At 43.3% G+C, this 71,810-nt stretch overlaps 1 protein-coding gene, 2 long non-coding RNA genes, 4 other non-coding genes and 1 pseudogene across 9 annotated transcripts; 5 read left to right on the plus strand and 3 right to left on the minus strand.

Annotated features, from left to right (window-relative positions):
- Positions 1-4,460: 4,460 nt before the first annotated feature.
- Positions 4,461-4,624, plus strand: LOC121721556. Its single transcript, XR_006034874.1, has one exon. It is a non-coding gene; the product is annotated as a U1 spliceosomal RNA (small nuclear RNA).
- Positions 4,625-7,957: 3,333 nt separating this feature from the next.
- Positions 7,958-8,146, plus strand: LOC121721546. The gene has a single exon (XR_006034865.1). It is a non-coding gene; the product is annotated as a U2 spliceosomal RNA (small nuclear RNA).
- A 6,612-nt stretch (positions 8,147-14,758) lies between these two features.
- Positions 14,759-17,186, minus strand: LOC121720337 (zinc finger protein 862-like). 2 transcript variants are annotated; one of them, XM_042106338.1, is made up of 7 exons: positions 16,907-17,186; positions 16,473-16,812; positions 16,119-16,367; positions 15,689-15,954; positions 15,475-15,613; positions 14,971-15,296; positions 14,759-14,794 (listed from the first exon to the last, which is right to left on the minus strand). In XM_042106338.1, exons 1-6 carry the CDS (start codon positions 16,987-16,989, stop codon positions 15,003-15,005), a joined length of 1,371 nt encoding a protein of 456 aa, XP_041962272.1. In that variant the 5' UTR covers positions 16,990-17,186; the 3' UTR covers positions 14,759-14,794; positions 14,971-15,002. The 2 variants fall into 2 exon arrangements, with proteins under 2 accessions (XP_041962272.1, XP_041962271.1); XM_042106337.1 differs by lacking the exon at positions 14,759-14,794 and having other exon boundaries at positions 14,852-15,296.
- A 9,472-nt stretch (positions 17,187-26,658) lies between these two features.
- On the plus strand, positions 26,659-26,821 carry LOC121721542. Its single transcript, XR_006034862.1, has one exon. It is a non-coding gene; the product is annotated as a U1 spliceosomal RNA (small nuclear RNA).
- A 1,721-nt stretch (positions 26,822-28,542) lies between these two features.
- Positions 28,543-28,733, plus strand: LOC121721545. The gene has a single exon (XR_006034864.1). It is a non-coding gene; the product is annotated as a U2 spliceosomal RNA (small nuclear RNA).
- Positions 28,734-34,903: 6,170 nt separating this feature from the next.
- On the minus strand, positions 34,904-36,670 carry LOC121720339. Of its 2 annotated transcripts, XR_006034522.1 has the most exons (4): positions 36,526-36,670; positions 36,172-36,420; positions 35,527-36,007; positions 34,904-35,348 (listed from the first exon to the last, which is right to left on the minus strand). It is a non-coding gene; the product is annotated as an uncharacterized LOC121720339 (long non-coding RNA). The 2 variants fall into 2 exon arrangements; XR_006034521.1 differs by having other exon boundaries at positions 35,527-36,420.
- Positions 36,671-47,422: 10,752 nt separating this feature from the next.
- LOC121721543 lies at positions 47,423-47,598 on the plus strand (annotated as a pseudogene).
- Positions 47,599-56,566: 8,968 nt separating this feature from the next.
- LOC121721418 lies at positions 56,567-61,070 on the minus strand. The gene is made up of 3 exons (XR_006034824.1): positions 60,789-61,070; positions 58,319-58,694; positions 56,567-58,220 (listed from the first exon to the last, which is right to left on the minus strand). It is a non-coding gene; the product is annotated as an uncharacterized LOC121721418 (long non-coding RNA).
- Positions 61,071-71,810: the final 10,740 nt, after the last annotated feature.

Below are 71,810 nucleotides of genomic sequence, written 5' to 3' on the forward strand. Positions count from 1 at the left end.
TGTCTCAATCATGTGATAACATCGCCAATGAGGATATGGCTATACAGGCGGAACTTGACAGATATGATCCCTCCTGTTGCTGCTGGCTAGCGTTTCACTTTCCGGAGGTGCACCTAACTACTGTCGGTAACGTTAACTTTACTGGAGCTGAAGAAACATCAACGGGATCAAAAATCGGATTATCATGAGGTTGTCAGAGTGGATATTGCCTTCAAGGGAGCAGGTAGGCTGAAATGTTTGCTAGTGGCTAACATTACCTACAGTAACGTAACTTAATTTAGTGATAACAATGAAGTAATAAAGCGGTCATTTGCCAGGTTTGGTGTTCATATTTCTCTGGAAAATTGCGATTTTAAACAAATTTGACCAAATACATAACGTTAGCTAATGCTACTGCTGTTATGGCATAGAACTAGCTTACATTAAAGTTACAGCACCTGTTATAACATTAACGTTAGCTCACTTCAATAGAGTTTATAAAAACCCTCTCCCACTTTTATGACACCATTACCTCTGGATCTTTGGGGAATCTATGAAATGCTAGTTGATTAGTTGTACACTGGTAGTTGTACCAGTTGATGGCAGAACACTTTTCTTTTTTCCAATTATTTCCAGGCATAGTTCTAGTGCTAGTGCTAATGTTAATGTTGTGCTAACCAAAGATTCTAGAGCGGAGGTTGAAGCACGTGTCCACAAAGTAAGGGACTTTCAGTCAGCAATTAATATACTGGTACCAAAGGTTGTCACACAAAAATATCATTAACTAACCACTTATAACTCCTGAGTTAATCATGAATTATAGTATTAGGAAGTGGTTTATAAAATATGTATCCTCAACCTAGCTAATCATTAGTGCATGTAACAACTGTCAAGTAATGGAAATATTACTTCATCCAAAACATATTATTGCATCATTTATTAAGTATTAATAATCATGTATAAACATATACATGAATTTCTATGCAACTTCACGAAAACATGCGTGCGCAACTAAGAGGCAGAAAGCACCATAGAACAGCATAGAGCAATTTATAGACTTTATAAAATAGGGTTTAAATCTACCTCAGACGGTTACGATTTTATGGCTTATAATCCAGTTCTCAAAGGAGAATGTGAATTAGATTGTGACTTCCGGAACCTGAGTGGGCAGTGCCTGTTAAGCTCTTGGTATGGACGGCTCCCTGCAAATTTCCCCTGTTATACACATAGCATAACACGTTTGAGTATGTACAGGCTTTATTTTGCCGGCATTTTGGTATGTCAAAAAGAAGAGCCAGTACACAAATACTGACAAATGGCCATGGTCTCTCATTTAATAACTTTGTGTGTACTTCTGTGTTTTTATATACAGTTGGCAGAAGAAAAGGTTTAAGCACCTGTCAACAGCAAAAGCCAGTAAATTCAGAACATCCAATGAGATGTCATCTCCATACTACATAGTAGAATTTGATAAAAAAAAAAAATATATATGAAATCCATTTTAAATACTGTATATAAAAATAGTATTATGATCAAGGAAAGCAATGATTTATCAGTTAAATGTATCAAATCAGAAATTAAACCTTATTAGGGCAACGTATCCCAGGAGATAAACTCATAAAATCCAAAATATCTAAAATATTTAAAAAATGAGTGGAAATGATTTCCTTGGGTGCAAATGAGACAGAATGTAACATAAAATAATTGTTTACTAGGCCAGTGTTTTTCAACCTTTTTTGTGCCACGGCACACTTTTGACACTTAAAATGTCCCAAGGCACACTAACATCCTGTGTGAAGAAAAAATAAACATACCATAGCCTAAAATTTCAAATAATACACAGATATGGCCTTATTATGGCTTCTATGCTAGACCTGCTCAATAAAACAAGCGCCCTCTGTTTCATTTGTAGGTGACTATAGGCCTATCTAATTTAATTGTTGTTATGAACTGGATATGTGATGATTCTGTGAATACTGGATATGGGGCCCCGTTGTACAATGCCTGCATACCACAAATAGTGCAATCATACAATCAATGAGAGCATGTGGTTATAAATTCTTTGATGAGACAGTTGCTTTTCTGGACCAGTGAGTGACATTTGGGTAATTTTCTGCTGCACACCTGATGACCTCTCACGGCACACTAGTGTGCCCCGGCACAGTGGTTGAAAAACACTGTACTAGGCTACTATTTTTTCACTCTTGCCTGTTTAAGGGTTAAATGAATTATGTAACTCCAGCGAAAATTGAACCAGACTGTAAAAAATACAGTGTGCAAGGATTCGTTGTACTGTCAAGTTTGGGTAATCTTATTCGTGCTGGGGTTGGAGGAGCTGCAGGGGGTCAATTGGTAAGTGTTCTTAACAGTTTTCTGTAATAACTACGTTGTTGGTGCTTCGTTTTATGTGAAGGGGCCCTGAGCAAGCTACTGACGATGTTTGGTGCTGTTTTGAAAAATATTACTGGTTTAAAAAAAAAAATGCAATTTGGGAAGCGTTTCGCTGGCTAGCGTATACCGGAGCAAGCTCTGAAGTGGTTTATCAACGAAAATACTGTCTCCACAGCTTATTTGATGTGTTTAAAATGCAGAAAAATACCCTGGTGTCAATTTTCGCTGGAGTTACAAGATTTGATCCTTGTTGGCAATCCTAAGAGCTTTTATGTGACGTGCGGAACCAGTGCACGTGCGCTTCAGGTGACTAGCTGGATCCTGTGTGGAATTTACATAGTAAAATGATTGCATAATATTTATATAATAGCAGGAATGCCTTAAGGTAAGGCCTGTAATATTCCTTACAATGCTTTGAGACCTACATTAAGTTGTCAAATTACACGCTAGGCCTACAGTTTTTTTCCGAATGGGCCCAACTTCGGCTACGTTAGACTAGGCTTATGTCCTCTTGCAAAACAGTCTGAAAGTACCTGACAGTGCTAATCGTGACATTTCTGACTTTATTGGTTGCTTGATTTCTAATACCATTAGCACGTGGTATTCAATAGCCTAATGTAGGCATATCCAACTTTATTCTGCTAGGATGGTTGCGGTGGCCAAACAGCTTGGTGGCCTGCAAAGGGTTGGGTTTTTCTTTGCAGTTCTTTGAGTGATTCATTTAAGTTTGTTCGTTGAGCATCGTTTTAGGTGTGATTTTAAATCAGTCGTATTTGACGGTTTAGCCTACACGACCTTTTAATTATTTTGGGAAAAGCAAATTCAATCAAATGAAAAATCAGGCCTACATCTACGCTATTAACGTGTAATTAATTTAGAAATTTCGCTGCAAAATAAAATCGCCATTGAAATAAATTAATAATACAAAGTGTTTAGACCTGCCGCATGCCTAGTTAGAAAATACTTTTCTCCTCCCTGTGGGGGAAAATTGTATCGCATCAGACAGCGAGACTCTTCTGAATTCTTGAGACCCATAATGTCCGCCCAGATGTGGTCTGAAATATAACTGCATTATAATTCAATTGTAGTCCTATGTCGGCTACTCGGACCACTGTCATTTCAGAGAATTGACAAGCCTGTTGTCTTATTCTATCTGCCTACTCTTCGACGTCCAGATTTTGGACTAGCCTACACAACTGCAGTGAGTTCAGTTAATCAACTGTTTGTAAAAAACGCAGGTCTAAGATTATGTGTTGCATTATATAATCTAAAACTTTAAAAAAGAGACCGACAAATAAAAATATAAGACAACAAATGAGCGGATTTTCTGTATTGGTAACGTTTCTGTATTGTCAAATTCAGTTATAACGTAGGCTACTTGTGCGTGTCGGAACCAATGTTAAGCTGGTTGCTAAGGCTAGTCGGAACGTTTAAGAGCTGGACTACACCATTTCCGGTTGTAATAGTTTGGAAAAGTATATTATATTTCATTATGTAGAAATATGTGTATATTCACCTGTTGCACAATGTAAACGTTTAAAGTCATATTATTATTAGAAGTGCCCCATCCTTTCATAGGCTGATCTATTATGACAATAACAGAATGTCTGAATATAAACAATAGGCTATGCATGCTGCTAGCTTGACAGCTATCTGACCCATAACATTCAGTGATATGATTCTCCTGACTACTTAAAAAAACAAACAAAAAAACATAATAATGGTGGAATGTGTGTGCTGGTAGTGTGCTAGTGGTGCCTTGCATTGTATAAAGGTGTATACCTATTGTATACTGTAGTTCAGGACAATTTACTTTTTCTGCTATTTCATCAAGATGATCACATGGGTTGCTTTGCGTAGGCGATGGACTACGTCATGGTAACTGGTGCATCATGGTATAGCCAGAATAGAATTTGTTTTCTGCTTTATTTCAAACACTGCATACTTTTTGTTTGATACAGTCACCAGGCATAACGTGTCTATGAATGTGTTATTGTCCTATGTGTTTTATAGTAACCACATCTATAGTACGACATATATGTGAAATGTATGTCACTTAGTCTAGTACCCTCGCTTGCCAGTAGCAACTCATACTTACCTGGCAGGGGAGATACCATGATCAAGAAGGTGGTTCACCCAGGGCGAGGCTCAGCCATTGCACTCCGGTTGTGCTGACCCCTGCGAATTCCCCAAATGTGGGAATCTCGACTGCATAATTTCTGGTAGTGGGGGACTGCGTTCGCGCTCTCCCCTGATATGATGTTAAAAAATAATGTGTCTGCAGCAGAAGTAGTGGTCGTACTTTCAGCAGTTGAGGGATGTACATGTGGCAACATTTTGGGTTGACGTGCTCAAGATGGTAGTGGTATTAGAATTTTATTGATAAGCATGCCATTTTTAGTTCCACAAGCATAAGGGGGGGGAAAGTTGCTATAATGCTAAAGTTAATGTACCACCATTGTGATCCAGATTCAACGAGATTTGTCACATACAGTTATAACAGTGTACAACTAGTAATGGAATGTAAACCTGGTTAACTTCATGACTGCACAATGGAAACGAATATGAATAAAATGGATAAAAGAATGAAAGTAGTTAATAATTACTAAAGTAAATAATAAAATAAGATGAGATTAAATAAGTATAAGATTATAAAAAATATATTGAGCCCCCGAAGGACCATGGTGGGAATTCTTTTTAGAGGTAAGAATTTATTTTTAGAGCCCCTTTTGCATTCCCTCATAATACTTTTGACTTCGATCAATTTAAAATCATGCAAACATGTCGAACCTCTTCTCACTCCTCTTCTCCTATCCTCTTTTGAAGGCCCTTCTCTGGAATTTGAAAAATAATCTGTTGATATGACGCACATTGACTTTAATGTAGTTTTATTAAACATGTGTTTTAGAGAATTAATAGTACTATTTACAGAGAAGTTTGTAATTCTAAGCCAAAATAGTTCCTGACAATTTCCTCCGTTTTCCTCATGGTGTTTGTAGTGTATTCATCACAAACAAACAAAAATAATATTGTGCTTGTATGCAGTCCGGGTTCTTTAAATAGAAAATTGATCATGTTGCTTAGAGCAGCAGGGATGGCAGGGATGTAATTTCATTGGCTATGTCAACTTTCACCAGAACTGCAAACTACTACCACATTAAAATCCAGCAAGGTCCCTGTGCGTTGTCACAGCAATGCATAGTAGTTTGCTGTGGTTAATATACTAATGTGGCCGTGCATGCAAGAAGTGCATGCCGAAATACAGATTTTAGGACATACAATACCTTACCATATGTATTTTGCCATGTAGACCTAGTAAGGCTTTTGGTTTTGAGTGTCAGTGGTTTTAATTAAATATCCATGTATCATGCTTGTATCAAGGCAAATATCCATGTATCATATTATTCAGTGGTTCAATCAGTGTATTTAATTATAATTTTGGTATATGTTCAGCATTTTCTAGTTCTAATGCTGTATGACAGTCTAAAGTCTGACCAGCGCTGTATTTACATTGTTGTATCACATTTATCCACTAGGTGGAGGGATCCCCATTTTTATACGACGATTAAACGTTAAAATAGGAACCACAGCTATTTCTTGCAACCACCTATGTGATGAGTGTTTCAGATGCTTTAATTCATACACCCTATCCGTACACTTTCCCTTAAATCGTATTCATATTATTTGTACATCTTATGTTCTATGTACTCGTTTGTGATTGGTTGAGTGGTTGCCTCGCCTAAGGCATTATTCAAAACATCTATTTCAAAGCCAGAAATATAAAGTGATTAAATTATTTTAAAACGTTTAGTAGGTAATGTCACGTGAAGGCGCAACTATTCTGGCGTCCTGGTAAAGAAATATGTACCAGTTACAATGAACACTGCAATCGTGAAGATTACGACGAGGAATGAAGTCCTTTACATGTCGATGTTTTCGGTATCGCTTCTCGGCCTTTTGGCTAAGATCAAATATCGGAGACAGCGATGGTGGCGATAGAAACATGGACGGGGATCCCAAAGTTTGGTATTCGGTTTCTGGTGCCAGAGGAGAAGAGGGCCATGGTGACTCGGGAGGTATTTGGAGCTAAGGTCGTTAAGGAGCGGCTTCGGATGACGGACAAGGAGGTGCTGTGCCTGCAGGGAGCGGTGGAAGGGACCTGCTTCGACCTGACCTTCCGGACGATGGCGGGGATGACCGAGGGATATCGGCGGTGGACGATTCCGTCTGGGAAAACCGTGGAGGCGGAGGGGATGTGTGCGGCGAAGTGGGGCGCGACCAACACTGTCGTCGTGCAGGTCTTCAACCCCCACGTGCTGTTGGAGGATGTTCGGTGCTTTCTGGAACGGTATTGCATCGACTTGTCGGATGGGCAGCGGATCCTGGATTCTAATGGATTTTGGACGGGAAAATGGAGCTTTATCGCGGGCTTTCGTTCGGCTGGGGGTCGTGTGGTGCGGCCTCCCTACGCGTTTGCTCTGGGACCTGACCGTGGGAGAGTGTTTATACCGGACTTGCCAAGTGAGTGTTGGGGGTGTGGGGGTGTGGGGCATTTGCGTGGGGAATGTACGGTTAAATCATGTTTGCGTTGTGGGGCTGTGGGACATGTGGTGAAAGAGTGTGTAAAGTTGAAGGAGTGTGTTTTATGTGGGGGGACTGATCACTTGTTTGCTGGGTGTGAGATACGGCGTAGCTATGCTGGGGTGGTGACTGGCGCTGCGGGGGCTCCTGCTCTTGGTACGGGGGCTCCCGCGGTGTCGGGTGAGGGGAAGCTGAGGCCTGCAAAGACGGTGCCGGTGGTGCAGAAGACGGGGACTGGGAGTGGAGTGTTGGTGCCGGTGCCTGCTGTGTCTGCTGGCGGTGTGGTGGCTGGGCCTCATGGTAGCCAGGTTGGCTGCTCGGAGGCTACGGCTACGGCTAAGCCGCATGGCACGCAAGATGGCCGTCCGAAGGTCAAAGGGGTGGCTGGGTCGGAGGTCGTGGAGGGCGTGGCTGTGGGGAAGATGGTGGAGTCCGGCTGGGCGGATGCTTCTGCTTCGCAGGAGCAGGAGATGGTGGAGGCGGCGGCGGGGGCAGTGAAGCGCCCTCTAATGGATGGGAGTGCAACGGCAGGTCCTGTGAGTCGGCAGAAGGTGGAGGCGATTGCGGCTGCACCGGTGGGGGCTCTGCCCCCGGTGGTCGGAGGTGGAACTGCACAGGGGCTAGGGAGGGGGGAGAGGCCGCCCCCTACTGTTCTGGTGGGGGGTTGGGACGTGGAGAGCGTGAAGCGGACGATGGGTTTGGGTTGATGTGTTTTGTGTGATGGGGTTGTGTATCTGTGTCTCTGTGTTTGTGGGTGTGCTGGTTTGATGTATTGGGTGGATTAAACAGTGTGTTGTGGGTGGGTAAGGTTTTTGGTATATGTGTGTATGTCATTCACTGTGTTTGGCCGGGCCTGTGTGCCTGGGTCGTTGTTATGTTATGTTATGTGTTATTGTTTATGGCAGCAGCCTCTAGCTTAGCTTAAACTTAAACTTCCTTCTGTATCTTTTGTGTGTTGTGTGTATCCTGTGTATATCTCCTGTGTGTTGTATTTTCAAGGCTGCTTCGCACTGTTTATATTCAATAAAAAAAAAAAAAAAAATCTGTTCTTATCAGTTTAATATCTGATACGTCCCCTACCCGGGGACCATATATTAAATTGATTTTTGGAACAGGGAGATGGAATAGGGGCTTGCTCCGTCCACTCCACGCATCGACCTGGTATTGCAGTACCTCCAGGAACGGTGCACCCCCCTCTCAATGTGAAATATTATTTTTAAACTAGATGGTTGTGGTTTCTAACTATATATTCATTGTATTATGAAGAATACAACATTCGTGTACGTTTCAAACATTAGTGAAACCTTCAATTGCTAGTAAATGTTAAAGCAAAGATCCTTGATTAACCCTCTCTGGTTAAAGGTTATGCGCCTTGCGAGGCTAGCTCTAGTTCTAGTGAATCTAGGAGCGTTGTTTTACGTGTAGCGGACCAACTTATTTTTGCTTAAATGTTTATCGTGATCTTGGTGGGATGACATGTGTACCAAAAGTGAAGATCCTGCAAAGCTCTAAGTAGTTGGTAAAACTATATTTTGCATCAGTACGTTCTCCTCGTTGCTTACACTATGGCTTACATTGTAGACGGAACATCTGTGCAAACGTGCTCCCTTTTTCCTTCGCCGGACGTTTATAAATGGTACACAGTGGCGCGCGGTTACGTTACGTTAGTGATTTGTTATGAACTTTGGAAAGTAGAAATGAGACTCGTGCATCTAACCTCAATCTTAAGGAACTGTCGCACAAATATCTATTTTCCTCATGCCGTTGACTGCAAATAATCCACATTACTTCGATGCCGGTCATAACTCGCAGCTGTTGATTGCTTGACGTTCGCTACCGAAGAGATCATCTGCTGTGTAGTATGCTAATAACACTATGATAATAACAGAACTCCGACGCTGCATTTGGCTTTGCCATTTTGTTTGTAGTTACAGTAATGCCATGTTTAGTTTTAGCTTTGGTCTATATTCAACGTATTGCAGCACTTTGTTGTCCATGCTTAGATGAAACGTTAGAGATGCTGCTTGAACTATTCAGTAGCCGTGAGCAAACATGTTAGACAACTGAGGGATGAGATGCCACACACATAAAATGTACAGTCAAACAGAACGCACAAACATCAATGGGAATCCACCAAACACTGCAGGGAACCATTGTTATTGTCAATCAGCACTCTGCCACGCTAAATCAGACCCTTTTTATGTTTGAGACACTAGATGACGTATCCGCAGAACTGATATTTGTAGATATGATGCAGGACTTGTTAAAGGGGAACTTGGCAACTATTTCAACTTAATAAACCCGTTTAGAAATCATTTGGATGGTTAAATGACCTGTTCCGGTGAAAATGGTGACTTTCCCCGCTGCGCCTAGCGTCCCCAGGCGGAAAATCAACCTTGCAACATTGAGACTACCGTCCCGGAAAGAGAAGTGAGAAACAAGAAACTCGTTTTAAATCGTGTTTCTTACCTTGTAACATCCACATAGTTCTGCCAAACTTATGCTAACAGTTCGCTAGCTTGTAAACAAATCCATGTGCTTTATCATTACCTTTTCACACAGTTTGAAATAGCATAATGTGCAATTTCTCCAGCAGAGGGGGAAATCCTGCCAAGTTTCCCTTTAAGAGAGATTGGCAGCTCAGTCTCCCTCATACCTAGTCCCTATGGTGAACGATGTATAGTACTGCTGCTTCTGATGCGCAAGACAAGACAGGGTATTCATAATGTGACCGCATGTATTTATCATTATGTTACAACCTCTGCACAACTACTATTGATGTTAAAAGAACAAAACAATACATCTTCAAATGTTCATTGCTTAATACATGTGTTATAAAAACAGAATCCTTGTCTGCTTTCTGTGTTTTTGCATGCACCTTTCAACAGGGGTGTAAAGACAGATTTGTTCACCGTGCACTTAATTAGGCTGTTCTGAGTAATTGTTTGTATGTTATAGTATTTGTTGATTTCCATTTATTGTTGCCCATTGATATTGCATTCACATTATTGTTGATTATTGCTATTCTCCTTATTAATATAGTGTCACCAACATTTAAAATAATATCAACTGACATTGTTATTCATAGCCATATTTATTCTGCTCTTATAAGGTAACTGCTAATACAGTGCACATATTTATATTTAATTTATACTACTCTAAACCACCTTCTGAAAATCAATTGTATAGTAGTCTCACTGCAAAATATTTCTTGACCTGTCTCACCACCTGCCTATACGCAAACTGCATTTTGTTGTCTTTGTACTTGTACTCTGCACAATGACAATAAAGTTGAATGTAATTAAAAAAATAAAAACATCAAAATTGGCCATTGTGTTTGGAGGAATATCTTCCAGGTGAATGGGCAACAAGAAATCCATCATAGATTTCACTTCAAAAATAGTCAATAATTGTTGGGCTTGCCACTTTTATGAAAGGCTATGTGTGCTGTGTGTAAATGAGACATTATCTCATGAAATATGCAGTTATATATTTGAAGTACAGAAACCTTAACAATGGATGAAGTTAGGTTGAAAATTATTCATTTTTCTGGATTTTGGACATATTACAGTGAAATGTTGGGGAAGTTGGGGCGGGAGTTGGGGAAATGATGGTGATATAACTTACACGACTACACGAATTGTTCAATTTGCCTTTGCAAAGCCGTGAGCTTCTCCATCATCAAATTGCGGTTGATATCCATGAGGTTACACATATTGCGGTTAATAGTCTCAGTCTGAGGGTTGACCGCTCTGCCCCACAGCTGCTCACACACACTGATGTAACACAAGATGGTGTCCTGTTAGTGCCTTTCAGTTTTACAAATCAAATTGTATCTCTACTTCTGGGCTATTGATGACACCATGCAGAATGCTTCTGACATAATCTTCTGAGGAATCCCAAAGGTAGCACTACACGTGGCCAGAAGACCACAACACAGATAACAAGTCAAAAAGTGCATGAAATAGGAGAACACTGCACAACTCAGCAAAAGGTGCCAAAGCAACGGGCATTTGTAAGACCAGCACGTACATGAATCAGTTGTGCTGTGGGCTGATGTCTTGCTGGGCCGGCGCGTACCTCCTGGCCATCTTCACCTAATGGATCAGGGCAGCGTCACCAAGGTCATCCCTCTTGGTCCTGCAGTAGAGGGTGTTGCCCCAGTGGGTCCTGTACAGCTGGTGGTGCTGCTGCGGCTGTTTGTTATGCTCCAGGCGTCGAGGATGGCGTTGCTGCGGCACACCGCGGCCCAGCGCTTACGGTCAGTGCTCCCAAGCTGCACCAGTGTAGCGCAGAAGGCCTCCAGCTCCTGAAACCCAGGGAGGGAATTGGCACTGCAGATGTCCTCCTGCAAAACAGCGAGAGGGAGAGAGAGAGACAGAGAGTCATTTCAAATGTATACAATGTTCTTTATAAAATAAATGTCTAATATGAATGTCTATATATAAATAGTCTATAAATGTGTATATAAAAATGTCTTTGTGGTTCAGCAGCATGTCAGCATGTTGGAGACGGGTATGTTGGAGACTCACAAAGGCTGGCGGATGGATGGTGGCTGTCTCGTTGGTCAGTGTGATGCGGGCAGCATCTACGTGTTCCGCCAAGTCCTCTTCTTTTTGGTAAGCTTCGTCTGCCTTGGCGCCGGGGTCCTCCTCGCCAGGCTGGTACACCTCCTCCTGTAGTGTCGGGCTGTCGTTGACAAGACCGTCAAGGGAGAAAGCCTCGGATTCCCCCGTGCTCTGCCGAAACAGATGTTCCAGCCCGAGCAGCTCGTCGGATTGAACGTCAGCCGCGGGCCGGAAGTTCTTTTCAAAAGCCTCCCTGAAAAGCAGCTGGCAGCGAGTGTTGAGGCGGTCCATGAGCGGCACCGAGTAGACTCTGGACCTCTGCCCTGAACACAGCCATCAAGCTGTCGGCGGTCGCGGTGGTCTTTGAGATGACAGCTGTCTGCCTGGTGGCGTGCAGGTTCATGAGCCTCTCCTGCTGGATGATGAAGTCCCTGACCGTTTTAGTGTTTATTTTTGGGAGAGGGATGCCTGCCTTGCACAAGATCGGGTCCTCCACCAAGACCCGGTGCTGGATCCTCTCGTAGGCCTTGAGGATTCTGGCCTTCTCGGGGCTGGAGCGAGAGGCCTTGAGGGGGGTGCAGCCACAGCAGCTTGACCAGCACGTACAAAAGACGGTTGTACTGGCGCGTACCTTTTGGTCATATTCACCCTCTGGACCATGGCGGCGTCAGCAAGGTCATCCCTCTTTGTACGACAGTACAAGGTGTTGCCCCAGTGCGTGAGGTACAGCTGGTGGTACTTTTGTGGCTACTTGTCATGCTCCTCCACTGCATTCCAGGCATCGAGGATCCTGTTCCTTTGCGCAGTGTTGAGGAGCAGCATCTGGTGCGTCAAGCCGACCTCCACCAGCGCAGCACAGAATGCCCCCAGCTTCTGAAACAGCTTCCTATAGGATCTAGTTTGTTCTAGTTAGTTAGTTGGGTCGCGATAGTCTGTCATTTTTAAAAAGTGGGTCCCCAGAAAAAAAGTTTGGGAAACACTGCTGTAAAACATACACACACACACACACACACAGTAGGTAAGTTCCTATGCATACAATGTCTTGTTTTTCATTGGTCACATTTATCACTGTATTCTCTTCTATCAGTAGGTATTCTACTCACAAAGGCAGGAGGGTTGACCGATGCAGTCTCATTGCTGGTCAGCGTGATGCAGGGCTCAGGGACAGCAGGATGCTCCTCGTCACTCTGGTATGCCTCGTCGGCAACGGCGTCTGCGTCGGCCTTCCCAGTCTGAATGACCTCCTCCTCCGGCCCAGGACCGTCCTGGACGATGCCCTCCAGAGAGAAGGACTCCCCCATGCTCTGGCTGAAAAGGTATTCGAGCCCGAGCAGCTCGTCTGACTGGACGTCGGCCGGGGCCTTGAAGTTCCTCTCCACCGTCTCACCAAACAGCTGCTGGCAGCGGGAGTTGAGGCGGTCAATGAGCGGCACATAGTAGACTCGGTGGTGCCGGCCCCCGCCCCCAAACACGGCATCCGAGCTGATGAGGTAGATCTGGCTGCACAGGGGACCTGAACATCACAACAACAGGTATTATCAGAATGATACAATGTGATAAAATTGTGTTGTCTTTTTTTTTTTGCTGTTAAACAAGTAATTTTCTCCCTTAGATTACCTGGAATCATATGCGGCAACGATTTGTTTAACCCCTCCAGGCCGTTGCTCCCACACAGGCCCTTGTAATACGTGCATGAAATGGGAGTGCAACAAGTGCGAAACATAGGACCAAATAGGATCAAAGTGTAGAGAGCAAAATGTGTCAAACACAACAGTTGTTAAATAAAATATAAAATAAATTAGTAATCAAAGTCCATAGGTGTCCCTGTGCACAAACCTTCAGCTGAAAGCCAAGGAAATGTCTCAAAAATTCATAGAACGAGGATATAACCAGGCAGTGATTAATCAGGCAATTGAAAAGGCAGGCCAGAAAAATAGGAATGAACTGTTGAATCCTACTCCTAAGAAATCAGAGAGTAAAGTAACTTTTGTAACCGAATACTCCACAAATTCCACACAGGTGAAAAGAATAATCAACAAACATTGGAAACTCCTTGAATGCGACCCGAGTCTGAGCCACTTACCAACTAAACCACGACATTGCTTCAAACGGGGCAAGAATATCAAAGATTTAGTAGTCAGTTCTATGTACCAAGAACCTCCAGTTACAAATTGGCTGTGGTAGTGTAGTGGTTAAGGAGCTGGGCTAGTGTGCAGTAGCCTAAAAGTTGTCGGTTCAATTCCCGGCTTCCACCGTTGTGCCCTTGAGCAAGGCACTTAACCCCAAGTTGCTCCGGGGACAATGTAATCCCTTGTATTTGACATATGTAAGTCACTTTGGTCAAAAGGTGTCTGCTAAATGTAATGTAATGTAATGTAATGTAATGTTTATGTTAATTATAGGTGTGGCCAGTGTGCACACTGCTCAAATACTGTTGACACCAAAACATTCACCCATCCACACTCAGGTGAAAAGTATGGCATCAAACAGTTTATCAATTGTCTCTCTACACATGTAGTGTACATGTTAAAATGCCTTGTGGCTTGATGTATATAGGCCAAACAAAAATAAATTTGAAGTTAAGAATTGCTGAACACAAAGCTTCTATTAGAAACAACAATATGGATTACGCTATCGCTAGACATTACAAGGACAGAAATCATGGTTCAGCCACTACATTGAGATTCATTGGCATTGAGAGGGTTGAACCTAATGTAAGAGGTGGTGATTTGATAAAACCATTGCTTAAAAGGGAGGCTTACTGGATTCACAAATTGAATACAGTCGAACCATATGGACTTAATGAAAAACAAGACTTGAGTGTTTTTTGTGAACAGAATAACTGGCTTGTAAAAATAATTTTGTATATTCAAACTAATAAGGTACTGTCTTATGCACATCTTGATGTTGTGGAATTAATTAAATGTTAGAGGTGTTGATAAACTGATGAACTGTTGATGATGATGAACTGTTGAATTTATGAACAGGTGGATAGGTGGATTTTATAAATTGATGAATTACTGATCACTGAATTACTGATGTTATTTGATTGATGCTGTTAATGAACTTATGTACTAAATGATTAGGTGTTTATGAATTACTGGTGTCACCTATGAACTAATTCTTAGGTGTTTTATGAATTTATTAACTACTGATGTTGTATGTGAACTTATTAATTCTGTGTTGTTTAAGAAGTATATTGATGTTGTTAATGAAATTATGAACTAATTAATCTCCCACAGGGCTCTACACTAACTTTTTGAACCAGGAGCACTGGTGCCCCTAAATAAAAATAATTAGGAGCACAGACAAATATTTGGGAGCACAGTCAGTTTTGTTGTATAAGTTTATTATTATTGTTATTAACAATAACACATTACAATACTTGTTGTAAGGTTAAGAACATCAGACCAAAACTGTCAAACAAAACGTCATGTAGATTTCATTGTATATTTATTATTGTATGTAGGCCCTATGCATGTTTCACATTTCATCTGAAATGAAGATCATGTCTGAGTCACTTGGCCAAGCTTTGTAGCCTGGTCGCCTTGACCTCTTTCCAGCAGACAGCCAATTTTCAGCACATTTTGTAGGATCAAAACGTTCCAGGGAGGGTCCCTCTGTGCTGATCCGAATCAGGTCCTCAGTAGTAGATACATGCAAACTACTTCTTAAAGAGCTCTTGCTCTTGATGCGCTTTTGTGCTGAGAAACCGCGCTCACACTGCGCAGCAGAAATGGGCAGAATCAATAGGATCTCAACTAGGTGCAGGAGGTTCTGTAAAACAATTAAGTCATTTAAATAGGAATTTATACTGATTGATTAAACAAATAATTTTGTTTAGTGAGCTAGCTCTCTGTTTTGTTTGAACATCAACAGAAGTGACATATCCCCGCTATCGCTGATAGAACTTTTAAGTGTTTTTGGTGTTGTTGAACTTTGTGTATATTATTACCTTGTAGTCTGTTTTATATGGCTCTTTAGTCAAAAGCATTTGCCATAAGCTGCTGTAGGACTTGTCCTGAAATGTGTGGCTTATGAGTGTCTTAACACTCTGCCATTCCTCTTGTATAGCTTCAAGCTGGCATCCAAAGCTAAAGAGAGAATAAAGTTACTGATCTATCTCATACAATGATAAACTGTTCAAACCGTATATGATCACAACTTGCCTAGTAAGCACATCACTAAAGTGTTCCACGAGGGCTTCCACCTTGTCAGATCCATAGTTGAGGAGCTCATCACTATTTTCAGGCCATGTGTCATGGTTGAAAATTGTGAAACAATTTACCACAGAGTAGTCTTGGGTTTCCGCATTGATCAGACTACCAAAGCGAGTATTCAGGGCTTCCACAGTGATGGCAATCACAGCAGTCATGTTTTTTTTTAGTTTCTGATTGCCTAAGTTACCCGTCACATCACCAGAGAGTGGCACACCCTGATAGGAGCAAAGAATGAAGAGAGAGAATGTAAGAGACATTGCTTGTGTACTGTGGTGCTGTAGAATACAACTTTATGGTTGTAAATCACTGTTCAGCAAAATGCAGTCTCAGCTACGCTAATGTATTGAGATGTATGCTATCCTCTGTATCCCTAACAAACCTGAAATGTGACTTCTTCCATTTGCGGTCCTGGAAGAGAAGCCAAAAACTGGCATAGCATGCCACCTCTCTTAGGGGTTCCCTGCATAGCCTGCAGTACCATGACTGTCTTCCTATTTTCTGAAACTGCTTGAGGTAGAATGAGATCATTCCTCTGAAGGATGCAGCTGAGTGAGGCCAGCTCATGAAAAACATCAGCCAGGAAATGGCTAAATGCACAGAAGTTAACTTCATGCATTTCCTTCCTAATCTAAAAAAGGACAGGAGTTCAAGGGGAAAAAAACATTTTTAAAATGTTCATTCATATCAAGTCACCCTCAAAGCAGTGTGTACTGAACAGTTTTACAAAACTCACCTTTTTAGCACGACCTTGTATGTCTGCATTGGCTGCAGATGAGGCAAGGTGTTCCATGTGGTGGTGAATGGCGGCATACTGACCACTGTCAGTTGCCAGATTCCCACCTCTTCCAGCACAAAGGAGCACATTAAGTGCTCTGTGGACATGGGGAATCCACCTTGTTCCTTTTACACTTGAAGGAGTGCAGATCCCCACTCCAAGCTCCTCCCCAATTGTATTCAGCTCACGCCTGGATTTAGGGCTGAAGTGGTAGGTCTTCCACACAAGATGGAGAAGGTTGTATACTTTTGTGACCATTGCATCCTTGCGCTGTAAATTCAGAATGGCCAACTCCAACCTAGCCATTGAAAACAAAAAAGCTCAAATGTGCTAATGTCAGACATACACTCATGAGCCCATATTAAATTGTTAAAGATATTGAGGATACTGACCTGTGTGGCATGCCGTGGATAGGGATAACATGGTTTCCCACATCCCTCTTGAGTAAGGCAATTACTCCCCTATGGACACCCATGTTAACTGCTGCACCATCTGCCCCAAATGCAACACACTTGGTTTTCCAGTCAACTGTGCCAAGTGCATCAAAAGCAGCACTGGTTCCATCCAGAATACCTAAAATGACATTAAAGTTAAGTTTCACAAAAGGCAATAAACAACATCAACACAGAAAGACAGTACATTATTGCATGATTAAATCAAATATAACTTAAATAACTTCATGTTCTCCAATTGTGTTTTCATTATGCATGACCTACTCTTTCTTATAGAAGCAGACATGCCTTAGCCCTGGTTTCCTTTTATTTATTTATGTATTTATATTGCATCTTGACCATTGGAAATGTTAAATATATTTTTTATTATTATTACTACTGATTTGTTCAGATAGATTTCTTAACTTTCCAAAATATCAAGTATTATTGGGTAGAATTAAAACTGCAAAACACTTACCTTGTGCATGGGCGTGTTCTATACTCTGTTGACCAATGAGGCGGGTCACGGGTCTCCCATCCTCCAGGAAACGCGCATAGACAATCTCACATTCGGTGTTTGAGATGTCAGTGTCGCCATCAATCAGGACTGACGGGTAACGGCTTGCTTGGATCTGGTCAGCCAGAGCGTCCCTTATGTCTTCAGCTATTTGCCCAATCATTTCCGCACACCTCACATCGTTATCATATGTAGGATTAATGTCAACTCCGTTTTTGTGGTGAAGTGCGATCATTGGTCCGAATTTGGTAAATGGTACTTCTTCTTTGGCAATTAGATTGAATTTAATTTTTAGCTGACGAATAGCTTCTTGGTTACTTAATGCTACCTGCCTGCTAACAGCGGCTTCAACCGTACGTGGATTGCTGGGCTGTGATTTGTTGATGAATACATCCCTGCAGCGAGAGTGCCGAGTGGATGTCGAGTGTTTCACCACAGCAGACTTCAGATTCGGATTACCGGAGATAAAAAGTGAGGAACCTGCGAGTGACAGCGGGGCTTGTTTGCAAAACTTGCAGAACATTAGCTTCGTCGATGCCTGGTACTCTAGCCACTCGAAATCCTTTAGCCAATCCTGGTTGAATTTGTAGATTTTTTCATCCGTTTTAGCCTTCTTTTTGACACTTTCTTCCTCGCTCGTGTTTTTGTTTTTTTCCTGTCCATTGGGTGGTTTAAAAAAGGCACTTATGCTCTGCATTTTGTCAAAGTTCTCCAAGCTAGACTAGCCTACTAACGTTAACGTTAACTAGGCTTACTTGTTGATATGATATCAGAGGATGTTTTAAGAAAGAAATGAATTCGTGCTGTTTTGAAATAGTTAGTGTGTGGGCAATGTAGTTTTTTTTATGATTCTCACTCCCCGCGGCCCGTAACATTAACAACTACATTCAGGATAGTAGACTACAGACTAGATAAGATTTGAATAACTGATCTCCCCGTAATATAGTGTCCTACTTTCCTCATGATGTATTTGCAACTGTTTCTATAGAAAATATATACGTGTAAAATGCTGTGAAAAGTCACTCGCACGAGTGCGCCTAAATATTTTTTCACGTTCGCACGCCGAAATATTTAGTCGCATATGCGAGTGAAATGGGCGCACTGTAGAGCCCTGTCCCAACAAGGTCATGTGACATTACCTGATTTATTCACCTGTGGAAAGGAAGGGGGGATGGTACAGAGCGAACCTGATGAAGCGCTAGGCGAAACGCGTTGTTCGTTCTACAATAAATATTAAGTTACAGTGATCAGTGTGCGGTGATTTTTGATCTTTCACTCTTGGATAAAATAAATTAGATTTGTATCAAGATACCCATTTTGACCTTACAAAAAAGCAGGGTTAGGGGCCAAAGGCCTCAGTGCTTAGATGTGCTTTTTTCAGCACAGAAGGGTCTCTGTTCCAAAGGTCCAGAATCTGGTAGTTGTCAGAGGCCCGGAGGGTCCGTGACTAAGTGTGGAGGTACTGGGGTGCAAGTTTGTGGAGGAGAGGAAGAGGAGGATTGGTGACCTGTGTACAGCAAAGAACTATTTACAACCCATCCCCTTTGTCACTCAAGGGCCCAAAACGAGGTCCACTGCCTCTTGAAAGTCTTCAAATGTGTTAAAAGTTTTCCCTTCAAGTCCTTTTGAGGGGGATGACTTTGTGCTCTCACAATAGGTTTTTTTTTTGTACTTTTTGTGACCTTTCGGCTGGAGTCCGGCAGCAACGGTGTGTGGCAGAGTGGATAAAAACGGCTATGGAAGAATGGAGGAAAATGGTTGTGGCTGAGCTGGCAGAGTGGAGGAAAGTGGCGGTGGCTGAGTGGAGGGTGGAGGCAAACTACGAGCGACTCTGTTTTAGTCTCCTGGTTCCTGCAGAGACAGAGTGACCTCATACTGCACTTGAGGCCGGCTGGTGTGGGGCCGTTCATCTGGGAGCTCCAGTGCTGGGGGTTTGCTGGTGCCAGAAAGAGACTGCTGATGGCGTAGGATGGATAGGCCTTGATCGGTGACATTTTTGGTGGACAAGGCCTCCTGTCTCCTGATGAACTCAGCAACGCTTTTGGTGTTAATTTTCAGGATGGGAATCCCGAGCTTGCTGAGTACAGGGTCATCAACAGTCACCCTTTGCTGGACACGCTGGTACAGCCTGGTGACCTTTTGTTTCTGCGGCGACGCACGAGTCTTCGCTCCACAGTTTGGGTGAAGCCACAGCTGTTTAATGAGGCAGTACATAAGGCGGTTCTTCCTAGAGTCCAGCAGGTGGGCAATGGAAGAGTCTGCTGGATCTCCATTTGTGCGGCTGAAGAGCGCATTGCCCCAGCGTGCTGAGTAGAGACTGTCAAACTGCTGGATGTTACGGTCGTGGAGGTCAAGTTTGCTCCAGGCACTGATGACCTTCTGCCTTGTAGGGTCACTGAGAGCAAGCTTTCCCTCCTTCAGCGCAATCTCAACAAGTATGTTGCTCAGCTCCTCAACATTCTGGTACCCAGGGAGGTGATTCGGGCCACACACATCGTCCACACAGGGATCTAGTTCTGCAGCCACAACCTGGTCAGTGAGGCACAGATTTCTCCTGAGTGGAGCAAAACTGTCGCTCTCACCGTCAGAGGTGTAGCCCACATCGTCCTCCTCCGGGGACTCGACTAGCTGGTCGGCAGAAGCTTCATCCTCATCGACACGCAGCATCTCTCTGGTGTGTGCGTAATGGTCAGGAGCACTGAGTCTGACGACTGGGCAAACAGATACTCAAGTCCAATACGCTCATCACCAGGGGGAACAGGCAGCCTGTAGTTTACCTCCTCCACAGTCCCAAAAAGCTCCTGGCACCTCTGGTTGAGCCGATGGACCAGCAGTGACACGTAGACCTGGTGCTGCCTCCCCTTTTGGCCTTTGACTGCCGCGGACTCCCGATCGTTGTTCCAGCGCGCGATCCCAGCCAGCAGATACACCTGGAAGGGGACAGCAGCACAGTGGGGCCCAGGGATCATGCTGGGCAGAAAGCAGTGAACGCCTTCGAGGCTGTTGCTGCCTCACACTGCTGTGTACCGTGGAAGGCGCACACCGTTACGCGTGATGTACTTGGTAACGGTGTACATATTCCTCCCTGGTGGGTCCTGGAGGCACTCCAGGTGTTTCTGCTGGTTCTGCCAGACATGATCCACCGTTGCTGGGTCCTTGAACAGATGTACCTGGTTCTCGTCCATCCCTGCTGCTCCCTTCAAGACATCGGTGGGCCGCTGGACTCGCACAAACGTCTCCTGGGTCCCCACCATGATCCTCATCACAGATCAGCTGGCCATCGGTCAGGGAGTGGTAATGCGTGGAGTCTCCTGCACGTATGGCCTGCAAGAGCAGTGCCATGTCGTTATACGAGCAGACAGCAGCAGAGAGTGCAGCTGTGCAGGGAGAGTGCAGGGCATATTTTGGATGGTGATCTGACGGCGGCATCAAATCAGTGTATCCAGTGAAAAATGCCGTACCAGCATACCAGCCTCTGTAATTGCTGAACAGCTGCTCCAAAGAGGAGACCCAATGGACACGACAGCAGCCACGGTCCACGTACATGAGTTCAGGAGGCGCCTCTCCTGCTCTCGTGTACCAGTCCATGAGGCCTTCAGCCATTGGCCGCAGCTTCTCCAGGGACTCCTCACACGTCAAGACTGACATGAGGATCTGCCCATGTTCATTGGTCACGGTGCACCATTCCGCCGTGCCTTTCCCATCCCCAGACAGTTTCTTGCAGATCTGATAACAGATTAACATTGATAAAAATGTTTTGGTACACTGTTGACCTTTGTGTTTTAGTGAGGTGTTATTAATATTAATTTACCTTTTTGGTAAAGTCGTACTTGAGCACTTTTCCAAAGGTGGACATTATTTGAGTGCGGTAGTCCTCGATGTTGTCCGTCTCCGCAATGAGGAAGGCCTTCCATAGCAGTTTGGGAGACGGCAGCTCTGCCCTTGGTGGAGGTAGCTGAAAGGACATGCTCAAATTCCCTGAAAGCAGAGAAAATATACACAGATACAGACCTTATTAGTGATGGATCAACTCATTTTCAGAATTGGCAGTAGCATTAGAGCTTATGTACTCTATTACAATGAAGACTTTCTGTTGTGTTTGTCTGCAATCTGCACTGTTTCACTGTCTCACTATTTTAGTCTTTGCCTCAACACTAAATGTCAGGATCTGGCCTGGACTGTTGAATTTGTGCCACCCTGGTGGCCATTTTGTGCATTGTCCTGTGTTTGTTTTTGCCTGTTCCCCATAGACCTCTCCAGAATAAGTCCCGCCTCCGTAACTTCTGTATCCATCCAACTTCCGGGCGTCGATTGTCTATGGGAAATAACATGGCGTTTCGAAATATCATACCGGTAAAACATCTGTAGGTAGCGAAGTAGAAAAAGCTGGTGGGCAGATTGGCCTACACACTTCTGCCATCTAGTTTCCACTGGATTTTTTGATTGTCGGTGCCGTTTAAGTAGTATACTACTTAAAGGGACACCAGGCAACGTTTTTGTGTTAATTACTCATCTTTGTAAGTCGGTATATGGTTAAATGACTCATTACAGGGCGAATGAAGACTCTCTCGCCCGCCCCTACTGCCTGTAGGAAGAATATCCCGCTTGCAAGTTCAGTGTATCGTACCCGCCGACCGAAGCAGGATCAGTTTACATCCTGCATCCACAGCACAGAGACAGGCTAATGAAACGCTAGCGATTATTGCAAACGTGTGTATAATGGCAGAGCCGGCGAAGAAGCAGCGAAAACCCTTGACGAAAGATGCAAAGAAAAGGAAAAGAGCGAGGGGGAGTTTCGTAGAGAAAAAGCATCAGGCTTGCCTGGTGTCCCTTTAAACGGCACCGACAATCAAAAAATCCAGTGGAAACTAGATGGCAGAAGTGTGTAGGCCAATCTGCCCAGCAGCTTTTTCTACTTTGTCACCTACAGAGTTTGACAGGTACGATCTTTCAAAACGCCATGTTATTTCCCATTTGACGACCGAAGGTTGGATGGATACGGAAGTTAGGAGGCAAGACTTATTCTGGAGAGGTCTATGTGCTTTGTGTTATCTGCCTGTCACCTGTCTTTGTCTCCGCCCCATCTCCTTATTTGGTCTGTGCTTCCTGTCTTGTTAGTTTTCCCTCCATTTCTGCCTCCTCACCTGTTCCCTGTTATTGTCTCGTTGGTTTCGTCCAGTCCTCTGTCTTTCTGTTAATTGGTATGTGTATTTCTACCCTCCTGTTTCTCTGTTTCTTGTCGGATTGTCTCTCTGTTTACCCAGTAAGTTCTGTCGGTTAGAAGTTTGTCAGTCAATAAAGTGTGTTTTTTGAAGTTCTGCCTGAAGGAGTCTTGCACTTGGGTCCGCCTGCACAACCTTGACACTGAAAGAAAAACAAAATCTGACTTACTTGTGATTGTTCCAGGTGCGGTGTACTGGCTGAGGAGGGTGGTGTAGAGGTCTTTCCTCTGCAGGTATTCCTCGCAGTGGCTCTCCAGCACCTGTCTCCACACCTTGGACATGGTGTTGCCCTCGTCAGGCGGATCACCTGCTTGTCCACACCACCCTTGAAATAAGAGCACAATCATTTAATGCCCTTGAATCTTCATGTATTGCAATGATTTACAATTCAAATAGCTGTGAAATGATGCAGACTCACTCACCGTAATGTTAGCACAGCAGGGAACATAGCCTTGTGAGCTGGGCTGAGCTGATCCATGATGCCTGCCTCCCATGACAGGAAACGCCAATGGAATGCTCCTCCGACTCCTTGGCAGCTTTCCTGCATGCATTGCAGGCCAGCGCCTCCGTAAGCATGGAGTACCAGCCAGACATGCTGCAGATCTGTCTGACCATGTGGGAGTACCACAACGGTACAGAAAAGCAGTCTTATTGCCACTTGCTGGGCACTCCGGCCTGGGACAGCGAAGACTGTACCGCCACACCCCTACTGGTCTCCAAAAAAAAAAAAAAACACTGCTGTGAAAAAAGGAGTCTGCCAAGGGGACTGTCTGTCCCGCCACTCCAGGGAATTCCGGGGGATGAAACCACATCCGGTCATCCTTGAGGACTTTCCTCCACTTCGTACGCCCATGTTTGTCCTGGTACGATGTTGCCCTCTGGAACAGCCCCCTTTACGCCGTCCTCCTTCAGCCACTTTAAATCAGCTTGTGGCAGCCCATGTGGAACAGCCTCCCACATTTTGTGCCAGCCCTCAAATGTAATCTGGTAGTTTAACAAAGACAAAACCATATCTAACAACCACCCAGTACTCATAACTGAACAGTATTAACTAGTTAGCATTAACTTATATGCATTACCTCAGGTAGCGCCCGCGGAGCAGCAGCAGCAGGAGCAGCAGGAGCAGCAGCAGCAGCAGGAGCAGGAGCAGCAGGAGCAGCAGCAGCAGGAGCAGCAGCAGCAGGAGCAGCCAGAGCAGGAGCAGCAGGAGCAGCAGCAGCCAGAGCAGGAGCAGCAGGAGCAGCCAGAGCAGGAGCAGCAGGAGCAGCAGCAGCCAGAGCAGGAGCAGCAGGAGCAGCCAGAGCAGGAGCAGCAGCAGGAGCAGCCAGAGCCGGAGCAGGAGCAGCAGGAGCAGCAGCAGGAGCCTAAAAAAATTAATAAAAGTGTATGTAATAATGTATACTATGTGAGTGTAAACTTTTATGGTGATGCGGTATGTGGTGGCCTGCGCCACTTTCCAGGTAGGTAGAGAATGGAGAGTCAGGTGTGCTCAGGTGTATAAGTTGTGACCTTACAGCTGCTGGTGCGATGGTGCGTAGCTTTTTAGTGCTGGGCTTCTGAGTGCCTGGCTGACCCTCTTCAAGTTCTCTTTGGCTGCCCTCTGCATCCCCTGTGAAATGAGAATGAACACTTAGGTAGGAGACGGAGGAAGAGCGGTGCTCACTTATTTGACTGCATTAATACAGGCTTTGTGCTGTGATATACCTTGTCTTTCAAAGGTAGCAAGTGCTTCAACCAGCAGAGAATCATCCATCCAAGAGTCATCCTGTTTGGACCCTGATGAGCTGGGGGTGGCAGTTTTTACAGGAGGGACCACGTCCTGTCGAGGTGTCTGTAAAATACAGGTGAGTTTCAATACAATACAAACTTCAGTGGTTGTTACTAACGTCATCTTAACCTACCTTTCTCGCAGGAAAGCGCTGTGTGCTGGAGGTGGCAGCGCTGGAGGTGGCAGTCGCTGCGTGCGGTGTGCTGGAGGTGGCAGTGCTGGAGGTGGCAGTCGCTGCGTGCGGTGTGCTGGAGGTGGCAGTCGCTGCGTGCGGTGTGCTGGAGGTGGAGGTGGCAGTTGCTGCAGGTTTCTGTGAAATACAGGTGAATTCCAGCTTTGACGTTTGTATTAACATAGCATGTGTACTAACAACCACGGCTGTGTAGTCACCTTAACCTACCTCTTTATCGAGAATATACTGTCTGAAGCGCTTCAGGGACTTGGTGGTGATGTCATCCTCCTTCATGACAAGCCACTGTCTGATGGAGCAGTAAGCCTCCTGAGCCATCTTCCTCTCGTGGTCACTCCCAGCTTGAGGGTCAGCTTGCAGGCGCTTGTGCAGACTGTACCACTGCCACATTTCTTGAAATGTAAAAGACCTGAAGCGGCCTTGCCCGTAAATGGCCCTGTCTACATACATTTCAAGATGGCAGGAGACCGGAGGGAACAGCTGCACATATTGTAGGAGGTAATCCTTTACCCACTCGTCGTCGTTAGTGGCTCTTCTCCCAGGATGGCGGCTTTCTTTGACATGGCGATCAAGGATACTAAAACATGACAAAGAAAGCATAATTAATTTATGACAAACATACTGAAAATAGTTTGATTCTGTTTAGTGCAACATGCTTACTATTTAATGTATCCGACATCATTTTCAACCAGCCACTTGAAAGTTTTGCCGTTGTATTTTCCAAATGTGAGGATCAGCTGTCCCAGACACTGCACCTCCGTTGGCGTTGACGTGAGCAGCAGGCATCTCTTTGTAGCTGAAGACAGAAATTGTTAGGCCTTTTGATAGATAACACGCAAGCACAGAAGCTCTAGTGCAGAGCTCTAGCTCTAGTGCACTATCATGACTTGACTGCGGTGGAAAAAAACCCCATCTATGACCCTACTGCCAAGGTATTACCTTTCTTATAAGCCGCCTTCTCATCCCTCAGCTCACGGTCATCTGTGGTGGGCGGTTTGTATACCTTGGCCTCCTTCGTTGCCTTAAGAATACATTGCTGCCTATCCTTGGGCACACTTGTGTCCAGAATGCACAGCGTGGGCATCAATGGATCCATCTCTGGGCAATTATAAACGAATTAATAAATAAAAATCAGTAAACATGTTACAACAAACTATATCTGAACCCCTTCATACACCCTGCAGGCGTTTATTATTATTATTATTATCATTATTATTAAAAAACACACAACCCCCCTCCCCAAAGAGTCGCTCACAATAGAATAATAATAATAATACTGAATAAATTACTTAAAATACAGGAGGGGGCGGGAGTACGTGGTGATTGTAGACTCTAAACCAATCAGCCATAGCGGTTCGAGTAACTGTAGACTTTAGACCAATGGCCAGTCGGAATTGTGTACAGTTTATGTACAGTCTAAAGTCCTACTTGTTATCGATGAAATAACGGTAGTATCGTTGGTTTTATTTACTGTTAAGCTTGTGTGAGCTTGCATACTGTTTGAGAATGGCCACTTCCCGTGAAGTGATGTATTTTCTGTACTTAGTGACGTACGTTCGCGTCATTTTCCAAAGGCCATGGTGTCAATACTGTTATAACTAAGAAATAACTAAGTAATACAATCGAAGACTGCAATGTAACATATGATGAGATATTAAAGACAGACGTTAACATAAACATAAACATAGCGGTGGGTGACGCTAACGTAGAATGAATGAAACGGTCGTGCTAGCGGACGCTTTTCGTTCTCACACATCATCGAATGAATGGTTAAGTATAGTCATGAATCATAGTCATGCATCACGTCGAAGTACAATCATATTTATCTGTTTTTTACGCGATAATACATCATTATTACTTACCTTTAAATTCTCAAAACTCGTCTTCCGATCTCCGTCAACAGTCCGCTCTGTCGGCTATCCGATTGGTCGTCCTGCTTGTCCACAGTCGGCGCGTCGACAACGCGTCGACAACTGTAGACAGTTCGGCGCTGTGGTTGGCCCAGAGTCTACAGTTCAACTGTAGACTGTAGACTCTGGGCCAATGAGAGGCCACAACTGTCTACAGTCTACACTTGGCAATGCACGTCGCCCGCGACGACCTCTGCGAATTCCCCAAATGTGGGAATCTCGACTGCATAATTTCTGGTAGTGGGGGACTGCGTTCGCGCTCTCCCCTGATATGATGTTAAAAAATAATGTGTCTGCAGCAGAAGTAGTGGTCGTACTTTCAGCAGTTGAGGGATGTACATGTGGCAACATTTTGGGTTGACGTGCTCAAGATGGTAGTGGTATTAGAATTTTATTGATAAGCATGCCATTTTTAGTCTCTAAAAATACGAGCTCCATTCCACAAGCATAAGGGGGGGGGAAAGTTGCTATAATGCTAAAGTTAATGTACCACCATTGTGATCCAGATTCAACGAGATTTGTCACATACAGTTATAACAGTGTACAACTAGTAATGGAATGTAAACCTGGTTAACTTCATGACTGCACAATGGAAACGAATATGAATAAAATGGATAAAAGAATGAAAGTAGTTAATAATTACTAAAGTAAATAATAAAATAAGATGAGATTAAAAAAGTATAAGATTATAAAAAATATATTGAGCCCCCGAAGGACCATGGTGGGAATTCTTTTTAGAGGTAAGAATTTATTTTTAGAGCCCCTTTTGCATTCCCTCATAATACTTTTGACTTCGATCAATTTAAAATCATGCAAACATGTCGAACCTCTTCTCACTCCTCTTCTCCTATCCTCTTTTGAAGGCCCTTCTCTGGAATTTGAAAAATAATCTGTTGATATGACGCACATTGACTTTAATGTAGTTTTATTAAACATGTGTTTTAGAGAATTAATAGTACTATTTACAGAGAAGTTTGTAATTCTAAGCCAAAATAGTTCCTGACAATTTCCTCCGTTTTCCTCATGGTGTTTGTAGTGTATTCATCACAAACAAACAAAAATAATATTGTGCTTGTATGCAGTCCGGGTTCTTTAAATAGAAAATTGATCATGTTGCTTAGAGCAGCAGGGATGGCAGGGATGTAATTTCATTGGCTATTGAGTTTAAATGTCAACTTTCACCAGAACTGCAAACTACTACCACATTAAAATCCAGCAAGGTCCCTGTGCGTTGTCACAGCAATGCATAGTAGTTTGCTGTGGTGAATATACTAATGTTGCCGTGCATGCAAGAAGTGCATGCCGAAATACAGATTTTAGGATATACAATACCTTACCATATGTATTTTGCCATGTAGACCTAGTAAGGCTTTTGGTTTTGAGTGTCAGTGGTTTTAATTAAATATCCATGTATCATGCTTGTATCAAGGCAAATATCCATGTATCATGCTTATTCAGTGGTTCAATCAGTGTATTTAATTAGAATTTTGTTATATGTTCAGCATTTTCTAGTTCTAACGCTGTATGACAGTCTAAAGTCTGACCAGCGCTGTATTTACATTGTTGTATCACATTTATCCACTAGGTGGAGGGATCCCCATTTTTATACGACGATTAAACGTTAAAATAGGAACCACAGCTATTTCTTGCAACCACCTATGTGATGAGTGTTTCAGATGCTTTAATTCATACACCCTATCCGTACACTTTCCCTTAAATCGTATTCATATTATTTGTACATCTTATGTTCTATGTACTCGTTTGTGATTGGTTGAGTGGTTGCCTCGCCTAAGGCATTATTCAAAACATCTATTTCAAAGCCAGAAATATAAAGTGATTAAATTATTTTAAAACGTTTAGTAGGTAATGTCACGTGAAGGCGCAACTATCCTGGCGTCCTGGTAAAGAAATATGTACCGGTTACAATGAACACTGCAATCGTGAAGATTACGACGAGGAATGAAGTCCTTTACATGTCGATCTTCTCGGTATCGCTTCTCGGCCTTTTGGCTAAGATCAAGTGTAGTATCTGTTCTTATCAGTTTAATATCTGATACGTCCCCTACCCGGGGACCATATATTAAATTGATTTTTGGAACAGGGAGATGGAATAGGGGCTTGCTCCGTCCACTCCACGCATCGACCTGGTATTGCAGTACCTCCAGGAACGGTGCACCCCCCTCTCAATGTGAAATTTTATTTTAAAACTAGATGGTTGTGGTTTCTAACTATATGTTCATTGTATTATGAAGAATACAACATTCGTGTACGTTTCAAACATTAGTGAAACCTTCAATTGCTAGTAAATGTTAAAGCAAAGATCCTTGATTAACCCTCTCTGGTTAAAGGTTATGCGCCTTGCGAGGCTAGCTCTAGTTCTAGTGAATCTAGGAGCGTTGTTTTACGTGTAGCGGACCAACTTATTTTTGCTTAAATGTTTATCGTGATCTTGGTGGGATGACATGTGTACCAAAAGTGAAGATCCTGCAAAGCTCTAAGTAGTTGGTAAAACTATATTTTGCATCAGTACGTTCTCCTCGTTGCTTACACTATGGCTTACATTGTAGACGGAACATCTGTGCAAACGTGCTCCCTTTTTCCTTCGCCGGACGTTTATAAATGGTACACAGTGGCGCGCGGTTACGTTACGTTAGTGATTTGTTATGAACTTTGGAAAGTAGAAATGAGACTCGTACATCTAACCTCAATCTTAAGGAACTGTCGCACAAATATCTATTTTCCTCATGCCGTTGACTGCAAATAATCCACATAACTTCGATGCCGGTCATAACTCGCAGCTGTTGATTGCTTGACGTTCGCTACCGAAGAGATCATCTGCTGTGTAGTATGCTAATAACACTATGATAATAACAGAACTCCGACGCTGCATTTGGCTTTGCCATTTTGTTTGTAGTTACAGTAATGCCATGTTTAGTTTTAGCTTTGGTTTATTTCCAACGTATTGCAGCACTTTGTTGTCCATGCTTAGATGAAACGTTAGAGATGCTGCTTGAACTATTCAGTAGCCGTGAGCAAACATGTTAGACAACTGAGGGATGAGATGCCACACACATAAAATGTAGTCAAACAGAACGCACAAACATCAATGGGAATCCACCAAACACTGCAGGGAACCATTGTTATTGTCAATCAGCACTCTGCCACGCTAAATCAGACCCTTTTTATGTTGAGACACTAGATGACGTATCCGCAGAACTGATATTTGTAGATATGATGCAGGACTTGTTAAGAGAGATTGGCAGCTCAGTCTCCCTCATACCTAGTCCCTATGGTGAACGATGTATAGTACTGCTGCTTCTGATGTGCAAGACAAGACAGGGTATTCATAATGTGACAGCATGTATTTATCATTATGTTACAACCTCTGCACAACTACTATTGATGTTAAAAGAACAAAACAATACATCTTCAAATGTTCATTGCTTAATACATGTGTTATAAAAACAGAATCCTTGTCTGCTTTCTGTGTTTTTGCATGCACCTTTCAACAGGGGTGTAAAGACAGATTTGTTCACCGTGCACTTAATTAGGCTGTTCTGAGTAATTGTTTGTATGTTATAGTATTTGTTGATTTCCATTTATTGTTGCCCATTGATATTGCATTCACATTATTGTTGATTATTGCTATTCTCCTTATTAATATAGTGTCACCAACATTTAAAATAATATCAACTGACATTGTTATTCATAGCCATATTTATTCTGCTCTTATAAGGTAACTGCTAATACAGTGCACATATTTATATTTAATTTATACTACTCTAAACCACCTTCTGAAAATCAATTGTATAGTAGTCTCACTGCACCATATTTCTTGACCTGTCTCACCACCTGCCTATACGCAAACTGCATTTTGTTGTCTTTGTACTTGTACTCTGCACAATGACAATAAAGTTGAATGTAATTAAAAAAATAAAAACATCAAAATTGGCCATTGTGTTTGGAGGAATATCTTCCAGGTGAATGGGCAACAAGAAATCCATCATAGATTTCCCCCTAACACTTCAAAAATAGTCAATAATTGTTGGGCTTGCCACTTTTATGAAAGGCTATGTGTGCTGTGTGTAAATGAGACATTATCTCATGAAATATGCAGTTATATATTTGAAGTACAGAAACCTTAACAATGGATGAAGTTAGGTTGAAAATTATTCATTTTTCTGGATTTTGGACATATTAGAGTGAAATGTTGGGGAAGTTGGGGCGGGAGTTGGGGAAATGATGGTGATATAACTTACACGACTACACGAATCGTTCAATTTGCCTTTGCAAAGCCGTGAGCTTCTCCATCATCAAATTGCGGTTGATATCCATGAGGTTACACATATTGCGGTTAATAGTCTCAGTCTGAGGGTTGACCGCTCTGCCCCACAGCTGCTCACACACACTGATGTAACACAAGATGGTGTCCTGTTAGTGCCTTTCAGTTTTACAAATCAAATTGTATCTCTACTTCTGGGCTATTGATGACACCATGCAGAATGCTTCTGACATAATCTTCTGAGGAATCCCAAAGGTAGCACTACACGTGGCCAGAAGACCACAACACAGATAACAAGTCAAAAAGTGCATGAAATAGGAGAACACTGCACAACTCAGCAAAAGGTGCCAAAGCAACGGGCATTTGTAAGACCAGCACGTACATGAATCAGTTGTGCTGTGGGCTGATGTCTTGCTGGGCCGGCGCGTACCTCCTGGCCATCTTCACCTAATGGATCAGGGCAGCGTCACCAAGGTCATCCCTCTTGGTCCTGCAGTAGAGGGTGTTGCCCCAGTGGGTCCTGTACAGCTGGTGGTGCTGCTGCGGCTGTTTGTTATGCTCCAGGCGTCGAGGATGGCGTTGCTGCGGCACACCGCCGCCCAGCGCTTACGGTCAGTGTTCCCAAGCTGCACCAGTGTAGCGCAGAAGGCCTCCAGCTCCTGAAACCCAGGGAGGGAATTGGCACTGCAGATGTCCTCCTGCAAAACAGCGAGAGGGAGAGAGAGAGAGACAGAGAGTCACTTCAAATGTATACAATGTTCTTTATAAAATAAATGTCTAATATGAATGTCTATATATAAATAGTCTATAAATGTGTATATAAAAATGTCTTTGTGGTTCAGCAGCATGTCAGCATGTTGGAGACGGGTAAGCATTTTGGAGACGGGTATGTTGGAGACTCACAAAGGCTGGCGGATGGATGGTGGCTGTCTCGTTGGTCAGTGTGATGCGGGCAGCATCTACGTGTTCCTCCAAGTCCTCTTCTTTTTGGTAAGCTTCGTCTGCCTTGGCGCCGGGGTCCTCCTCGCCAGGCTGGTACACCTCCTCCTGTAGTGTCGGGCTGTCGTTGACAAGACCGTCGAGGGAGAAAGCCTCGGACTCCCCCGTGCTCTGCCGAAACAGATGTTCCAGCCCGAGCAGCTCGTCGGATTGAACGTCAGCCGCGGGCCGGAAGTTCTTTTCAAAAGCCTCCCTGAAAAGCAGCTGGCAGCGAGTGTTGAGGCGGTCCATGAGCGGCACCGAGTAGACTCTGGACCTCTGCCCCGAACACAGCCATCAAGCTGTCGGCGGTCGCGGTGGTCTTTGAGATGACAGCTGTCTGCCTGGTGGCGTGCAGGTTCATGAGCCTCTCCTGCTGGATGATGAAGTCCCTGACCGTTTTAGTGTTTATTTTTGGGAGAGGGATGCCTGCCTTGCACAAGATCGGGTCCTCCACCAAGACCCGGTGCTGGATCCTCTCGTAGGCCTTGAGGATTCTGGCCTTCTCGGGGCTGGAGCGAGAGGCCTTGAGGGGGGTGCAGCCACAGCAGCTTGACCAGCACGTACAAAAGACGGTTGTACTGGCGCGTACCTTTTGGTCATATTCACCCTCTGGACCACGGCGGCGTCAGCAAGGTCATCCCTCTTTGTACGACAGTACAAGGTGTTGCCCCAGTGCGTGAGGTACAGCTGGTGGTACTTTTGTGGCTACTTGTCATGCTCCTCCACTGCATTCCAGGCATCGAGGATCCTGTTCCTTTGCGCAGTGTTGAGGAGCAGCATCTGGTGCGTCAAGCCGACCTCCACCAGCGCAGCACAGAATGCCCCCAGCTTCTGAAACAGCTTCCTATAGGATCTAGTTTGTTCTAGTTAGTTAGTTGGGTCGCGATAGTCTGTCATTTTTAAAAAGTGGGTCCCCAGAAAAAAAGTTTGGGAAACACTGCTGTAAAACATACACACACACACACACACAGTAGGTAAGTTCCTATGCATACAATGTCTTGTTTTTCATCGGTCACATTTATCACTGTATTCTCTTCTATCAGTAGGTATTCTACTCACAAAGGCAGGAGGGTTGACCGATGCAGTCTCATTGCTGGTCAGCGTGATGCAGGGCTCAGGGACAGCAGGATGCTCCTCGTCACTCTGGTATGCCTCGTCGGCAACGGCGTCTGCGTCGGCCTTCCCAGTCTGAATGACCTCCTCCTCCGGCCCAGGACCGTCCTGGACGATGCCCTCCAGAGAGAAGGACTCCCCCATGCTCTGGCTGAAAAGGTATTCGAGCCGAGCAGCTCGTCTGACTCGACGTCGGCCGGGGCCTTGAAGTTCCTCTCCACCGTCTCACCAAACAGCTGCTGGCAGCGGGAGTTGAGGCGGTCAATGAGCGGCGCAGAGTAGACTCGGTGGTGCCGGCCCCCGCCCCCAAACACGGCATCCGAGCTGATGAGGTAGATCTGGCTGCACAGGGGACCTGAACATCACAACAACAGGTATTATCAGAATGATACAATGTGATAAAATTGTGTTGTCTTTTTTTTTTGCTGTTAAACAAGTAATTTTCTCCCTTAGATTACCTGGAATCATATGCGGCAACGATTTGTTTAACCCCTCCAGGCCGTTGCTCCCACACAGGCCCTTGTAATACGTGCATGAAATGGGAGTGCAACAAGTGCGAAACATAGGACCAAATAGGATCAAAGTGTAGAGAGCAAAATGTGTCAAACACAACAGTTGTTAAATAAAATATAAAATAAATTAGTAATCAAAGTCCATAGGTGTCCCTGTGCACAAACCTTCAGCTGAAAGCCAAGGAAATGTCTCAAAAATTCATAGAACGAGGATATAACCAGGCAGTGATTAATCAGGCAATTGAAAAGGCAGGCCAGAAAAATAGGAATGAACTGTTGAATCCTACTCCTAAGAAATCAGAGAGTAAAGTAACTTTTGTAACCGAATACTCCACAAATTCCACACAGGTGAAAAGAATAATCAACAAACATTGGAAACTCCTTGAATGCGACCCGAGTCTGAGCCACTTACCAACTAAACCACGACATTGCTTCAAACGGGGCAAGAATATCAAAGATTTAGTAGTCAGTTCTATGTACCAAGAACCTCCAGTTACAAATTGGCTGACTAAACAAGTTTATGTTAATTATAGGTGTGGCCAGTGTGCACACTGCTCAAATACTGTTGACACCAAAACATTCACCCATCCACACTCAGGTGAAAAGTATGGCATCAAACAGTTTATCAATTGTCTCTCTACACATGTAGTGTACATGTTAAAATGCCTTGTGGCTTGATGTATATAGGCCAAACAAAAATAAATTTGAAGTTAAGAATTGCTGAACACAAAGCTTCTATTAGAAACAACAATATGGATTACGCTATCGCTAGACATTACAAGGACAGAAATCATGGTTCAGCCACTACATTGAGATTCATTGGCATTGAGAGGGTTGAACCTAATGTAAGAGGTGGTGATTTGATAAAACCATTGCTTAAAAGGGAGGCTTACTGGATTCACAAATTGAATACAGTCGAACCATATGGACTTAATGAAAAACAAGACTTGAGTGTTTTTTGTGAACAGAATAACTGGCTTGTAAAAATAATTTTGTATATTCAAACTAATAAGGTACTGACTTATGCACATCTTGATGTTGTGGAATTAATTAAATGTTAGAGGTGTTGATAAACTGATGAACTGTTGATGATGATGAACTGTTGAATTTATGAACAGGTGGATAGGTGGATTTTATAAATTGATGAATTACTGATCACTGAATTACTGATGTTATTTGATTGATGCTGTTAATGAACTTATGTACTAAATGATTAGGTGTTTATGAATTACTGGTGTCACCTATGAACTAATTCTTAGGTGTTTTATGAATTTATTAACTACTGATGTTGTATGTGAACTTATTAATTCTGTGTTGTTTAAGAAGTATATTGATGTTGTTAATGAAATTATGAACTAATTAATCTCCCACAGGGCTCTACACTAACTTTTTGAACCAGGAGCACTGGTGCCCCTAAATAAAAATAATTAGGAGCACAGACAAATATTTGGGAGCACAGTCAGTTTTGTTGTATAAGTTTATTATTATTGTTATTAACAATAACACATTACAATACTTGTTGTAAGGTTAAGAACATCAGACCAAAACTGTCAAACAAAACGTCATGTAGATTTCATTGTATATTTATTATTGTATGTAGGCCCTATGCATGTTTCACATTTCATCTGAAATGAAGATCATGTCTGAGTCACTTGGCCAAGCTTTGTAGCCTGGTCGCCTTGACCTCTTTCCAGCAGACAGCCAATTTTCAGCACATTTTGTAGGATCAAAACGTTCCAGGGAGGGTCCCTCTGTGCTGATCCGAATCAGGTCCTCAGTAGTAGATACATGCAAACTACTTCTTAAAGAGCTCTTGCTCTTGATGCGCTTTTGTGCTGAGAAACCGCGCTCACACTGCGCAGCAGAAATGGGCAGAATCAATAGGATCTCAACTAGGTGCAGGAGGTTCTGTAAAACAATTAAGTCATTTAAATAGGAATTTATACTGATTGATTAAACAAATAATTTTGTTTAGTGAGCTAGCTCTCTGTTTTGTTTGAACATCAACAGAAGTGACATATCCCCGCTATCGCTGATAGAACTTTTAAGTGTTTTTGGTGTTGTTGAACTTTGTGTATATTATTACCTTGTAGTCTGTTTTATATGGCTCTTTAGTCAAAAGCATTTGCCATAAGCTGCTGTAGGACTTGTCCTGAAATGTGTGGCTTATGAGTGTCTTAACACTCTGCCATTCCTCTTGTATAGCTTCAAGCTGGCATCCAAAGCTAAAGAGAGAATAAAGTTACTGATCTATCTCATACAATGATAAACTGTTCAAACCGTATATGATCACAACTTGCCTAGTAAGCACATCACTAAAGTGTTCCACGAGGGCTTCCACCTTGTCAGATCCATAGTTGAGGAGCTCATCACTATTTTCAGGCCATGTGTCATGGTTGAAAATTGTGAAACAATTTACCACAGAGTAGTCTTGGGTTTCCGCATTGATCAGACTACCAAAGCGAGTATTCAGGGCTTCCACAGTGATGGCAATCCCAGCAGTCATGTTTTTTTTTTAGTTTCTGATTGCCTAAGTTACCCGTCACATCACCAGAGAGTGGCACACCCTGATAGGAGCAAAGAATGAAGAGAGAGAATGTAAGAGACATTGCTTGTGTACTGTGGTGCTGTAGAATACAACTTTATGGTTGTAAATCACTGTTTAGCAAAATGCAGTCTCAGCTACGCTAATGTATTGAGATGTATGCTATCCTCTGTACCCCTAACAAACCTGAAATGTGACTTCTTCCATTTGCGGTCCTGGAAGAGAAGCCAAAAACTGGCATAGCATGCCACCTCTCTTAGGGGTTCCCTGCATAGCCTGCAGTACCATGACTGTCTTCCTAATTTCTGAAACTGCTTGAGGTAGAATGAGATCATTCCTCTGAAGGATGCAGCTGAGTGAGGCCAGCTCATGAAAAACATCAGCCAGGAAATGGCTAAATGCACAGAAGTTAACTTCATGCATTTCCTTCCTAATCTAAAAAAGGACAGGAGTTCAAGGGAAAAAAAACATTTTTAAAATGTTCATTCATATCAAGTCACCCTCAAAGCAGTGTGTACTGAACAGTTTTACAAAACTCACCTTTTTAGCACGACCTTGTATGTCTGCATTGGCTGCAGATGAGGCAAGGTGTTCCATGTGGTGGTGAATGGCGGCATACTGACCACTGTCAGTTGCCAGATTCCCACCTCTTCCAGCACAAAGGAGCACATTAAGTGCTCTGTGGACATGGGGAATCCACCTTGTTCCTTTTACACTTGAAGGAGTGCAGATCCCCACTCCAAGTTGGAGTTGGCCATTCTGAATTTACAGCGCAAGGATGCAATGGTCACAAAAGTATACGACCTTCTCCATCTTGTGTGGAAGACCTACCACTTCAGCCCTAAATCCTCCCCAATTGTATTCAGCTCACGCCTGGATTTAGGGCTGAAGTGGTAGGTCTTCCACACAAGATGGAGAAGGTCGTATACTTTTGTGACCATTGCATCCTTGCGCTGTAAATTCAGAATGGCCAACTCCAACCTAGCCATTGAAAACAAAAAAGCTCAAATGTGCTAATGTCAGACATACACTCATGAGCCCATATTAAATTGTTAAAGATATTGAGGATACTGACCTGTGTGGCATGCAGTGGATAGGGATAACATGGTTTCCCACATCCCTCTTGACTAAGGCAATTACTCCCCTATGGACACCCATGTTAACTGCTGCACCATCTGCCCCAAATGCAACACACTTGGTTTTCCAGTCAACTGTGCCAAGTGCATCAAAAGCAGCACTGGTTCCATCCAGAATACCTAAAATGACATTAAAGTTAAGTTTCACAAAAGGCAATAAACAACATCAACACAGAAAGACAGTACATTATTGCATGATTAAATCAAATATAACTTAAATAACTTCATGTTCTCCAATTGTGTTTAAGCTTTCATTATGCATGACCTACTCTTTCTTATAGAAGCAGACATGCCTTAGCCCTGGTTTCCTTTTATTTATTTATGTATTTATATTGCATCTTGACCATTGGAAATGTTAAATATATTTTTTATTATTATTACTACTGATTTGTTCAGATAGATTTCTTAACTTTCCAAAATATCAAGTATTATTGGGTAGAATTAAAACTGCAAAACACTTACCTTGTGCATGGGCGTGTTCTATACTCTGTTGACCAATGAGGCGGGTCACGGGTCTCCCATCCTCCAGGAAACGCGCATAGACAATCTCCCATTCGGTGTTTGAGATGTCAAGTGTCACCGTCAGTCAGGACTGACGGGTAACGGCTCGCTTGGATCTGGTCAGCCAGAGCGTCCTTTATGTCTTCAGCTATTTGCCCAATCATTTCCGCACACCTCACATTGTTATCATATGTAGGATTAATGTCAACTCCGTTTTTGTGGTGAAGTGCGATCATTGGTCCGAATTTGGTAAATGGTACTTCTTCTTTGGCAATTAGATAGGCGATGTTGAATTTAATTTTTAGCTGACGAATAGCTTCTTGGTTACTTAATGCTACCTGCCTGCTAACAGCGGCTTCAACCGTACGTGGATTGCTGGGCTTTGATTTGTTGATGAATACATCCCTGCAGCGAGAGTGCCGAGTGGATGTCGAGTGTTTCACCACAGCATCCCTCTTCAGATTCGGATTACCGGAGATAAAAAGTGAGGAACCTGCGAGTGACAGTGGGGCTTGCAGAACATTAGCTTCGTCGATGCCTGGTACTCTAGCCACTCGAAATCCTTTAGCCAATCCTGGTTGAATTTGTAGATTTTTTCATCCGTTTTAGCCTTCTTTTTGACACTTTCTTCCTCGCTCGTGTTTTTGTTTTTTTCCTGTCCATTGGGTGGTTTAAAAAAGGCACTTATGCTCTGCATTTTGTCAAAGTTCTCCAAGCTAGACTAGCCTACTAACGTTAACGTTAACTAGGCTTACTTGTTGATATGATATCAGAGGATGTTTTAAGAAAGAAATGAATTCGTGCTGTTTTGAAATAGTTAGTGTGTGGGCAATGTAGTTTTTTTTATGATTCTCACTCCCTGCGACCCGTAACATTAACAACTACATTCAGGATAGTAGACTACAGACTAGATAAGATTTGAATAACTGATCTCCCCGTAATATAGTGTCCTACTTTCCTCATGATGTATTTGCAACTGTTTCTATAGAAAATATATACGTGTAAAATGCTGTGAAAAGTCACTCGCACGAGTGCGCCTAAATATTTTTTCACGTTCGCACGCCGAAATATTTAGTCGCATATGCGAGTGAAATGGGCGCACTGTAGAGCCCTGTCCCAACAAGGTCATGTGACATTACCTGATTTATTCACCTGTGGAAAGGAAGGGGGGATGGTACAGAGCGAACCTGATGAAGCGCTAGGCGAAATGCGTTGTTCGTTCTACAATAAATATTAAGTTACAGTGATCAGTGTGCGGTGATTTTTGATCTTTCACTCTTGGATAAAATAAATTAGATTTGTATCAAGATACCCATTTTGACCTTACAAAAAAGCAGGGTTAGGGGCCAAAGGCCTCAGTGCTTAGATGTGCTTTTTTCAGCACAGAAGGGTCTCTGTTCCAAAGGTCCAGAATCTGGTAGTTGTCAGAGGCCCGGAGGGTCCGTGACTAAGTGTGGAGGTACTAAGTTTGTGGAGGAGAGGAAGAGGATTGGTGACCTGTGTACAGCTCAACCTGTCGACAAGTGCCAAGTTTAAGCAAACCACAAATAACATAATGCAATAAAGTGCTTGAAATGGGAGGGCAATACACAGCACCACAGTGTAGTCTGCAAATAACACGACAGTCATGGAACATTATGAACGCAGAACAGCCAAACTATATACAAGCTGTTTGTGCTTGAATATAGTTAGAACACAGCACCACAGTGTAGCTAATAAATAACACAGGGGAACACAACAACTGTAGAACATGAACAGCAATATCGAACAGCAAAATTAATATAGAACAAAATAAAGAACTATTTACAACCCATCCCCTTTGTCACTCAAGGGCCCAAAACAAGGTCCACTGCCTCTTGAAAGTCTTCAAATGTGTTAAAAGTTTTCCCTTCAAGTCCTTTTGAGGGGGATGACTGTGCTCTCACAATAGGTTTTTTTTTTGTACTTTTTGTGACCTTTCGGCTGGAGTCCGGCAGCAACGGTGTGTGGCAGAGTGGATAAAAACGGTTATGGAAGAATGGAGGAAAATGGTTGTGGCTGAGCTGGCAGAGTGGAGGAAAGTGGCGGTGGCTGAGTGGAGGGTGGAGGCAAACTACGAGCGACTCTGTTTTAGTCTCCTGGTTCCTGCAGAGACAGAGTGACCTCATACTGCACTTGAGGCCGGCTGGTGTGGGGCCGTTCATCTGGGAGCTCCAGTGCTGGGGGTTTGCTGGTGCCAGAAAGAGACTGCTGACGGCGTAGGATGGATAGGCCTTGATCGGTGACATTTTTGGTGGACAAGGCCTCCTGTCTCCTGATGAACTCAGCAACGCTTTTGGTGTTAATTTTCAGGATGGGAATCCCGAGCTTGCTGAGTACAGGGTCATCAACAGTCACCCTTTGCTGGACACGCTGGTACAGCCTGGTGACCTTTTGTTTCTGCGGCGACGCACAAGTCTTCGCTCCACAGTTTGGGTGAAGCCACAGCTGTTTAATGAGGCAGTACATAAGGCGGTTCTTCCTAGAGTCCAGCAGGTGGGCAATGGAAGAGTCTGCTGGATCTCCATTTGTGCGGCTGAAGAGCGCATTGCCCCAGCGTGCTGAGTAGAGACTGTCAAACTGCTGGATGTTACGGTCGTGGAGGTCAAGTTTGCTCCAGGCACTGATGACCTTCTGCCTTGTAGGGTCACTGAGAGCAAGCTTTCCCTCCTTCAGCGCAATCTCAACAAGTATGTTGCTCAGCTCCTCAACATTCTGGTACCCAGGGAGGTGATTCGGGCCACACTAATCGTCCACACAGGGATCTAGCTCTGCAGCCACAACCTGGTCAGTGAGGCACAGATTTCTCCTGAGTGGAGCCAAACTGTCGCTCTCACCGTCAGAGGTGTAGCCCACATCGTCCTCCTCCGGGGACTCGACTAGCTGGTCGGCAGAAGCTTCATCCTCCTCTTCATCCTCATCGACACGCAGCATCTCTCTGGTGTGAGCGTAATGGTCAGGAGCACTGAGTCTGACAACTGGGCAAACAGATCAAGTCCAATACGCTCATCACCAGGGGGAACAGGCAGCCTGTAGTTTACCTCCTCCACAGTCCCAAAAAGCTCCTGGCACCTCTGGTTGAGCCGATGGACCAGCAGTGACACGTAGACCTAGTGCTGCCTCCCCTTTTGGCCTTTGACTGCCGCGGACTCCCGATCGCTGTTCCAGCGCGCGATCCCAGCCAGCAGATACACCTGGAAGGGGACAGCAGCACAGTGGGGTCCAGGGATCATGCTGGGCAGAAAGCAGTGAAAGCCTTAGAGGCTGTTGCTGCCTCGCACTGCTGTGTACCGTGGAAGGTGCACACCGTTACGCGTGATGTACTTGGTAACGGTGTACATATTCCTCCCTGGTGGGTCCTGGAGGCACTCCAGGTGTTTCTGCTGGTTCTGCCAGACATGATTCACCGTTGCTGGGTCCTTGAACAGATGTACCTGGTTCTCGTCCATCCCTGCTGCTCCCTTCAAGACATCGATGGGCCGCTGGACTTGCACAAACGTCTCCTGGGTCCCCACCGTGATCCTCATCACAGATCAGCTGGCCATCAGTCAGGGAGTGGTAATGCGTGGAGTCTCCTGCAAATCGGTGTATCCAGTGAAAAATGTCTAGCCAGCATACCAGCATACCAGCCTCTGTAATTGCTGAACAGCTGCTCCAAAGAGGAGACCCAATGGACACGACAGCAGCCACGGTCCACGTACATGAGTTCAGGAGACGCCTCTCCTGCTCTCGTGTACCAGTCCATGAGGCCTTCAGCCATTGGCCGCAGCTTCTCCAGGGACTCCTCACACGTCAAGACCGACATGAGGATCTGCCCATGTTCATTGGTCACGGTGCACCATTCCGCCGTGCCTTTCCCATCCCCAGACAGTTTCTTGCAGATCTGATAACAGATTAACATTGATAAAAATGTTTTGGTACACTGTTGACCTTTGTGTTTTAGTGAGGTGTTATTAATATTAATTTACCTTTTTGGTAAAGTCGTACTTGAGCACTTTTCCAAAGGTGGACATTATTTGAGTGCGGTAGTCCTCGATGTTGTCCATCTCCGCAATGAGGAAGGCCTTCCATAGCAGTTTGGGAGACGGCAGCTCTGCCCTTGGTGGAGGTAGCTGAAAGGACATGCTCAAATTCCCTGAAAGCAGAGAAAATATACACAGATACAGACCTTATTAGTGATGGATCAACTCATTTTCAGAATTGGCAGTAGCATTAGAGCTTATGTACTCTATTACAATGAAGACTTTCTGTTGTGTTTGTCTGCAATCTGCACTGTTTCACTGTCTCACTATTTTAGTCTTTGCCTCAACACTAAATGTCAGGATCTGGCCTGGACTGTTGAATTTGTGCCACCCTGGTGGCCATTTTGTGCATTGTCCTGTGTTTGTTTTTGCCTGTTCCCCATAGACCTCTCCAGAATAAGTCCCGCCTCCGTAACTTCCGTATCCATCCAACTTCCGGGCGTCGATTGTCTATGGGAAATAACATGGCGTTTCGAAATATCATACCGGTAAAACATCTGTAGGTAGCGAAGTAGAAAAAGCTGGTGGGCAGATTGGCCTACACACTTCTGCCATCTAGTTTCCACTGGATTTTTTAATTGTCGGTGCCGTTTAAGTAGTATACTACTTAAAGGAACACCAGGCAACGTTTTTGTGTTAATTACTCATCTTTGTAAGTCGGTATATGGTTAAATGACTCATTACAGGGCGAATGAAGACTCTCTCGCCCGCCTCTACTGCCTGTAGGAAGAATATCCCGCTTGCAAGTTCAGTGTATCGTACCCGCCGACCGAAGCAGGATCAGTTTACATCCTGCATCCACAGCACAGAGACAGGCTAATGAAACGCTAGCGATTATTGCAAACGTGTGTATAATGGCAGAGCCGACGAAGAAGCAGCGAAAATCCTTGACGGAAGATGCAAAGAAAAGGAAAAGAGCGAGGGGGAGTTTCGTAGAGAAAAAGCATCAGGCTTGCCTGGTGTCCCTTTAAACGGCACCGACAATCAAAAAATCCAGTGGAAACTAGATGGCAGAAGTGTGTAGGCCAATCTGCCCAGCAGCTTTTTCTACTTTGTCACCTACAGAGTTTGACAGGTACGATCTTTCAAAACGCCATGTTATTTCCCATTTGACGACCGAAGGTTGGATGGATACGGAAGTTAGGAGGCAAGACTTATTCTGGAGAGGTCTATGTGCTTTGTGTTATCTGCCTGTCACCTGTCTTTGTCTCCGCCCCATCTCCTTATTTGGTCTGTGCTTCCTGTCTTGTTAGTTTTCCCTCCATTTCTGCCTCCTCACCTGTTCCCTGTTATTGTCTCGTTGGTTTCGTCCAGTCCTCTGTCTTTCTGTTAATTGGTATGTGTATTTCTACCCTCCTGTTTCTCTGTTTCTTGTCGGATTGTCTCTCTGTTTACCCAGTAAGTTCTGTCGGTTAGAAGTTTGTCAGTCAATAAAGTGTGTTTTTTGAAGTTCTGCCTGAAGGAGTCTTGCACTTGGGTCCGCCTGCACAACCTTGACACTGAAAGAAAAACAAAATCTGACTTACTTGTGATTGTTCCAGGTGCGGTGTACTGGCTGAGGAGGGTGGTGTAGAGGTCTTTCCTCTGCAGGTATTCCTCGCAGTGGCTCTCCAGCACCTGTCTCCACACCTTGGACATGGTGTTGCCCTCGTCAGGCGGATCACCTGCTTGTCCACACCACCCTTGAAATAAGAGCACAATCATTTAATGCCCTTGAATCTTCATGTATTGCAATGATTTACAATTCAAATAGCTGTGAAATGATGCAGACTCACTCACCGTAATGTTAGCACAGCAGGGAACATAGCCTTGTGAGCTGGGCTGAGCTGATCCATGATGCCTGCCTCCCATGACAGGAAACGCCAATGGAATGCTCCTCCGACTCCTTGGCAGCTTTCCTGCATGCATTGCAGGCCAGCGCCTCCGTAAGCATGGAGTACCAGCCAGACATGCTGCAGATCTGTCTGACCATGTGGGAGTACCACAACGGTACAGAAAAGCAGTCTTATTGCCACTTGCTGGGCACTCCGGCCTGGGACAGCGAAGACTGTACCGCCACACCCCTACTGGTCTCCAAAAAAAAAAAAAAACACTGCTGTGAAAAAAGGAGTCTGCCAAGGGGACTGTCTGTCCCGCCACTCCAGGGAATTCCGGGGGATGAAACCACATCCGGTCATCCTTGAGGACTTTCCTCCACTTCGTACGCCCATGTTTGTCCTGGTACGATGTTGCCCTCTGGAACAGCCCCCTTTACGCCGTCCTCCTTCAGCCACTTTAAATCAGCTTGTGGCAGCCCATGTGGAACAGCCTCCCACATTTTGTGCCAGCCCTCAAATGTAAGACAAAACCATATCTAACAACCACCCAGTACTCATAACTGAACAGTATTCTTGCATTAACTTATATGCATTACCTCAGGTAGCGCCAGCGGAGCAGCAGGAGCCGGAGCAGATGCAGGAGCCTAAAAAAAAAAAAAAAAAGTGTATGTGATAATGTATACTATGTGAGTGTAAACTTTTATGGTGATGCGCTATGTGGTGGCTTGCGCCACTTTCCAGGTAGGTAGAGAATGGAGAGTCAGGTGTGCTCAGGTGTATAAGTTATGACCTTACAGCTGCTGGTGCGATAGTGCGTAGCTTCTTAGTGCTGGGCTTCTGAGTGCCTGGCTGACCCTCTTCAAGTCCTCTTTGTCTGCCCTCTGCATCCCCTGTGAAATGAGAACGAACACTTAGGTAGGCGGGGCGGAGGAGAAGGAAGAGTGGTGCTCCCTTATTTAATACAGATACTGCATTAATACAGGGTTTGTGCTGTAATATACCTTGTCTTTCAAAGGTAGCAAGTGCTTCAACCGGGAGGGACCACGTCCTGTCGAGGTGTCTGTAAAATACAGGTGAATTTCAGCTTTGTGTAATGCCCAATTCAAACTTTAGTGGTTGTTACTAAAGTCATCTTAACCTACCTTTCTCGCAGGAAAGCGCTGTTTGCTGGAGGTGGCAGTGCTGGAGGTGGCAGTCGCTGCGTGTGGTGTGCCGGAGGTGGAGGTGGCAGTGCTGGAGGTGGCAGTTGCTGCAGGAAGGGCTATGAATGTACTGCCTGAAGCGCTTCAGGGACTTGGTGGTGATGTCATCCTCCTTCATGACAAGTCACTGTCTGATAGAGCAGTAAGCCTCCTGAGCCATCTCCCTCTCGTGGTCACTCCCAGCTTGAGGGTCAGCTTGCAGGCGCTTGTGCAGACTGTACCACTGCCACATTTCTTGAAAGGTAAAAGACCTGAAGCGGCCTTGCCCGTAAATGGCCCTGTCTACGTACATTTCAAGATGGCAGGAGACTGGAGAGAACAGCTGCACATATTTAAGAAGGTAATCCTTTACCCACTCGTCGTCGTTAGTGGCTCTTCTCCCAGGTTGGCGGCTGTCTTTGACGTGGCGATCAAGGATACTAAAATATGACAAAGAAAGCATAATTAATTTATGACAAACATATACATCAAAATAGTTTGATTCTGTTTAGTGCAACATGCTTACTATTTAATGTATCCGACATCATTTTCCACCAGCCATTTGAAAGTTTTGCCGTTGTATTTGCCAAATGTGAGGATCAGCTGCCCCAGACACTGCACCTCAGTTGGCGTGGATGTGAACAACACGCATCTCTTTGTAGCTGAAGACAGAAATTGTTAGGCCTTTTGATAGATAGCACGCAAGCACAGAAGCTCTAGTGCACAACAGTAGGTTATCATGACTTGACTGCGGTGGAAAAAACATCTATGACCCTAATGCCAAGGTACTACCTTTCTTATAAGCCGCCTTCTCATCCCTCAGCTCACGGTCATCTGTAGTGGACGGTTTGTATGCCTTGGCCTCCTTTGTTGCCTTAAGAATGCATTGTTGCCCATCACTTGTGTCCAGAATGCACAACGTGGGCATCAATGGATCCATCTCTGGTCGATTATAAATAAAAATCAGTAAACATGTTACAACAAACTATATACCTATCTGAACTCCTTCATACACCCTGCAGGCCCCCCCCCCCCCCCCCCCAAGAGTCTCTCACAATGACCATACAGAATAAATTACATAAAATACAGGAGGGGCGGGAGTACGTGGTGATTGTAGACTCTAAACCAGGGGTGTCAAACATGTGGCCCGCTAGATGGTTTAATCCGGCCCCAGACTTGTAGAGAATACATTTCTGAGGATGTAAATCCCTAGCCCATTCCTGTGAGAAGTTATGAATTTTCAAAGAAATAACCGAAATGCTCAATTCAGCCGCTAGGGGCAGCCAAAAAAAAAAAAAAAAAAAGTTCGGAGTTGACTTGTCCTGCGTGCTGTCAGTTTGGCTACATGGTCGGGAGAAAAGCAGGCGTTGCGACAAAATTCAGAGACAAAGTGCAGCCTGCAAACGAAGGACAAGATGTTTGGGGATTTCATTGTATTTTGCACCAGGAAGTGTTGTGTTGTAAAACACTAAACTTGGATCATGTTATAAGTGTGGTTGTGCAAAATAAATTTAATCAGGTCGCATGGTCTGACTCCGTCAGTTTGACTGTTTCTCAGTGATAATGGCATTCTGTCTGGCTTACCATACCACGCTGTAGTACGGTGGTTAAGCCGAGGTGCCGTACTCAAGCGTTTCTTTGAAATACGAGAGGAAATTGGACAGTTCTTGGAGAAAAAAGGCAGACTAGAGGCATTTAAATGCCCGGAATGGGTGCGGGATCTGGCCTTTATGGTGGATATTACACAGCACCTAGCCTAATCGTATCAGTTGATCGTATTGCTCATGCACTGCTATCTTTTGTTTGATAAATTAATTTTATTTTTCATACATTTGCACATTTATATTTTTAAGGCAGGATGTTTACTTTCTTCATAGCTCCCACTTGAGTTTAGTGTGGTGAGTTGGTTCAGGTGGTCAGATGTAAAAATGTATCCACTCAACTGTATAAAAATAAACCAGTTGTTTATGAGTGAAATGCATTTTATTTCAATTCCATTGGCCTCTCTGAATAAATGTGTAATAATCTAATATATCCCTTGTGATCAGTGATTATGTAGGCTACAAATGTAGGCTGAAGGGTAAAGCATAGCCTACTGAAAAAACAAAGCTGGAGATTTGGAGTTGTCAAAGGATATTTTGCAATTATTTCACTGGTCCGGCCCACTTGAGATCAGATGGGCTGTATGTGGCCCCTGAACCGTATGTGACCCCTGGCCCCGGAAATGAGTTTGACACCCCTGCTCTAAACAAATCAACCATAGCAGTTCGAGCAACTTTAGACCAATGGCCAGTTGGAATTGTGTACAGTTTATGTACAGTCTAAAGTCCTACTACTTGTTATCGATGAAATAACGTTATTATCGTTGGTTTTATTTACTGTTAAGCTTGTGTGAGCTTGCATAATGTTTGAGAATGCCCACTTCCCGTTAGGTGATGTATTTTCTGTACTTAGCGACATAAGTTTGCGTCATTTGCACAAGGTAATTTGTGGAAATTGGGCCATAGTGTCAACACAGTTATAACTATGAAATAACTAAGTAATACAATCGAAGACTGCAATGTAACATATGAGGAGATATTAAAGACAGACGCTAACGTTAACATAAACATAGCGTTGACGCTAACGTAGAATGAATGAAACGGTCGTGCTAGCGGACGCTTTTCGTTCTCACACATCATCGAATGAATGGTTAAGTATAGTCACGCATCACGTCAAGATTGTACTTCGACATAATACTATCATATTTATCTGTTTACGCGATAGTTAGTAGCGAGTTAAACTATAGACTCTGGGCCAATGAGAGGCCACAACTGTCTACAGTCTACACTTGGCAATGCACGTCGCCCGCGACGACCTCTGTGAACGACTCTCCAAATGTGGGAATCTCGACTGCATAATTTCTGGTAGTGGGGGACTGCATTCGCGCTCTCCCCTGAAATGATGGTAAAAAATAATTGCTGTGTCTGCAGCAGAATGAAAAGAAGGCATAACAGGGACACATTACTCAAGTAAACTTTTACTTAATACATCCCATGTTATATAGCATCATTCTGTGTGCGCAGTGATAGAGCCAGTCCCCCTATTAACAGTCACTATGTCAAAGAATTAAGTTGAGTCTGCTCACTACTACATAATGTTGCTTTCAACATGTGACAATGAGTGTTATGTAAACTCCACCTCAACTCAACTCTTGAAAATCCATCGATTCCACCAAACAGTACCACACCATCTGCAAAATATAACAATATTATTAATAGCAATTCATATCTTAACATGTTCACAAGTTTGGGATGTGTACTGTCTAGTCATCCTCTGAACTATCTCAAGATCATCAACCCGGTGCATAGAGTTCCACACCCTGGTCCACTGAACCCTGTGGCCTAAAGCCTTCAAATGGAACCTATAGGACGATAAAGGGGAAAATACCATCACAAGATTTGTTATTAGAGGAATAATGTGGGGGAAAGCAGGTGAAATGTTTTCAAACAATAAACTACAACAATCACTGTAGTGACAAAGCAAATGTTACTTTGAAGTTACTGCTATGGTTCAATATGCTTGATAGCAAGGACAAGGTATGCATTAAATAACCAGCTGCTGTAAAAGTATCAACCCAAATTTGGTGAGGACTAATTCCTGAGATCAGGTGGTCAATCGTCGGACATGGTACTGTATCTGTCCCTTTTGCAGATACCCCACTGCCTCATCCTACGCTTAACTGTCTTCACTGAAACACCAAGCAGTTTGGCTATGCAGGGAACAGACAGGTCCACTTCTATAAATTCCAGCAGGTGGCCTTAGGAAATATTCAACTTTGGACGGCCTTGCTCTCCTGTTGTCTGCTTCACCACAACAGCTGTTATTCTCTGATCAATTTGATCATTTAAGAGTGTGACCAGCTGGAGAAGACCTTCACGTACCTAAATGACCAAATAGGTGTGTAAAAGTATTGCTCTTATTTCTTTTTTTAAAATATAATTATTTTTATTATTTCCATCAAGAAGTAATACATATACCAGCATATACTCTGTAATTTCATACCACAATCAGAATACAAGTCCTGCTAGTAACAGTACTCCTCTACTCCACAGGATCTTAAACCACACTCATGCATGCTCATAGAGTTACATACTGTACACACCTCCCCAGCCATACACATACAGTGCTCTCCATACTACCACTCATCCACATATATCTTTCCCATTTTTAACATACAAGCCCAGCCACACCCACCCACACACGTTTGGTTTCCCACTCTCAGTCGGCATACCTAGTCCTTATTTTTCAGCCACTTAATTTACAAGGCTTCATGTATGTTCTGCCACACCTTGTTGAATTGTTGTCTTTTGTTCCGGTCTTCAAACATTGATTTTTCTATACTTAAATAGTATTTCATTAGTCCCTTCTATTGCTGTAGCGATGGGGCCTCTGTATCTTTCCAATAGCAGCTACTTTAAAATTATTTTTTTGTATACCAAAGAGGAGAAAAGGACCATCCAACCAATGGGGTATTTTAGCTTGGCTGTGTTTTGGAAAATACTGTTCAAGATTGTAAATTCAATTTTGATTTTACAAGTGTTGGTCATCCATTTTTGGATCTCTAACCAACCCTTATAAACCTTCTCATATTCCCAGAAAGCATGTATATTGTCTCATTGTGTATGCCACATTTTACACAAACGGGGGAGAAGGAAGCATCAAATTTATTTATTTTTGATTTAGTGTAGTATATTCTTGTCATGAGTTTGTACTGTATGAGATGCAGATTTTCATTGGTGGTAATGGTGTTGGTTGTATGCGCCGCACAAGCTCCCCCCAGTATTGCTCTTATTTCATACTTCAGGAATGACGTTTATGTTTTGCGTATCTGTGACATCAAATAGTGTGAATCTGTGTGTGTGGGTGCAAGAGTGAGCTAGCCTACTAATAAGAATAAAGAGTTAAAGATCAAAGAACAAATTTACCTCCTCTGGAAAATGTATGTGGGCAGACAGGGAAGCTATCAGGTACATGTCACTTCTGCAGATGAACTCCACATAGTCCATGTCCAAAGGCTGTCTTTGCAAGGCCTGCTCCAACCTGGACTGTAGTCGATTAAGAATACACCTTCCCACCATTGCCTGACAAAGGAATAAGATTGTCATCAAAAGGGTTTCACCATAGAATAAGCAATATATATTAGAGAGAGAGAGAGGCAATTCAATTATGACAGACATAATGTAAAAAATGAAATTTGCATTTATATTGTGGAATTGTATAACCAACATACAATTGTACCAACATACAAAAAAACAAGTAACCTACAAACATGGGGCAATGCACAAAAAAATCAACCATGAAATATTATATTATTACCATCAATTACTTCAACTAAGGCTTGAAAAAAAACTGCCAGCGGTAGCCATGGTCAGCCTAAAATGTGCAACTCCCGAACTCTGAAGTCATGAACTCCACTCTCATTAATTTCAATGGCCCATAACAACAAAACATTAATTTACAATATGCAGATATTTGCAAATTAACGTGGCAGACAATTTTGGCCAATAAATGAGCAAAACAAAAATCTAAATTATCCGACCAACGTCTCGCCCCCCTTCAAAGAAGTGCAACGCACTCATCAAACAAAAGAGATGAACTATTGCAGTGACAAATGTCAGCAAAACTTATGTTAATACGGCTCCAATGACCATAGACTAGCCTGTAGAAAGGCACAGAAAAACATACGTCGCACACACACAAGCATCAACAAAGCCGACAAAATAAACTTCCTTGCAAAATGACAATCAAGCCAATGCAAGCAAATAAACAAGCTTCACATTTCCAAAATGGTACTCAAACCCTATTTTGCGAAAGACCAAAGGCCCAAAACTCGGACTAGGCTGGCACTATGCATGGGTTTCACCACGTCCCTTTCCGCAGGTGTATAAAATTAAGCACCTAGATTATGAATGCAGACGGCATGTTGCTTGATTAATACACCTGTGGAAAGGGACCTAATGAAACCCATGAACACTATACCGGATGACTATGCGAGCAGTAGCCCAAACAAATCATTCCTGCCGGCCTGCACCAAAGCAGACACCATGCTACGACTGCTAAACAAATTATTGCACCTACCGGTGCCAAAGGACAGATTGTGGGATTTCCAGCGCTAGCATACCTGACGCTCTGCACCTGAGCAGACACATCCAGGCGATCCCAACACTTTACTCCCACACCAAAAGGAATACATGCCAATTGTCCAACAAATGTGTGCTATACCCACCAAATTAACTACTCTCCTGCACCTGAGCAAGGCAAGGCATGTGACAAACAAAAGACAATTGCAGGCAAGCCTAAAGGGAGCAACACTTGGGGACAATTGCTCTGTCGCTAGCTTGGCCACTTTTTAGAGTTTAACACGGTTTTAAACTCGCCGGTGACGCAAGAAGTCACCATTGCTGCGTCATATGTACCTGTGGTTTAACCTGCTGCTGTGTTTTACCTTGATCTCAATTGCTGTGTCTTCAAGGAAATTCACGTCACACACTAGAGGTACGGTGTACATTTTAGGACATCCTCAGCTGTCAAACTCAGGTGTCAGACATCAGATGAAAAGGCATCAGGTCTCAAGAAAACCGCTGTCAAGTTTACGGAATTACACAGTCATGTCTCAGACATCAGGTGAAAAGCAGTCAGGTCTCAGGAAAACCGCCGTCAGCGAAGCTGAGTCTGATAACTTTTCATCTGAGAACTTTTCATCTGTCAGGTTTCAGACATCAGATGAAAAGAAGTCAGGTCTCAACTATATAGCCATAGCGAAATCAAAGTACTTCCGGTTTCCAAGCAGTGTAACCCAAGTTTAACTAGGAATCAGCTGATCCCAGGTGAGTTGTTACAGAGCAATAACGTTCAACTTCATGCTCAGCTGCATGTTAAACTCCCAAAATCTTGGTTTTAAGGAATTCACTTTTAAATCGCAGCGCAGCTAGCGCAATGCTAACTGACAGAGCAATTGGCCTATAACGAAGACGAAAAAACAAATGTGCGACTAGAATGTAAACTAACAGAAAAAAAAGTTTGTTTAGACGAACCCCCATGTAAGGGTAAGGCCACAACAAAAGAGGGAGTCGAGAGGTTGGATTTGGAACTAATATATGGATTTATTAACCAAAACAAGTTCGTTCGTTCATTCATTCAACCTTTATTTATTCTCGGAGGGTCATTGAGGGAAGCCCTCATTTTCAATGAAGCCAAGATTACAGAAACAATGAAGTAGCCTACCAAGATGTAAAAAGAGAGAGAGAAAAGTATAGGTATAGGTCTAGGCCTATAAATAAAATAAAACAAAGTAAAATAAATAAATAATAAGATAACATACATTACATTATATAGGAGGAAGGGGGAAAAAATACACAAAATCGCGCTCCACAAACAAGACACATAACAAAAAGACAAAAGATGCCGGACGGAGCGGCGTAGTCACCAGCGTTCCCGCGACATCAAAACAAACAAACAAATTTACAACATAACAATTGACACACAAGACAAAAGATGCCTGATGGAGCGGCGTAATCGCCAGCATACCCGAGACACCTAACGGTAGACATGCACGACAGACTACAAACAAAAAAACAACAAGTAATTAAATAAATAAGAAATTAAAATAAAGAAAAGTCCGTGTTAACTTAGTCCAACTCAGTCCAATGGCAATGACATGGCGCACAGCTGCGTCTTCAGGCCAACCCGGAGGATCCAACGTTAACATAGGCCTTCTGTAAGTGACGTTATAGGCCTACTTCAGTCTAGAGATCACTGGAAGCATAGAAGCTAACCGTCTGAAGTCATTGGTGATGCCGCAGATCAGCAACTCGGTGGACCCCCGACAGCGACAGCCTGATGCTCCGACTCCGAGAGACTGCAGAGCTCCCCAACGTCAACGGTAGTTTTGAACGTTAGTAGCTGCTAGCTAGAAGCTAGTCTGCTAAATCCAGACTCGGTTAACGGTAGTCTCCACCAAAAACTTTGGTCTGCACAGTCCAGACTCCAGGCAAGGCAGAGGGCAGCTCGCAGGTCAGCAGCAGCTTGGCGGCCACGGCAGATCCCTCGCAGAGTAGGCCCAGGTCCAGCGGTCCCGATAAAGCTCCTCGACCAGACAGTGAACATAAGCCAAACTGTTTATTAGTAAACCGAATATGGCCTTTTTTGGTTTATTTCAATCAGAATAAGGTGTTTACAAGACACGCATACTCGGTTTATTCCCAATAAACTGATTCAAAACCGTTTATTGGCTGCATGAAAATGTGATTACTGTTTCAAAAGCCTCACTCGGCACATCCCTAGAAGCAGCCCTTTTAACTGGAAACACCCACAGGTGCAGATCATCAGCTCGTTAGTAGACAAAGAAAACGAGCAGCAGGCCTAACAGGCCGTCACAGTATCACTGTTTCTCAAAGTCGAGGATTTGTGCACGAGCCCTGCCGAGTCAAATCCTTCAAAGACAAGGCAAGGCGGCTTCTTAGCATTTGAAAACACACAATGGAACAGACCAGTGAGTATGCAAGAAGCTGCATGTGTGCGCTATTAAAAATCATGCCTCCTGCCCGCTTCTTTTTGAAAAACAATCAGTGCACCACACCAGTCATTCTCCCACGTGTATAAATTCAATTATACATGTTTGATTAATTTGCCCATATAAACAGAGTAGCAACTATTAAGCAAAATCGTAAAGAGAAAAGTGTAATATTTAGCTCGCAATAGCTCTCATTAGAAAATGTTTAAATACCCTTCCTTAATGCCTTATTTACACAATTACGGTGTGGGAGTTCAAAGTTGTCAAAATGATTTGAGCCCATATTTCATTTAGGTTACTTTACATAGTGACAATAACACAATGTTTACATTTAAATTAGTGCTGTCAGTTAAACATGTTATTAACAGCGTTAACGCAAACCCATTTTAAGGGCGTCAATTTTTTTTAGCGCAAGATTAACATTCTTTTTGGCCTATCAAACTTTGCATTTTTTTTTACATGCTGTTGCAACAAGTAAGGTTAGAAGAACTACAACACACCGGATCTAGCTAGACCGGAAACAAAACAACAGGCAAGCCAGCCGCGCACACTTGTTAGGGCTTGCAAGCCGGCCAAAGAGTAGTAGGAGATTACGTTATGTTTTGAGTGGATGGCAAGCATCGTACTTTGCCACCGTGTAAATCACGATTCACTTCTATTTGGTCGGCGCCGCTCCATAAAATCCACTGTTCATCCAGTGTTTGCCAGTTAAAAACTTAAGCGCTGATATGTGTGGCAAGTGACAGTGCACCATAGACTGTATAAAATAGCAGTGCACTCATGTCGGCGCCGGTGTCGGCTTAGTCAACATGGAATTAAAATATCACCAAAGCACTTCAAGTTTAAGCTTTAATATCTAGCCTACAAGCTAAACATTGTTACATGTGAACTGAACATGGAGATATGGACTAGGCTAGGCTATTTCTGCTATTCATGTTAATGAAGTAACTTGCTTTGCTTTCATTTGAATCCCAATCAAGATACAGGTAATAATTGATTTATATTGTTAATATGGACTTCTGGAAAGTTCAGAAATGCAAAATAATTGAATTTGAATCATAAATTACACTTTTTTTTTTTGACAGCCCTAATTTAAACACATAGCGAACTGCCTTGTTTAGTATAGATTTTAAATCTTCCATAAATGTGGGCACAGGATTGTGGGTGCATCCTCGAAAATTCTCAGAACTTGACAGAATTTTAAAGCACCCTTGACATTGGAACAGTGCTTGGCGAGATTCGATGGCATAACATACTTGAAAAAGCAGTCTTGAAGGATCCATCCTTGACTTTGAGGAACAACCCATGTGTGCTCCTAGTGTGCTCATTGCTCTGAGGGTGTGTGTGTGTGTGTGTTTGAATGGGTGGACACTGTGTGGGTGTGTTGTACACTACCCCCGGATGGGTAAAATGCAGAGCACAAATTCCTCGTATATGCAAGTATACTTGGCCAATAAACCTGATTTACGATTTACAATCACCTCCAATGTAGACAGTTCGGCTCTCCGGTTTGATCGAAGTCTACGCTGACTTCTGTCAGCCCGCTTCAGTTTGATTGGTAGTCTACGTTGGCCACCGTGAACGTAGACAGTTTGGCTCTCTGATTGGTCCAGAGTCTACAGTGAAGGCTGGCGGATGGATAGTGGCCATCTCGTTGCTGGTCAGCGTGACGCGGGCAGCATCTACGTGTTCTGCCAAGTCCTCGTCTCTTTGGTAAATTACGTCTGCCTTGGGCCGGGGTCATCCTCGCCACGCTGATACACCTCCTCCTCCGGTGTCAGGCCGTCATTGACAAGACCGTTGAGGGAGAAAGCCTCGGACTCCCCTGTGCTCTGACGAAATAGGTATTCCAGCCTGAGCAGCTCGTCGGATTGGCCGGGGCCGGAAGTTTTTTTCAACGGCCTCCCCGAAAAGCAGCTGGCAGCGAGTGTTGAGGCGGTCCATGAGCGGCGCCGAGTAGACTCTGGACCTCTGCCCCCGAACACAGCCGCTGAGCTCCTGTCGACACGATGCCGCTGATCAAGTAGACCTGGCAGGGCTGCGCCGCATAGTGGGGACCTGCAGGCACATCACAACAACAGGTATGGTATGAGAGGGAGAGTTGATACAAGGAGTTGTGTGTGTTGTTTTTGAATGTGTGTTGTGTTTTGTTTTTGAGTGCAAGTATTTGTTGTGTTTTCTAGCCACCTGGAATCATGTGGGGAAGCGACTGTGGTCAAAATCTCCAGACACACTCAGGTGTGAGAAATCACTGCAGGTTTATTCACGATACTGGGAGCAAAGTCACTGGCAACAGCACGTTCCAGTAACACTACTCAAAGTTCTCTAGGGCGAGGGCCCCATCTTATACACGTTAGTTACATTAGTAATACAAATCACATGAGTACAATGTTTTTTTCCATAACTCCCCATACATGCAGAAATACAACAATACATGTACACGTCTTGGACCCATACGCCATCTGCAAGTCATGTGGTTACTCCAAGTAAGTCAGATAATTGGTCAATACAATACATATGCATCCTTCAGCATTTTCTTGCCATAGTCCATTTCCTGTGAGGATATTCCTAATATTACTGCCTCAAGCAGAATACCCTTAACTCGGGGTCGCATGACCTTTATTAGAAAGTCGTGACATGGAGAGAGCAAATGACAGACAAAGCAAAATTGATGCATAGTATCGAATGTATAGAAAAGCATACACATAATATATGAAAAATTATTATTAATCACCTCTATGCAGGGTTCCTACGCAGTATGGAAAACCTGGAAAAGTATGGAATTTGATTTTAGTAATTTCCAGGTCTGGATAAGTATGGAAAAAAGAAACCAGGGTATGGAGAAATATTTGTGTTTCCAGACTATTGCATCTACAGGACTAATCACTTCACTCAGGTCATAATAAACCATTCCTACTGTTGTGTAGCTTAAGACGTCAGTCCACATCATCAAGATACAATTGAATGGGGATCCTCAGAAAAAAATCTTTCCCACAAGGGGACCCTGGTACCAAAACCAAATTGAAAATCCCAGTTCTATGCACGTGCCCTATACCTAGCTCTGCTATTTTCGGCTAAAACACTGTAGACTTTTTTGATTTTGTAAAAGTTACCAAGACATGGATAATGCATTATCTGATAAACTGTTATTGTAAACAAATAATACTGTTTACGGTGATTTCTGAGGCCATTGCCAGCAGTGCACTAGTCTCCAACATATGCAGTATGCTGTATCAAATGTGAGTGCACCTTCCAACACAGCACTTCCCCATCGAAAAGTATCCAACAATGGGCAAGTGTTTTCTGAGGTCTAACAAGTTAATAATAAACATTATTATACAGATCTTCACAATGCTAGTAGAACACTCCATTGACAATATCTAGAATACGGTCAGAAAAATCTACCGAGAAGTTTTAACATTTGAGTATGGAAAAAGTATGGAATTTTGAAATGGAAAATGCGTAGGAACCCTGTCTATGTAATAAGATTTGTTTAGTAATCCAAAATTTCTCCCACACGAGCGGTGGAACCCCTCCAAGCTGTTGCTCCCACGCAGACACCATTGATGGTGGTGGTGCGAGCCACCTGATACATATTAATGCCTGGTGGGTCCTGAATGCATTCCAGGTGTTGCTGCTGGCTGGCCCACATCTCATTGATGGCAGCTGTAAGCAGCCATCAATGCACATAATTGCCTTTGAGCATGTGTGTGCGTGGGTATGTGTGTTTTGTCGGACTTGAAGAGGCTGACGCCACTCTCATCGAGCCCTGCCGGACCCGTCAGCTCCTCGACCAGGTGAATGAGACGAAACGACTCCGAGGGTGACCCGTCGGACATGGTGCTTCAGCTGTTCTCGCGAGATGTAGCATCAGAACACATCCTCGTCCAACACAGCCTCCATGACGGACGGGTCTCTGGCTCTTGACGGCCTGGATGAGCAATTCCAGGTCCTGTAGTTGTAGGCTAGCACCGCCCTGGTCAGCGCCGACTTGAAGGCAGCGTACTTAGAGTGAGCCTCGGTCCGCAGAGCCACATCGAATCGATGGAGCCAGTAGAAGATGTCCAGCTTCACCACAATCCCATTGTCCACCCAAGGCTGGAAGAGCGTCGTCTTCCCTGTAGGCCATCTTCGGCTCCCGCAACAGCTTGCCCACACTGGCTTTTTCCCTGCACAGCCCTGGCCTCTTTCTTGAGGCCCGTAGTAGGCATTGTGGCCCCTCTGCTGGCACACTAGTGTCCAGGATCTCTAGTACTGGCAGCAGTGGATCCATATCTGATATGACATTGGCAACAGACAATGGTCAATAGCAAAATCATCTTCACATTAAAATCATTATGCTGAACTTTACACTAGTCAACATGGGAAATGAATACTTCTCATATTAACGTTTTGACCAAACAGGCTATAACTTGCCCAGTTGTGCGGACTCAGCTAGCCTGTCTGACTTCCGTTTTTGGACATTTTCTGTGAAAAATGTGCATCTTTCGCTCACGGTCACTCCCAGCTTGAGGGTCAGCTTGAAGGCGCTTGTGCAGACTTTAACCACTGCCACATCTCTTGAAATGTGAAAGACCTGAAGCGGCCTTGTCTGTAAATGGCCTTGTCTACGTACATTTCAAGATGGCAGGAGACTGGAGGGAACAGCTGCACATATTTTAGGAGGTAATCCTTTACCCACTCGTCATTGATGGCTCATCTCTCTGGTTGGCGGCTCTCTGACGTGGCGATCAAGGACACGGACAAGGAAACAGAAACTGTTAGGCCTTTGATAACATGCAAGCACAGAAGCTCTAGTGCACAACAGTAGGTCATCATGACTGTGGTGGAAATATAAGGTGTAAAAAACATCTAAGACTAAGGTATTACTGTTGTTATAAGCCTTATTCTCGTTCCTCAGCTCGCTGTCATCTGTGGTTTGGGACGGTTTATATGCCTTGGCCTCCTTTGTCGTCTTAAGAAGGCAATGTTGCCTATCCTGTGGCATCCTTGTGCATCTCGATTGTCTAAAAATAAATAAATGAATAAATAAAAAACAGTCAACAACAGTAATGTTCTGTAAGCACAATAAAATATGCTGTCCTATAAATCCCTCCATGCCCACCCGGTCAATGAGCGGCGCCGAGTAGACTCGGTGGTGCCGGCCTCCGCCCCCAAACACGGCGTCCAAGCTGCGGTGCGAGTTCCACCTATCCAGCCTCACCACCATCCTGTCGTCCAGCCTCACCACCATCCTGTCGTCCACCCAAGGCTGGAAGAGAGTCTCCACGGCCGTCGGACCCTGTGCCTTGCAGCATTCCCGGTCGATGTAGAGGATCTCGGGGTACGGGTTGATTGGCAAGCCAGAACCGCTCCACGACGCCAGGGCACATGGGCCCCAGCTTCTCCACACACTCTCAGGTGAGCTGGGAGAACTCGTTACCGATGCTGGTGAACCATTTGTCTGAGCCCTTGCCCTCCCCAGACAATTTCTTCACCACCTACAACGAAACAAACTTGTAAGTAAGACAGTCAAGTTCAGTTTTCAGGCATGAAAACTCCTCACCTTTCGGCGAAATTTGCCGTTTTGAATCCAAAATTGGAGACTTTTCGCGCAGATCCGATGTGAAAATATTTGGGGGGAGGCGGGGGGGTATGGGGTTACTGAGTTTACAAATCACGCGCAGACACGAACGCATCTTGTCAGAGCCCCATTAAAAACGGATCTGATCCAGCAACGAATATGTGAATGCAGCCCCTATGCATTTATTAAACAGTGGAAGCTAATTGTTGCTGCAGACGCAACGCGAACAGAACACTTCTGGAATAGGCGCTGGAATAGCCTCCCTGTCTGTGTGGCTGCAGATAGATGCGTCTGAAATGTCAGTGGAATTGAGCCCGGCGAGGAGATGCTTATTAATGTCACAGGTGGGCTAGTTGAAACTTTCAACTTCTGTTAGAAAAAGACGTTGAGATTGATGTAGCATAGGCCACTAGAATACGTGTAGTTTGGCAAATGCTGGCTAACACAGCTGGAAGGATTATTGGTGCTTCACTCCCCTCCCTGAAGGACATTTACACCACCCACCTCACCCGCAAGGCGACCAAAATTGTGAGTGATGCAAGTCACCCCGCTCACAATCTGTTTGATCTACTGCCCTCTGGGAAGAGGTACAGAAGCCTGCGCTCCCGCACTACCAGACTCACCAACAGCTTCATACACCAAGCCGTAAGGATGCTGAACTCTCTCCCTCCTCTCCCCCCTCCACCCTCAGCTACATAACATCCTGGACATTGGACCCAAAATGGCCGCCTGCACTACTCCACTTGCACACTTGCACACTTGTACACTTTACAACTGGTGTTGTTGTCCTGAAAACACAACACTTCTGCTGCTTAGGCCACTTTCTTCTTACTTAGGTCAAACAGAACTACCCAAGCCTTTTATTGGCCTGTATTTGCACTAGTATTTTTATTGACTGTCTATGCACAATTTCAACCACATTTTGCTGCTCTTATTTTTTTCATTATTATATGTGCCCTCTTATTTACTTATTTTTATTTACTTATTTACTTACTTTTTTGTTTACTTGAATGTTATGTTTGTCTGTGGACCAAAATTGGTAAAATATGTCTTGTCTTCACCGTGGGATAGTGAGAAACGTAATTTCGATCTCCTTGTATGTCTGGAACATGTGAAGAAATTGACAATAAAGCTGACTTTGACTTTGAAATGTGAATAACTAAATAGTTGAATTAAATGCTCCTAAACTGGGCTGGTGCGTTTTGTCGAGTTCAGAGACAAAAGCAGTGTTTGACATGGTAATGCTGTCTTAAGAAACGTTCAGTGGCCTGATCAGTAGGCTAGTCTGTGTCTACAGGGTACAGTTTAACATGTAGCCTAATGTGAACACTGTTCACACAACTTTATTGGTTGGTTAAACACACTAGCACAATGCCACAATCTGTAAGTAGCCTAGGCTGTAAAGCCTAGTCTATCCTATTATATAATAATGTTAGTCTGAAATAGCTAGCGTGTGTCTCAAGCAAGTTTATTTATTACCTGGTTTGGACCAATAAATATTCAGACTTATCTTATTCAGATTTAGGCCTATTCTAATAGTCTAGGCTACTATGAAGTGTCCATTAGGCCTATGAAATCTTCAGAAATGTCTGAACTTCAGGCACAGAGAAAGAAAGAAAGAAAACTCATGTAGATTAGGCTACTGAGGAGGAGAGGAGGGCCAGGCTGAAGCATGTTGTCAGACAGCGCGAGCGGGCCCCTTCACACTTTGGCCTAAGCCAAAAAGAAGAAATAAAGGTATTTTGTAAAAATTAGTCATTTTGTACTTTGTTTTCTTTATAAATGTCTGGTTTTAGGCAACTTCATACTCCGTGGAAGCTATGCACTATTGGCAGCAATGTCACTCACTTGCTATGAAATGGCCATTTCCCTCTGGAACCATTTGGCCGAGCCCTTGCCCTTCAAGTCTTCACCACCTAAAACAAAAACAAGCAAACAGAAAACAGTTTAGCTTGGCATAATGTGTCGTGTCCTCTGAACAGTAGCATGCCGTGTGCGTTGGTTAGCTAACCTTTTTTGTCAAGTCCGTTTTCAGGACCGTGCCAAACGTGGAGAGAATTTGGCTCCGGTAATCCTGGATGTTGTTAGCCTCCGCCAGGAAAAATGCAGGAGCCGCTCACAAGGTAGCTCCCTGGGAGGAGGAGGCCCCCTCAAACACTCCGTGACCAAGCGTGGTGGTGGTGATGCTGCCCGGTTGCACCAAGGCCATGAGGAGCGTGGTGTAAAGGTTCCGCAGCACAGCACTTCGGTCAACATGGAGTACCACCAGGACACATCGCAGATGTGCCGCACCTGCAGCGCACACAGAGGAGGACAGAGAGAGAGAGAGAAAATGTAACAATCACAGATCAGCATGGGCCAGACATGTTTGTAGCACTCAAATGTGAAAGGAACAAAGCTTACCCGAATGTTACCCAACATTTTTTTCTTTCCAAAGTACTTGCAATAGCATAAGAATAACATTTAAAATGATCAGTTTTTAGTCAAATCAAATAGCCTATAAATACCAATATAATTAAGAAACTAAAAAGAATATCATAAGTCACAGTTTGTATATGTTTATTGTTATTAAGAAAGAATGAATTCATTCACTGGAACGAAGAGCATCACAGGCAGGCTACACCAGGCACTTGACTGAAGCGTTCCGTTTGTAGAGCGTGTGCTGCAACAATAAGCTTTTCGGTAATCACTTCGGTAATCACTGAATCATTGTTTTGTTTGAGTTTAGTAGAAAGGAAATTAATGAAACAGAATCTCTGTTTTTGATATTCTGTAGGCAGTCGTTCAGTGAAACACAGTGCAAGTACAAGTGTGAAGTCAAACTGGATTTAGAATACAGTTCGGGATTAATGGGAAGAAAGCTGCGTGGAAAAAAGAAAAAACACTTTCAGTCGGGTTAGCAGCTGAAGCAAGCAATCAATCAATCTCCATTGCGTTCACATGAGCGACGCACCTCCAAGACACAGGTGGCTAATTAAATACTAATAGTGAGTGAGTAGTGGAGACGACAGCAAACGCTATAGCAGATGCTAAAGCAAACACGGGAGAACTACCTGCGTGTGTACACGAAGTTCTGTGCAACCAAGGACATCTAAACGCTGGAGAGACGGCCGGTAAGAGATTGAACTAATTGTGATTAGGCTACATGCTTTGCGATTTAAACAGTGTTTGCTCAACTGGCTGTATTGTGTAGCAGGGTGCTAATGGGCCTGTGCATTTTTAAACTACAATTGCCCCTTTTAAATGTTTGCTTCATTAGTTAATGGGGAATTCTACAATGTTGGTGGACTTGAGTATTGCTGCTTGTCTTTTTATATTGATGTTGATTTCTCTGTAAGAGCATTCTTTGCCTATTTAAATGTCTACTATTGGATGTATCTTCTCATCTTTATTTTTTGTTCTCCATTTTTGTCTGTCTTTTTAAAGGTTTTTCACCTGGTAGAAATGACTGATAACCGCTAAAGTGATTGCATATGCCTGCCTCTGAATTCAAAGAAAAAAGGAGGAAAACAAAAGCACCTTTTATTGTCAAGTCATTGAGTGGAATCCAGCATTCTTAAATCTCCATAGATGCCCTTCTGTTTTCAAGTTGAGGACATTTGCACTATAGGCACAACTTGACAACAAGTGATTCAATAGCTCATGTGAAAATGTGTAATGTCCAGTCTTCAGCAGAAGATGTGTTCTTGTTCATCTGATTGAGCTACTGGTCTGACTTTGGGCCTGTATCAGAGCTCTACAAGGCAACTCAAGTGGAAGTTTAAGACAGTTCTACATTTCTGTAAAATTTGAAAGCAAAAAAAAAAAAGTATTATTTATATGAGCTTAAACACAAAAAATCATGACAATTATTTGTCCACATGATCTGCACTGTGTTTGTAGTGTCTTGAGAACAAACAAACAAATGTTGTGCTTGTATGCAGTCCTGTGGGGTATACTATGAATCTCGATTAGTGGGTTAGCGAGGTATGTTGCGCTCAAAGCCAGGGTATGCTGTGACACGAAAGTGGATCTGTTTTAGCGTAGCCATATCACCATGGTATCTTATGCTCGCAACTAAACCTGGTCGGGAGGAGGTTATGTGCTATAGCTCAAATCGTATAATTTACTGCCCACTGACCAATCAATTGTCTTGAAAAACGAAGTTCTCACGTGTAGGATTTTGTCATATATCTTACAGGTGGAGCTCCGCCTCTACAAACATTTTGGATCTCAAATGCACTTTAATAGTGTTGTGCTTGCAAATATGCCACTATGGATGTGCATACCATACAACATCTGATGACAATCGATATATTTGTTATAGGCTAGACACTAAAAATGACCACAGTGTAGATTACACTATCGCTCATAAATGCGGAAGTACCGTATTTTCCGGACTATAAGTCACACTTTTTTTCATAGTTTGGCTGGTCCTGCGACTCAGGTGCAACATGTATATATTTATGTTTTTCTCTTCTTCATGACACGTTTTTTGACTGGTGCGACTTATACTCCGGTGCGACTTATAGTCCGGAAAATACGGTAATTGTTTTTTTTAATATGGCAGTCTTGTGCGTCTCCACGTTTCACGATTGGCCAACGTCATCCCAACACCAAGAACGCGCACAGATCTGAGCTGAAAGCCTAGTTTGACAAATATATCACATAACTGCTATCGTAGTATCACTTAACGTCAGTGTTGGGAACGTTACTTCAAAAAATTAATTAGTTATAGTTACTCACTACTTGTTCCAAAAAGTAACTGAGTTAGTAACTGAATTACTCTATGATAAGAGTAACTCGTTACCAGGGAAAGTAACTATTTGCGTTACTGTTAAAAAAAGTTGCTATATGTCAAAGAATTTGGATTTTTTGAGCAGCCAGTTGAAATGAGTAGAACAGACAGGTGTTTGTAGGCTACATAACTTTCAATATTTATTAGATAGATAGATAGCTAGATACTTTATTGATCCCCAAGGGGAAATTCAAGATATTGCACATCGACAGACCTACGGTTGACTTCAGCCTGTGTCATAGGTTTTTGTTGTGAGGCAGAAAGATCTAGCTTTTGCTGCTTGGAGGACTTTGCTCCGAGTCCTTCTTTGCTAGTGGCTGCGCGACAGTGTTTCAGACGGGACTTTTTTCACACGCACGCATGGTGGGACTGCGAGGCGTTGTGAGTAAACACAAAACACCATTAGTTTTTCCCCTGAAGTATGACTCTTAAGGCTTAATTTCTCTTTAGGTAAGGGGTTTATTTAAGGGTGTTGCACAGAATACCTTAAAATGTTTCTTTAGTTAAGGAAAAACGTTAAGGGATACTGCATTGAAAGGAATTTACCGTCAAGAAAATTCTATTGAGATTGTTCAACAGCTGTAACTAGCTGGCTAGTAGGCGATGTCGTTAGTTAGAAACCCACCAAAAACAGTGAAGTTTAATATTCTTTCATCTCACCTTAAGAATATTTGCTAAAATTATCCAGGTAGCAAGTAAAGCATGTTATAGACATGAACTGAACAATACTAGCTGGCTAGTTAGAAATGATCCTGACTGCCATCAGTGCACCAAAACAAACTTTTTTTGTTAATGTTTTGCCTAGCGAACCGAAGCTCAAGGCAGGCTAACAAGACATCCACATACCACTAACGTCATGTAAACCACACAATAACAATAAGGCATAGTTCTGATAGGCCTATTTGGCATATTAGCAGAGAGGTTTTATTTTCTCTTATTGTATAATTTTCAAAAAAGTATAATTATTGCAAGTTGCACTACTTTTTGTATTGGGTTTTATACAAGATGTTTGTGAAATTTGCACAGTAAAAGTTCTGTATTTTGACTGCAATTGTCTTTGCATTCTGATTCCTCACTTCATTAGAATCATTTCCTGGGGCCATGCAAACCTGCATTACCACTACTGTGGAGTTAGTCAACATCACTTTATTGATCCCCAACGGAAAATTCAATAGTCAATCTGCTGCAGCAATTCCTTTCTCAACCTGTAGAAAATGCTGTGAACATCTGATTATGCATGGTGAAAAAAATACCGTCATATACCGTGAAACCATTTTGAAAAATACCGTGATATACATTTTTGGTCGCAATACTGGAGGACATTTGAGCACTGAAAATGGGTTGCAAGAGCCATGTATTAAGTACTCTTATGACTTGAAGAATAAATTACAAGATCGATTTGGAGAAGGAATTTCATTTTACAAAGCTGGGAAACATTTGGTTGTCCATACAACATCAGTGAATCCTTGCATGTATGCTGTTGCAACTCTGAAAGGTGTTGGCCTTCGCGATGATGACCTCACAAAAGCTTTTGCAAACATAAGGCGAAAGTTGAAGAAAGAATCATGTAAAGAGTGGCCAATAACTGCTGAGCAACTGATTGCAAGGCTTAACACCAGTGGACCCATGACATACCTTTTATAATGCTATTGCTTGGACTGTTAACCCCCAGTCTGCACAGAATAACAAAGGTCATTGTGCAGACTGGGGGTTAATGTGCTAACTCGTGGTACATCTTTGGCTCAAAAGGTATGGTCTGTTGCCAGTGATTGGGAGTCTTTGCTTACACATCAGAGGTCTGTGAAAAAAGCACTGCTTTGAGCCTAACTGTGCATTGAATGACTGCCTCAAAAGAAATAACTACGCTTCTGAACAAATGTGGTCAAGGAATGTCCTATTCTGATGTCCGTCTGCTGAATAACACTTGGGCAAATCAAGTGACAAATCAGTCCAGACGTAAGATTCCACCTGGATTTGTGAAAGTTAGATCTGTGCACGTCACAATAGATAATTTAGATGGAAGACAACACATCACACAAATGGATTTTGGACCTTGTTGGACCTTGTTTCAAAATAGATTGAAATCTGAAGATGGAAATGTGTTTGAATGTCAACAGAGAAAGAGAGAACCTTGCAGTTGTGGATTCTGAATCAATGGAATTGGATTATGGAACATACAGAATAGAGAAAAAGAAGGATCCCCCCCCCTCCTGTACCAGAGTACAAAGATTCCAAAGAACATGACTTGCTGGACTGGTGTCTGAAACGTGATGTTGCATGTCATTGTTGGTGCACTTGGAGACCAAGTGGTAAGTCAAGATATAGAAAGCAATATGCCACCTATTGGGTCTTGGACCACCTTCATGAAGGCAGTGACAACCCCAGTGACAAGCAAATCATTGGTTGAATACATGGAAGTTGTGCCGCTACCACCAAATGACAGTCTGCAAATGATACCTGGATCTCATGATGGATATGGCAGAAGACTTTGGACTGCAGTGTATATTTTCACACTCAGATGAAGCCATATATTGTAAGATGGTAGTCTTGCAGTGGCTTAATGAGGGAAAGTATGACAAAGTACTGAATCTCCTTGGAGGCTTTCATACCATCATGGTTAAACTCAAAATTATGTACAAAAAGTATGGGGCGCTGGGTTTCAGAGATTGGTGGGTAGATGCAGGAGCGATTGCAGAGGGATCAAGTGTACAGGCTGTAGAAGGTAGTCACTACTTCTGAGCAATTCGACTGCACAAGCAATCATTCGAGGCACTGCTAAGATGCAGAATCAAGAAGATGGGAGATGTATCAGTGTTTGGTGAAGCTTTCAGACACTTACTGGAAGAACTGAGATGTAACCCCTCTCCAGTGGAACTTGATATCTTTGTGTCAAACCTAGAATTTGAGAGATTATGTGTTGAGCTAATGTCAAGCAGCAGTGATACAGAGTCTGAAATGATTGAATATGAAAGATGTTTCAGCAATGCTTGCACTAATTAGTTCAGTACGAGAATCACATTGCGAGACCCTTACAAGCAGAACGAGCACTATTACCTCAACTATTCGCCTTTGGACATGTCAATTATGCAAGGTACCTTATATACCAACATGTCATGCTTGCACGTTTGCACCAGACAAATCCTGCAGCATGGAAAGAACTGAAAGAGAGTGGGTTTGGAGGGACTCTTACTGGAGATTCATTCTCCACAGTTCATGGGGACTTCATAACTGAGGTTACTGTGAACAGAGAGGTTAAAGTCAGGGGTGGTCCAATGCAAGGAGGCTTTAGTACATCACTCAAAGCAGAAGATGCCTTCATCAAAACCAGTCATCTCCTGGCCAAAGTAAGAGCAACACTGAATGATAAATTCAACATAATGACAACTTCAACGCACAAAGAAATCACTCAAGGTGCTAAAAAACATGAGAAAACAGTACAGGCTCTGGTTGATCAGATGTTCAAGTACATTGATCCATTTTCAACAGGTCTAGCAAGACATTTCAAGACTGGCAAAACCATACATGAAGTTGTGAAAGACTTGTTGCAATTGGGGTTCGGTGCCAACGACCTGAGGCAAGGATCAAAAGCAGTACTTCGGAATCATATGATTAGAGACTGAAGCAGTGGGTGAAATAGCTCCAATAAGGGCAGAGTGGATAATTGATGGCATGGCTACTGTTCAGTCTGTTTCTCCAAAGGAGACATGGGAGAAATATGCTGATAGTTTATTTAGATTTTGCATGCCACCAAAGACGTTGAATCCAGAAAAAATAGTGATAGTCATGGATACCTATGGGGAATCCAGTATCAAAGACACAAAAGAGAAGGGGCCAAGGTGGAAGAAGGATTCTGATTACAGAAAAGAGTCAATCTATGCCACAGAGCAAAGACTGGACTACCTCTCTGCATAGTCGTGAAAACAAGACTGAATTTATTAACTTCCTTGCAAATTACTACAAGAGTGACTCGGTCAGATCAAGGCTTGACATCCCTCTAGTACAGACATGTCAAAGTCAAGGCCCGAATGAATTATCTACGGCCCCCGGGATGATATTTGATTAGTATTAGAACCTGCCCGCAGGCCACAGCCGCCGGCTGCTGTTTTGCACGCACCAATACTCTATTCCCCACAATGCAACGGTAGCCCACGAACTCACTGCGGCGCCGCAAGTGGGCCTCGACTTCATTATTCATCAGTATTCAGTCAGGGCAAATGTCAACTTTCAGCTACCCCCCTCCCCAGTGTTGTGCCTGAGCGCGTTCATTGAACGAAAGTTCATGAACTCGTTCATATTTTGAGCGAACGTGAACTGAACGTACTGTATTACTACTGCCTGATGAACGTTACTGTGAACTCGTTCATTCTGGTGTCTGTGAACAGCACACTGTCAGTTTAACTTCGTTGAATAGGGTGCTAGATTTCTACAGAGCCTTCCACGCGAAAACCCGGCTAAAACACACCGTAAAAAGGCCTTAATATGGCAGCATGCAGGTCACCATTTGTCAAACTATGGGCCGCGGTCTGCAATGTGGACAATGGTCTCCAGAGTGAAATTATTCCCGGGCCATCCTCAGATAATTTGCTGCACAATTGGTCAAAGAGCCGCAGACAGAAAAAGAAAACAAACATTTCTGCAATTAGTAGGAAATACTTGTTAATTTGGTGTCATCAAACATAGAGGCATAGAATTAAGTCGTGGTATGAGCGTTTATTCAATGCATGCGTGTGCACTTTGGTAGCAAAGCTAAGCTTCAACCTATTGGAAGACTATTTCATTATGAAACGACATTTAATAGAACGACATGGATTTATGCAACTTCCATAAAAAACAGAGCACAGACTATATAAAACACTGTTTGGCATTACAGTGTAAGTATCAAAGTCAGCCAAAAGCTATTAATTAGTCTTAGTTAAAGATCTCCAGATCAGTGATTTACGCATGATCTGATCCGCCATTTACCATTCACAAAAGCTGGTATTGTGTTTCTTGAATCCTTACATTCAGGCATTCAAATGTAATTAAATAGTATATAAATATTCTATCAGTGTATGATTCTTGCATGAGGGAAAAGGGTTTTATGACAAGGTCGGTGAGGATGGGAAAAATCGTACATTTCTGTGCAAACTTTGCCCGCACTTCAGTCAGTCATTAATCATTTAATCATTTAAAAAAATACAGTACATTAGTACGTTTTAATAAACATTGAACCAGTCCGGCCCTCGGCTTGTAGCAAATTTGTTTTTTTGGCCCTCTAATGTATATTTGACTTTGACATCCCTGCTCTAGTATTTACAGAAACCAACAATGCTTGGTTGATCACATGTGGTGATTTACTTCTTTTAGAGACGTGCAACCACCACGAAGCAGATACAAGAGTCATTAGGCATGCATCATTGTCAGACAGACCTGTTGTGGTTGTTGCCGCAGATACTGACATTTGTTTTGCTTGTGTATGCCTTTAGCAAACTAGATCCTGCTGATAAATGGTGATCCTGCTGAAGATTGACCAAAGCAGATATGTGGACATGGGTCATGTTTGTAAAACGTAGTGCTGGGCGGTATGACCAAAAATGTATATCACGGTAGTAGATTGACTATTAGTCTATTTTACTGTCATGATGCATGCATACATGATCCCCAAGGGGAAATTCAAGTGATATTGACTAACTCCACACTAGTGGTAATGCAGGTTTGCATGGCCCAAGGAAATGATTCTAATGAAGTGAGGAATCAGAATGCTAAGACGATTGCAGTCAAAATACAGAACTTTTACTGTGCAAATTTCACAAACATCTTGTATAATAGCCTACAAAAAGTAGTGCAACTTGCAATAATTATACTTTTTTGAAAATTATACAATTGAAAATAAAACTTCTCTGCTAATATGCCAAATAGGCCTATCAGAAACATGCCTTATTGTTATTGTGTGGTTTACATGACGTTAGTGGTATGTGGATGTCTTGTTAGCCTGCCATGAGCTTCGAGGTTCGGTTCGCTAGGCAAAACATTAACGAAAAAGTTTGTTTTGGTGCACTGATGACAGTCAGGATCATTTCTAACTAGCCAGCTAGTATTGTTCAGTTCATGTCTACAGGTATAACATGCTTTACTTGCTACCTGAATAATTTCAGCGAATATTCTTAAGGTGAGGTGAAAGAACATTAAACTAACGACATCGCCTACTAGCCAGCTAATTACAGCTGTTGAACAATCTCAATAGAATTTTTGTGACGGTAAATCCCTTTCAATGCAGCAGTATCCCTTAACGTTTTTCCTTAACTAAAGAAACATTTTAAGGTATTCTGTGTAACACCCTTAAATAAACCCCTTACCTAAGGAGAAATTAAGCCTTAAGGGTCATACTTCAGGGGAAAAACTAATGGTGTTTTGTGTTTACCCTCACTACGCCTCTAAGTCGCACCGTGCGTGTGAAAAAAGTCCTGTCTGAAGTCGCGTGGCGCAGTGTTCCAAACGTTGTGTAATCAAATACATCGGTATGACGATATATTAAAAATTCATATTGTAACAAAAATATACGCCGTGAACCGGTATACCGCCCAGCACTATCCTCCAGCAAATCTTTCATCAGATAAGCTTCCTTATCCTTCATCACTTTTTTCTTTCGATCAATTTCAGAAAGTCCTCAGTAACATTATATTTCAATTTTTCCATTTCTTCTTTGTCCAGTGTAGTCTCTGAGTGGCTGTAAGGGAAGGCAAATGACAGCATCTTCTATGGTAGTATACATCCACAGCAAACACATCAAATTATTGTCCACTCAAAAGAAGACTTAGTCTCTGTGCTGCCACTTCAAATTTGTCACCAGGTACATTTCGTAGAGACATTTGATTATGTAGCTTTTTGAAAGACCTGTCTTCAGAGCATCAGCCTAGGCCACCATCTGCATATGGATTTCTATCTGTATTTGTCCTGTTGTTGCAGATGAAACACATGAAATTTGGTTTCCTCACAACTCGTTCAGAGACTCTTCTTTTTATGTTGTTTGTCATCATCTTTTACTTCTTCAGGTGTATCCACACCTGTGACAGCAGTGTCTTCTTTCACACCACACTCTTCCCAGACAGCAAAATATATTTGGGCCAGATTTGGTCCAGATCTTCATTAGCATTTGGCGCAGATCCTCTAAACGGACCTGCCCCGGGGTCATTTCTTCCAACGGGCCAATACCGGAACAGGTTGGAATTACGGATCAGAGACAGATCTGGCCCAGTACAGTTAATATTGCCATGGCATTTGGTGCGGATCTGGTCCAGACTCGTATTCTACATCTGGGGCTCATCTGGCCCTGGTCTGTGATTTCATATTTAAACTATCAGAGAATTAAGACCCACACAATTTGTAATTTTCAAAATATTTTTTTATTTTAAAAAGGCAAAAGAGAACACTGTGTCCGCTAGCCTAAGCTTAGGCCTAGGCCTACAACATAACACAAACCAATATGTGAAATATAAGGCTTATGTTGATAAACAAACTCCGCTAAACGCACTGAAAGAAAATGTCATGTTAACATAGTCCGTTGCATCTAACCGGCTGATGTCCCGATGATGACGACGGCGCTCAGCTGTGTCGGAGGAAGATTACTAGCAGTCTGGGGAGCACTGAAAGCACAGAACAGTTGGGCGATCCTGCAGATCAGCAGGTCGGTGGACTTTGACAGCGACAGTTTGTTTTTTCGTGAGAGTTCTTAGACGTTAGCTAGGCTACTCAATCCAGACTGCAGGGCAGGCTGCTATCATGGCAGCTCGCAGGTCAGCAGCAGTTCCTTGGTTGCGGCAGCGGCAGATCTCTCGCAGAGGCTAGTAGCTGTCCTGAGAAATATTTTCGAGCAGACGGTGAATAGCAGCGCCGTTCACGAATGGATGTCAGAGGACCAGGGCAAAAACTAGCCCAATTGGTTAACGTTAAAGTTAGGCATCAACCTGCGCTTCTTCCTCACTGCTTCTGTGAGACGTACAAAAAGCACACAAAGCAAAGAAACAGAGTAAATATTAGATTCAACATCCAAAGATTATTTATTTTATAACAGTATAGTATGCCAACAACGCATTGCATCCCAAACTGGAGGACAGCGACAATTCTTGTGGATCTTCGATTAAAAAGCCTAGTGTTTACAGCCAAGTTTTTCCACTCTAAATCCATTTTAAACAGGCTTAAAAAACGCTGGCCGTCTATGCAATACCTGCAGTGCTACTAGCAGCAAGGCTAGCTACAGACAAAGTGGGTAACGTTAGC

Source organism: Alosa sapidissima, chromosome 10 (assembly GCF_018492685.1).
Source record: "Alosa sapidissima isolate fAloSap1 chromosome 10, fAloSap1.pri, whole genome shotgun sequence".
Lineage (NCBI taxonomy): Eukaryota > Metazoa > Chordata > Actinopteri > Clupeiformes > Clupeidae > Alosa > Alosa sapidissima.

Bases quoted from the DNA above. Each gene is read 5' to 3' on its own strand.
- LOC121720337 (XM_042106338.1), bottom strand. From the start codon at position 16,989: ATGGGTGTCCATAGGGGAGTAATTGCCTTACTCAAGAGGGATGTGGGA. The intron at 16,368-16,472 runs GTGAGTTTTGTA...GTCCTTTTTTAG, and splicing joins TACAAGGTCGTGCTAAAAAG to ATTAGGAAGGAAATGCATGA. The intron at 15,955-16,118 runs GTTTGTTAGGGA...TGCTCCTATCAG, and splicing joins TGGAAGAAGTCACATTTCAG to GGTGTGCCACTCTCTGGTGA.